At 41.4% G+C, this 69,750-nt stretch overlaps 1 long non-coding RNA gene across 2 annotated transcripts; it reads right to left on the bottom strand.

The window, feature by feature from the left end:
- Positions 1–29,946: 29,946 nt before the first annotated feature.
- LOC103662180 lies at positions 29,947–42,046 on the bottom strand. 2 transcript variants are annotated; one of them, XR_005835182.1, is made up of 4 exons: positions 41,867–42,046; positions 35,641–35,861; positions 34,273–34,317; positions 29,947–31,098 (listed from the first exon to the last, which is right to left on the bottom strand). It is a non-coding gene; the product is annotated as an uncharacterized LOC103662180 (long non-coding RNA). The 2 variants fall into 2 exon arrangements; XR_568372.2 differs by lacking the exon at positions 41,867–42,046 and having other exon boundaries at positions 35,641–36,211.
- Between the last annotated feature and the right edge of the window lie 27,704 nt (positions 42,047–69,750).

Genomic DNA, 69,750 nt, shown 5'->3' on the forward strand with positions numbered 1-69,750 from the left:
ATGTAGGTCACCTCCCAAAGATCCTGGCAAACACCCGGCAAATAGAAGGCCCTCCAAAATCATTGATTTTTTTTTTACCCTTAAAATCATAGCATTAAATGTTTAAAAGTAAGCTAATGCATCACATTAGCTCTTGAATCTCGCCAAATCTAAGGAGGCTCTGCTTTTAAGAAATCTGCTACAGGGCACCTGGGTGGCTTCGTTGGTTAAGCATCTGCCTTCAGTTCAGGTCATGATCCTGGGGTCCTGGGATGGAGTCAGGCATGGGGCTCCCTGCTCAGTGGGGATTCTGCTTCTCCCTCTCCCTCTGCTACTGTCTCTGTCTTTAAAAAAAAGAAAGAAAGAAAGAAAGAAATCTGCTACAATTTTTTTTTAAAGATTTTATTTATTAGAGAGAGAGAGAGAGAGAGAAAGAGAGAGCACCCGAGCAGGGGCAGAAGCAGACTTCCCGCTGAGCGTGGAGCTGGACGCATGACTCAGCCCCAGGACCCTGAGATCATGACCTGAGCCAAAGGCAGACGCTTAACTGACTGAGCCACCCAGGTGCCCAAGCAATCTGCTATGCTTTAAAACAGAAAAAAACTGAATTTTTAAGATTCATTTAATATATGCAGTTCTCACATATAAAGTTTACATGAATTCAAAAAGTCAACATGATTATGAAAGCCCCATAGAAAATGCTACAATCACATTCACTTAATCTGCCCTGTGTGTTTTTTGAGCACCTACTAAGTGCTCAGCCCCGAGACCGTAGAATAGCCACAGCGTATACTGGCCCCGCTGGGTATGTCATGAACTTGGTATTTACACTGCACTCACCAGGTGCCTCACTGACTCCGTCTCATCCATCCTCACGACAGGTTGGAACGACTAGTAATGAGTATGATTATCTGCACTTTACAGCTGGCTCTACCAGCCGTGAGAGGAACAGATTCATTTGCCAGAGGTCACCAAATCTACATTTCCCAGGATTCAGCCCTGTGCTCATAAACATATCCATTATGTTGTAACCTCAGAAAATGAACATAGTAGTGGGAAGTTAAAAAATAATTGCTTTCTGAATAAAGTAATTTTTCAGAGAAGTACTGGGATAAATTTATTTTAGAACAGTGAGAAATGAAAATTGTTATTAAAGCTGTCCATGACACGATATGCTAAGTCTGCCCCATTACATACAAAGCATGCTAGGTATAAGCTGAAAAAATAATTATCATAACAAACACTGATGGATAACTTTCTATTCTCCTGACTCTTTGCTTAAGCCCTTAAAATACGGTAAGATTTAAAATGCTTAAAGCTAGTGAAATACAGAGTATAGCTACATAGATCCCTTACCAGAACTTCTGGTGAAAACAACTTCTCCACTGAAGGTGCGTTACCCTATTTTGCACATCGCGATACGACAGAGAAATGTAATTCCTTTTTGCTGGCCTGGTACATTTTCACTAGTACATTTTCCTATATCCAAGTTCACTCTCTCAGCCCGTCAGAATATATATTATATATATTACAAATGATAGTATAGAAAACGTCACAAAATCACAATCTCAGGGAATTTTAAAATGCTCAAACTAGTGATTGACATCATTCTGCTCTGTTCCAGAAATACGCTGCAGTTTCAATGACGTTGCGAGCATCAGATATCTCTTTGTTGACTAGTCTCTACACTGGAAAATCAACACCAGCTTTCCCACAGATAGAAGAGATAACACTCCTTGAGAACATGACCCTTTGCTTCCAAAAAAGAACTGGGAAAAGAGGATGGGCAGGCACTTGTGTTTCCTTACTCTCTGATTAAATTAATAACCACCTAGTGACTATTTATTAAGATGGGATCCAAAGGATATTTTCCTTACCCAGAGTTTATATGTTGCATTTGTTAGGCAAGCATACAAGTGAAAATAAATCATGGGAAACAAAATAAAAAGCATTTTCCAATAAGAAAGTATCTTGGAAGAATATTAATATACGGAACCACATCAGCCATACAGTTCATTTTTATTTAAATTTACTAGAATGATGCTATAAATGAAAATGCATCACTAAAGGATATAGATATGGAAGATGCATAATGAAAAAAGTGCAATAAATGACAAAATTTGAAATATTGAAAAAGTGGTAACATCATTTACAGATTCTGAAATTATTTTTTTTCACTGAGACATCATCATCGTCATCATCGTTGTTGTTTTTTCATTCAGGAACTCATATATAATAAATTATTAGCTTTTACCAATGTCATCAATTATACAGAAACTGCCTTTGGTAATAGCAATGCTAACATTCACTTACAAGACTAAGAAAGAGTGTTAACTACCTTTGGCAATGAGCGATGAATGAAAAGAGGTATTAACTACCTTTGACAATCAGCGACAAATCTGCAAGTGTAATGGCTATGCATTTACCAACATTATAGAGAAAACAGAAATCATTTAGAAGCCTTCATTAATGTGGTAAGTATCCCCTGCCTATAACACTGGGACAGGGGTTTGATTCCAGAACAGAGATAGCATTGGTCGTCCCTGTACCAAGAACACTGCCTGCCTATGGTAAGTTCTTCACAAAAATTTGTTGAGTGAAGCATAAATTTTATAGTTTCTAATTCTGGAAATATATTTAATGGATAGACATAATATCTTCGGGCAACTAGTTGATGCGGTTATTATCTGTATGGTGTCTATTAGTTTCAATTACATTTCTACATTCAATTATACTCTAAAGGAAATTAAACAAAATTTGAAATTAAATAAGAATTGAATTTTGATTTTCAGATATATCTTCGCATGGCTGGTAGATTACCACAGGAGTCTAAATGTGGTCATTAGGCTACACAGGAGTTTTCTCAAATATATTTTTAGCATACTAATTAGGCTGTTTAGGAACTCTTTTGTTTACAGTAAAGTAAAATAAAATACAGACCATAAGATACTCTAGTGCCAGCATTTGTAAGAAGATAGATTAATTTTCAGATTTTCAGTTAAAAATAGTTCATTGTAAACCTAAGTCCACCTCAACTTCTCAAAGACTTTTAAAGAAACATTTGCCGTGAAAACAATCTCTTCCATTTTGTCGTACCTGAATTGACATTTGTTGTCAAACTATTTAATTCAACTTTGTATTGAGAACAGAATTTTATTTTTAAAACAAACAAGTGATGCATTTGTCACCTTATTAATATTGTCTAAAAACAAACAATGACATATGTAAAAGTACCATATTTTAACACACCAAATTCTCAAAAAATAAATTTCCTTTCAAGAAAAATAAAAAGTACGTTACAATCGAATAGATTGGTTAGTGTTAACCAAGAGTCAGCTTTTTGCCTTTGACACTGTGAGATCTAGTTTAATTTTTATGGTTTCTGCCCGTTTATTTTGATTAATATTCTTAAGACTGAGGATTCAAGTCTCAGAGACTGGCAATTCATTGTTCAGATAAATTTTGTGGATTAATATTTAAATAATTGCCCTTCGCGATTAGGGTAAATTTACAAACGTTCTGGCCTGGTTCTGACGGGATCAAAGGATTAGACTTAGGAAATTTAAGAAAAAATAATAATAATGTCTGGTGAATACCCATTACCCTGAAGTTCCAAATAGCTAAGAAAGAAGTTCTAATAAGTCCTACAGAGAGCTTCAAATAAGTAGTGCACAATAGAATGGAAAGTCCAAAAATTGCTTTTGTTGGTTTGATTTTTCAGTGATTCAAAGGGAAACATATAGGGTCATCAATAACCATTAATGAAATAGTGCTATTTACAAGACGCAGCTTTCATACATTCCAAGCGGTATTTTTAAATATTGTGAAAGGTCATCAAACAGAACTCTAAATATAGCCAACCAACTGTGACTTAAACTGCTCACATGATTTTCTCCTTGAAGGAGTTACATGCAAAATAATCTAAAGAAGTCAAACCTCTAAGATGCACATTTTAAAAACTGCGTGTATGTAGATGATATTTAACATACACACACACACACACACACACACACACAATGAGTTTACTCTTTTTGTGCTTGTTTATTTTTAGCTGTCTCAATAAAATGTTTTTCCTCCCCTCTGTTTTACTAAAACATGCCTATCTAGGAAGGAAAACAGATGTAGAATTGGACAACTACGTCTTGTTTGGGTTTTTTCCCTGTCAAGTAGAATTTATGATCATTGTCACAAAATAAGAGAATCTAAGTGAAACAGACAATAAGTCAGGAAGCAATTGCCGGAGACTTTAACACTGCAGCTTTTGCATTCAGGATTTGGTTACTTAAAACTTCATTTGATTAAGCCAAATAAGGATACAATATCCTTTCTTACACAGAAACCCCAGAATAATTGTAAAAATAAAAAGAACAGTGTCATGGCGAGAGCAGAATCACAAAAAAGGAAAAACAGTTTGTAACAACCTTAAACACCTTTCGAAAATATTCTTGAAATCTAAAACAGCGGAATCGTGGTAAAGTGGCCACAATACACTTTCTTCTCTCTTCCAGTATCTTACTGACGAGATGCAAGGATTATTTTGATTAAACTTTCCAGAAAGCATCTGTCATTCCAAGTTTTCAAGGACACACTAAATATTAGTCTCTTAGATGTTTTTCCCAAATTAACAAAGTGTATAAAAATTGAGTTTTCCTTCATAAGAAACATACACACCACTCATGTAAACCTAATGAAGATTAAACATGAAAATAATTTATGCAAAGTTATTTTTTTACTTAATATTTTACCTCTGAACCTGTGCTTATATATATTCTGCATCTTCTCAGGCACTAAAAGAAGATCATCTTACAAAATGAAAAATCAGCCTACACGGACCTTTAACAATAGTATTTACAACGTGCTTCTCTTGGGAAGCTGTGGTCTTTCTGTACAGAACTAGACTGATGAAATTTAATGGTGAAATATTTACAGGGATTATCTCCCTATACCCATATCGATCCCAGTTTTTAAGTAAAAAAAAGAGATTCAGAGTAAAATTTTTTGCTTTTTCCCAACATGTTTCATTGTAAATATTGATTTGAAAACTTACTTCTGGGAACATCATAAAATGATCATTAAGTCAGAGTAACTATTAAAACACCATTTCCAAGTCTTGGTACAGTCACATCAAGCAAATCTTTGACATAAACACCCTGCCCTATCTTTCTCCAAATATCTGCCAGTATTTTAAAACTTCATTGCACCCGTGTACCTGCACCGGGCTGAAGTCTAATAAGAGACGTAATCATAAACAAAAATCTGCCACTGTAGCGTTTATATCACTTGTAAAATGTACTCCAACTGTAAGAAAGTGGTTGAGAGCCAGAGAGTAAGGAAGGGAGGCAGGCTTTTCTGTCTCTCCTTGAGAAACTGGACTTTTTTTTTTTTTTCAGGGGAAAAAAAAAAGCAGCAACAAGTAGCAGCAGAAAAGTTTCCTGCAGGCTCCACACCTCACATTAATAAGAACGCGCACGAGAACTGCAGGGTACAGTGGAGCCTCTCGGCACACTGGACGCTCAGGAAGAGCCTAGAAGCGACAGCATAACTTCTACCTTTCAGGAAATTCACACATTAATCAGAAACCCTCTTGCCTCGCAGAGCCAGAAGCCAGGACTAATGGGAAGGCGCTGCCTTCTGTCTGGGCACTGGGGATGGGCTGACCACCGGGGCTGGCCATACCCCTCCCCACCTAGAAGAAAGTGCCCATTGTCTCACACTGTACTAATTGTGAGAAAACAGCCCTTGCAGTAAGCATAATAATTATCAAAGCGAGCAAGCAAAAGTAGTCAGGACTTAAATGAAAGGGGCAGAAAAGAAAGAAGAGAAAAGCAAAGCAAAGGAAGGAAGGAAAATAAATAAATGCTCAGCTGAATTAACCCAAGGATAAATTTAATATTCATACTGGAAGGCTTGCCTGCAAAAGGTTTGCCCATTCATGTCACGACTATTGCCTACAAGAGACCATTGTCCCCACAACAGAAATCAGTAGATTGAAAATTTTCACATAGCACTTTTTGATGGGAAAGGTTTTCTCTCCCAAAACTATGGCCTCTAATCCCAGCACTCTGATGAAAGAAAGTCACAACTTCTCTCCTCTCGATATTATTTTTCAAGTTGAATCACAGAACTCATCAATGTCCTGAATTTTTGTGCCTTTTTTTCCTCTTCCCCAAATTTGCAGCTGGACAAATATGGGGATCAAAAACAAAAAACAAAAACAAAAAAACAACCCAGCAACAACAAACCCACACACATTTGCCCGAGCAAAGAAAAATAATGAACTGAATATGCATATCCTCATTAACTAAATTTAATTACGCTGAGTGGCATAGTAATCAGTGGTTGCTCCAGTTACAGTATTCATTGAAAGGGAGGTGGATTCCAAATTAAGGCGAAGCGTGGGGGACAGTCGCATACTGATGAGGGAACGGCACACAACATGATACAATACACTATCTAAATCGTTATTCAGAGAAGCCGAAGAAAGAAGTACATTACTCTGTTTTAAGACTAATGCAAGAACAATTAGCCAAGAAGGCTCCAGTCCCCCACTGACTGCCCCACCTCCAAACATTTCACACCAGCCAGCCTGGGGCCGACTGTACCATTTACATTTTTCTTTAAAAAAAAAAAAAGTGAACAAAAACTCACACTGCCTTGTTAAAAAAAGAAGAGAAAAAGGCCTATGTCCCTGGCCACAATAGCAGGGAAATCCTATCTAGCACACTGGTGTGCGAAGGCACCCCGGGCTCCCACAACTTGAGCTTGAACTTTCCGCAGGCAGGGAACTTTATAACACGTGCATGGAACAATAAAGGAGGAGCTCAAAAGAAAGGGGGGGGGAGGTTTGGGGGGTGGGAGAAAACAAAATGTGAACACGCCAAACTTACCATCCACCAGGTCCTGGCTGACATGTCATAACATAGCTGCCATTTTATGGAGCTGTCCGATGCTTTCCCAGCCATTATGCTGTCAGCAATCTTCATCAGATGCAGCTCAATGGAAGATAAGACACCTAATCAAGGACACATCGGCGGTGGCTTTCTGGACTACATGTAGGCCAATCCTTATCACACTGCATCATGGGAAAAGCTTCTTTATTAGCAGGAGGAACTGCAACCTCACAGATAGAAAGACAAGGATCAGTTCTTTTGCCTTTTTTTTTTTTTTTTTTTTTTTTGGTCTAAAGGGATTGGTGAAAGTAGCTAGCGTTCTTTGTGTATCATGTGTACAAGAGTTAAGTATCTTGCAAGTGGGCGGCTAACTGCTTTGCTGGGCTATGCAGACTAAAGTTTATTTGCATTCTTCTCTGTTGTATATTGTTTGACATGGTCCATGGTCCTTGCTGAGCAGATGAAGGGAGGGGAGGGGGGTGGGAGGGAGTGAGGAAAGAGGGAGCTGTAATTGCTCAGAATTAATATCTCCCCCAACAAAGACATAACAGTTTCATTGACACGGTCGGAACATGGTTCAGATGTCACTGCACACGGGCGTGCGGGGGTGTGTGTGTGTGTGTGTGTGCGTGCTCGCGTGTGTGTGTGTGTGTGCGCACACACACACACAGTGGAACACACAGGTAGCAGCTGCAGCTGGATTCAGCCGAGGTTGCCAAAGGCTACAAACTCCACTCCCATGCTGGACATATGGAAGCAGTTTAACTCTTTGAAATCACTGTTCAAGAAGAGCTCTGCCGTCTGCAAGGATAAATCAGCCTTGAGAACAGCTTCTCCATCAGGAGACGTCAGGCCTGGTGCTCGCTCCCTGCTGAAGATGGCCTAGACGCTTTGTGGCCTTCATCGAGAGAAGACCTGATAACAATGAGGAGGGAAGGGCAGCGTTGGCCCATAATCCCCACTGGAGACTGAATTCCTCAGAGCCCCTCTCCGCCCTGCACTTGGAGGGGGATTCGTGTTCTTAGCACCGATCTCATTTTTGCTTCATCCTGAACTCCCAACTAGTTCTTGCGATCAGCACACGCAGAACGCAGGAACTCCCGTTTACTGATCCAACACATGCTCTGATGGGCCTTTCTTCTCTTCGAGAGAGTGAAGATCTGAGTCCTGCAGGGAGAGTCTCAGAGTCACGCCACTACAATTAGAAATCCTGGCTAGGACGAGCAGACGGATTCCTGCCCTTTCTTTTGCTGAATTACAAAAAGTCAAGAGCAGGCTCTACCCGTGGCAATATTGACTTGCCAGACTCCTAGAGCACCCCCTCAACACCCAGCGACCCCTCTCAGGGCATTTTGTCCTTTTTCACCAGTGTGCACCGCTAGTATTCTCCGAATGGCTTTTAGGCTTAGAATTTACATTTGCCGCAAACATCTTAAAAGGACAAACTCCTATTCGATTCAGCAAAGTGAAGGGAAAAAAACTGCTGTATTACTGGCAATTTCTTTTCTCTGCGTGCAGTGTGTGTGAGCCTGCAAAGGCAACTCGTTTCGGCCTGTGAACTCCAAAGATGAAAAGCAACCGCTGTGACGAGCTCTGTCCTGCGGGTATTTTTATATTCACTGGGGAGGCATGTGAGCCACCGTCTCAGACAGGACGGGCGCTTACGGTGGCCTGACTCTGGGCTGGCAGAATACGCTGCCCTTCGCAGAAGCGGCTGAATCCTCTCAGGGCCTGGGACTCTGGTTTCTCCTCATGTTTGTTTGGTTTATTCTCAGGCGAGTGGGGGGGTAGAGGGGACTGGATGTCCCACCCTGGCCTCTGCCCTTGAAGCACCCCCATCATCCCAATGTTTCCTTTCTCCTCTTTCTCCACCCCATTCTTCAATCCTTACTTGTAATTTTTTTTTCTTTTGAGCAATGATCAGATAAGAAGCCCACTATGCTAATAATCATAGTTTCCTGTTTGCATTTGCTCAGGTAACAGCAGCACAGCTGAGTGCCTACTGTGTGCGGGGCAGCCCACTGGAGACATTGCGGCTGCAGAGATTAATGAGATCGTTTGTCTCGTTCATGTCCCAAATGCCTTCACCCAAAGCTGTGACAGGCAAAAGGAAATCCGGCTTCCCTGGCAGGGGTGAGGGGAAGGGATGGGCCAGCAGCCCTCTGGAGCCCAGGACCTTGTATGCATTTCCAGAACACTCTTTTGGGGTATTGTGTGAACCTGGAGGTTTCCACCCTCTCCCCTGCAATCAGTTCCTGCCACGGCCCACCTCTCTCAGTGGCTCTAGGTGGAAGGAGGACCCCTTGCCCCCAATCTACCTTTCTCCACTGCGCTGCCTTCCAGGGCTGCCTCGGAATCCTTTTAAAACTCTTGGCACATTGCACGACTAATACACAGGTGACTGCTGAGCGTGTCCGTTGTCATTGTCACTGTGGGGACACCTCCTCTGATTAGTGGGAACCGATGTAAGATAACGAGAGAAGCAAGGGGAAAGAGAAGCATGTGGGGGAGAGGCTGCAGCACTGGTACACAAATGTGTGAACCGTGGGGAACAAAGAGACCAGGAGAGAAACGACAAATCTGTGCACTTCACTTGCCTGGCTGAGGAACCCGGAGGCCTGGGGACGGCCAATCCCTGGCAGAGCGGGAAAGGAAACGGATTCCGATTTCCGGACTGCGGCGGTATTCACGGCGCATGCGCAGGGGCGGACCCCTCGCCGCTTGGAGTCCTGGGGGATGGCTTTCTTTGCGAATGAAAACCTCTGGGCAAGCGGACCTAGTTTGTAACGGGGAGAGATCAGGCAAACCGGGCTCACAAGTGGGAGCCAGTGTGACTGGATTTGTTAGCGGAACTAATCTCACCTGATACAGGTCCAAGGGCTAACTCGATATTAAAAAATACGAATTAAACTCCAAAAGCACTGATGACTCATGAGGAAGATTGGGGGGGAGTTTGGTAGGTGTTATCCCACCTGATTTACGGCTCTAACGTACGTCTAATCTCAGGGAGTTCCCCCCCTCCCAATTCCTCTCTCCATGGCACCTGCCCTTGCCCCGTGTTCTCTCCCTGACTCCCAGTCTCCCCTCCTGTGTCTTCAGCCACCTAGCCGTGCCTGCCCCCCTCCCAAGTTCCGAATGTCACCCAGCAGAACAAAAGCTTGTCACAAGCCAGCTCTTGAGCCCAAAATAACCACCAATTGTTGCTCAGTTATGTTCTCCAAGTGCTTTGATTTCCCCCTCATTGACAAACTAGGGATCAGCCTAAAACTGAGCAAGAGGACGCTAATCTTTGCAGACAGGCTACCATGTGCCCCACGCAGCTTTCAAGGATTCACAGTCCTGCCCTGGTGGAGAAGAGGCTTGGATGTGCTCAACGGCTGTGACTCAGAAGGCTGTGGCCAGGATTCAAATCACAGTGTTGTTACCTACTGGTCGTGTGGCCAGAGGCAGGTGGGTTAACCTCTGAGCCTCAGTGTTCTCACCTGGAAAATGGAATTAGTACTAATCAAGTACCTCATAATTGACATGAGGATTCCAGCAGTTGCTGTAAGTAAAGTGCTTAACACAGTACCTGATGGATAAGGGCTACGTATGTAGTTATTGCCATTACGCTTTAGGGTAGGAAGGAAGAAATAACTTAAAAAAGAGAGAGATAAAGAAAAAAAAAGAGAGCTATAAAGATAACCAGAGAAAACAGAGAGTGAGAAATAGGTAAAGAGATAAGGAGAGGGAAAAAGAGAGGAAAGGACAGAATGAGAAAGCAAACATGAAACCCTTCTGGTCTCCAGAGCCCTTTGCAGGGCCCCAAGCCCACACTGACCCTCCCTGGTGCTCTTCTGGGCTTCTCGTCCATCCGCTCCCCCCCCCCCAGGCTGTGGGGTTGGCCTACTTCCTGTTGGGGCCAGTGGATGGAAGTGATCCCTCCTCAAGGAAGCCTACAAGTTCAGATGCGATTTGGAGGATGACTTTATAAAACTATTTTATTGTGATGTATTCAATGTTTAGCTTTTTGGCCCTGATATTCAGTTCTACTGAGTGCTGTGCTGACTGTGTGAGCCCTTTGCTCAAGAATGCATAATAGATTGTAGTGGAGAGAAGAGCTCCTCTGTGGGGAGTCAGTTCTCGGTCCTTGCCTGCCACTTTTTAGCTCTCCAGTCTGGAACTAGTTACTAAACTTTGTGAAGCTCAGTTTTTTTTAACCCAAGAAGGGGATTAAAAGTAGCCTCCCTTGACACAAGGATAAAATAAGACCACATAAAGCTCCATCCCAAGCTGTAATTATTAAAATCAGTGTAGGGACACCTGGGTGGCTCAGTCAGTTAAGCGGTTAAGCATCTGCCTTCAGCTCAGGTCATGATCCCAGGATCCTGGGATCAAGCCCCACGTCGGGCTCCCTGCTCAGCGGGAGCCTGCTTCTCCCTCTTCCTCGGCTGCTCCCCCTGCTTGTGCTCTCTCTCTCTCTCTCTGTCAAATAAGCAAATAAAATAAAATCAGTGTAATTTTCAGTGTCAGTCTGCTCCCCCTCCCCCTTCCACATTAGGGAACTGAGACTCCCCCCCCGCGAGGCACACAGATGCTCAATGGAAGCTCTAGAATTCAACCCTTGGTCTCTCCCCTCTTCATCTAGCACTTCTTCCCCTCCTGTTTCATTTGTTTGGTTTTACTAATGTGCTGGTGACCACCTGGAGGATGAACTGGGCTCCAGTGAGAAGCCTTGGAGAAACTGAGGAAGACTTTAGTTTCCTAAACCATGCACTCTAGAAGGGCAAGGGTGACATGGCCTGAGTTTGCTCATGCCCCACGCCCAGAGGCTGGTGCACAAACACACAGATCTTTGTTAAACGGACGACTGATCTCAGACAGTTGTGACAGGGCAGGGAGTTGATAGGGAAAAGAGAAGAGCAGGTCCTGGGTGTGTGGGCTGATGGACAGAGGGCCCCGAGCGGATGCCTGGTAGAACCAAAATGGAAAGCAAATGGGAGAATGGCAAGTCCAACTGATATTCGGAAGACAATATTAGCCTTAAGAACCTGTTTGGGATAGCCAGACATGTTATCCGATCATTTACCCAGACCTGGCAGAAAAAGGCCAGGTTCAGGTCAGGGACGTTCAGGGAGCCAGTCACTGGGCCCCCGGCAAGCAAGAGGGCAACAGGGAGGAGAATGTGCAGCATGCGAGGTGGAATGGGGCAAAGAAGTATTAAGTCAGCCCGATTCTCATCTGAGTGAAGCAGCCCAAGCTTTCCACAGTGTCTGAGGATTCAGGGAGAGACCTGTGGCTATTTTAGAAGCTGGGTGCACTCAGCCCCAGACACCGTCAGCATACACCGCAATCCTCGCCCGTCAGAGCCCGGCTGATCTGGGCTCAGCAGAGGAGAGACGGATCCAGTGTGTGCACAGGAGGGTTTCCCGCCCCTTAGGCCACATCTCTGAGACCATCCAAACAGCCAGCTACCCTCCACAAGTGCTCCACCTTCACTGTCTCCCTTCAGTGACGCTGTCTGAAGGGGGTTGGGGGCCCCTTGGTACCGAAGGAAGCCCATGCCACGGGGGGTGGAGGGGTGCATGCACACTTGGAAAGACCCAGCTCCCACCCCCTGCAGCAATGGCTTCCGGTCGCCTTCTACTGCAGCCCTTGTGCCCTGACCTCAACTGATCTCACCCATCCCAAATGGCTCCCAAAGGAATGCTCCAGCTCCGTCCAGCATGCTCAACAAAAGGCCATTTTTGAGACAAGTAGCAGACCTCCCAAACAAGGAGATCGAGCACTTTAAAGAATGGAAGCAACTGGTTATTAAAGTTGGAGTCATACCAGTAACGATCCACCTGCAGCTTTTCCCTAAGACAGGTGTTTGTTTCCAGAGAAGAGTCATTTGATTGAAACCAGGAACAGAGGCTGAGCTTCCCTTACAACATGACTTTTTTTTTTAACTTTTCTCTAGCAAATTTCTAAAGAATGCCACATTTTTGAACATAAGTGTTTGAAATATTTTCTCTTTCATGTAGCTGTTTACAAGAATGCGTGGCAGCTTCCCACAAAAATGGGAAGATTTTTGTCTTAGATTCTGGGTAAAGAAAAGCGGCTTGCTGGATAGCATGATCTTATATCTGATAAACAACTCAACTGTGTCTGTATATTCATTTATGCATAGAAAACATGTTCGAAGGATATTGACTTGATTATCAACAGGGAGGAACTTGTACTTTATATACTTTCGGACTCTTAGAAATTTTATAATGCTCAGACATTGCACTTTACAAACAAAAAGTAAGATGAAGGGTGCATGGGATCTCCCTGAACTTTTTATTTATTTTTTTTGCAACTTCCTGTGAGTATACAATTGTTTCAAAATGAGAAATTGAAAAAAAAAAGTAAGTGATTACATTCCCATCTAAATGTTTGAGATTTGAACACTGATGCTGGGGATGGATATTCTATGGAGGGTTGCCTGGTGCTAGAAGCATTCCTAGTCCATGGGATCCTAATAGTACGCTCTCTTTATGCTTTCAGAAAAGGCAGAGAATAAGATTAAAAAAAAAAAGCTGCAGTGAAGGCAAAGTAACAATATATTGCCATGTTGCCCCTTTCTAACAAGGGAAGCCTTGCCAAAAGATACGCGAGTTTCACAACTAAGGCTCCTAGGAACGCTTAGGCTGGTGCAAGTTCAACATATGAATAACACAGATAAACATGAAACCCCCAAACCTTGATGGAAAGCGGTGATAGGCGGCCTGGAGTGCCTTCCGGTGTAAAAGTTCTTGGAAAGAAACAAAGACGCCTGTAGGCTTCTTAAGCGCTGTGTCAAGCCCCTTCAGGATAGGGTTATCTCTCTGCGGCTGCCATTAAGAGATAAATCTCCCTGTATCCTAACACCTTCCCTCTCCACCCCTGTCCTATTTTTTGCCGCACATACATTGTTAAGACGAATAAAAGTGAGGGAGGCCTGGGTGGCTCAGTTAGTTAAGCGTCTGCCTTGGGCTCAGGTCATAATCACAGGGTCCTGGGATCGAGCCCCAAGTCGGGCTCCCTGCTCAGTCTGCTTCTCCCTCTTCCTCTCTCTCTGCCTCTCGCCCCCCATGTTCTCTCTCTCTCTTTCTGTCTCAAATAAGTAAAATAAAATCTTAAAAAAAAAAGACAAATAAAAGTGATACTAACAAACTCAGGGTGATGGCAAGGGAAAAAGGAGGCCCCTAAAGGCAGTCTGGGGGTGACTGTGTGTATTTGGATTAAGGGAGAGAGGGAAGAGTAAGAGGGTGGCCAGAGTTTCATGGTTTCCTCGCTTTTGCCAGGCCTCATTTCTCCAGCAAATATTTACTGCTTACCTGTCATGTGCCAGGCCCGTACTAGGTGCTGGCGAGTAAAAAAGCACTTTTCCTTATGCTGGTTTTGCTCATAGTAGGAATGGGGATGACATTAATTACATGTTCACACAGGTAAATAAAAAAATGACATCTATGATGGGGGCTTTAAAGGAGAATTACTGGGACGCCTGGGTGGCTCAGGTGGTTAAGTGTCTGCCTTCGGCTCAGGTCACGATCCCAGGGTCCTGGGATCAAGTCCCACATCAGGCTCCTCGCTTGGCTGGGAGCCTGCTTCTCCCTCTGCCTGCTGCTCCCCCTGCTTGTGCTCTCTCTCTGACAAATAAATAAATAAAATTTTTTAAAAATAAAGGAGAATTACTATGACCGTGTGTAACTGGGAAGGTGGTTGGTTTATATGAGTCAGGGAAATTGGGAAAGGCCTCACAGCAGTGAGCAAAGAGAGCTGGGCACTATTCCTCACCATAACATTCAAGGCAAGGATAAGTCTCTTCATTTTACAAAATTGCAAGTCAGGGACCAGAACAAATTTGTTCCAGAGTAAGTGTCGGTGCCTGAAGTCAAAATCAGGTCTCTCGTACTCTAAAACCAAGAACTGTTCCTGTGGGTCACCTTGCTTTTGTCTCAGAAGCTGGTATTGTCTCAGGTTCCAGTCTCCCTTAGACCCAGCTGACAGGCGATCCCTTTCTGGAACTGGAAGAAGGAGGGATGCTACTATTTATTTATCTTAATAAAAGTCTCATTGAGATATAATTTACATACAGTGTCCTACTCATCCCCTAAGTGATGAGTTTTTAAAACTGTATCCACCTGTATAATCCCCATTCCTATTAAGATATAGAATATTTTCAATGCCTTGAAAACCTCCCCATTGTTCTCTCCAAGGTACACCTCCTTTTCCCCAGGCCACACACAGCCACTGTTCTGATTTCTATCACCATTTACGTGTGCCCTTTCTAGAAATTCATATGCGTGGAATCACATAGTATCTATTCTTTTGTGCCTGGCTCTTTCACTCAACATAATGTTTTTGAGATTTATCCACGTTACTGTTACTTTTTATTGCTGAATCACATTCTATTGTATAAATATATGACAATTTTGTTTATCCATTCTCCTGTTGATGGATATTTGGATATTACTCCCAAGTATTGACTATTATGAGAAAAGCTATGAGCATTCGTGGACAAATATTTCTGTGGGCATGTTTTTATTTCTCTTGAGTAAATAAGCAATGGAATTCCTTGGTCATAGATGTATAATTAACTTAATAATAAACTTCCGTACAGTTTTCCAGGGTGGTTTTACCATTTTACATACCTCCAAGTAATATACAAAAGTTTCAGTTGTTCCATATTCTCGTCAACTCTTGGAGTTGCCAGACTTTTTAACTTTAGCCTTTTGGGTGAATGTGCAAAGGTATCTCATTTGGTATAATATGCATGACTAATGACTAATGATTTTGAGCCCTTTTTCATGTGGCCATTTGTATGTCCTCCTTTGTGAAGTGTCTGTTTAAGTCTAATGTCTATTTTTAAGTTGATTTCTCTTTTCATTATTGAGAGGCAGAAGTCCCTTGTAAATTCTGGAAACAAGTTCTTTGTTAGATACCTGTACTGTGAATATTTCTCTCAGTCTGTAGCTTCCTTATTCATTTTGATAATAATGTTTTTAATTTTGATAAAGTCCAAAATATCAGTTTTTCTTCTCACAGATATTACTTTCTATTTCCTATCTAAGAAAATTTTGTTGACCCAAGGGCCACACAGGTATTCTTTTGCTTTCTTCTAGAAGCATTATGAGTTTTTATGTTTACATGTATTATCCATCTCAAATTAATTTTTGTGTATGGTGTGAGGTAAGGATCAGTGTTTTTGGGTTTTGTTTTTCATATTGATATCCTATTGTTCCAGAACCATTTGGTGAAATGACCTTCCATTCTCCATTGCATTGCTTTTGTACCTTTGGCAAAAACCATTTGGCCTAATTCATGTGGACGAATGTCTGGACCCTCTTATCTGTCTATTTGTTCCGTTGCTAGTTTTTCTATCCTTTTACAAATGCCACACTGTCTGGATTATTATCACTCTTAAGAAGTACAAGTCTATCAATTTTGTTTTTCTTTTTCAAGAATATTTAGCCATTGTAGGTCCTTTGTATTTCCATGTGAACTTTATAATTGGCTTGTCAATTTCTGCTTAGATTTTCATTGGGATTGCAATGAAATCAAATTGCAATTCATTCTACAGGTTTCTTTGGGCAGAATTGACATTTTAACAATTTGTAGTCTTCCTATCCATGAATATGTAATACATTTCCATTTATTTAGCAAATAAAGCTGGGTGTGGAGCCTACTTAAAAAAAAAAAAAAGTGGTACTCTGAACTTCTTGTCCATCCCTTCACGTTCCACCCCTTCCCTACTCTGACTTGCAAGCAGCCTGATTCTCTAAAGGACAGCTTCTGGGAATATTTTCCAAACCTCTAAGGAAATGGGAATCTAGAGGTAAGTTTATGTTTCTGAAATGTCATGGAAGAATACATGGACTAAAAATAATAATAAACTCTTTAACATTTTCCCCAGTGATTTACATCTCGAATCATCTCCAAAAGAGATCAGCAAGTGGAAGAGAGCCTTGTAATAATAACTTGAGTGTACAGGTTGTGTTCACCTCCCCAAATATCTGTTTAAAATACAGTTTAATGGGTTGTCAGGGGAAAATACTACCATTCTGTTTCTCAAATGGAAACTCAAGTAGGTTCCTGTTCCCACTTGGGGTGGAAGTAGGATGGCAGTGAAATGCTTGAAAGGGTAAAATCAGAATGAAAGGGTCATAGGAATTACTAGCTTTCACTGATACCTGGGTATCCTCTCATTTCTGGACATAAGGAAGATGACACTTCCCAACCTTCCTGAAGTTAGACAAAGCCAGGTGATAGTTCTGGCCAACGAGATTTCAGCAGAAGTCCCTCACTTGGCAACAAATGACATTCCAGGTAGTAGAATGTGGTCTAAGTTTAAAGTTCCTGAACGTCTATGTGGGTGCCCTCACCCAAGTCCACCCACATTAAATATATAGCAAGTTAACTTTATTTTGTTAAGCCATTGTGACTTCAGGGTAAAATCACTACCACAACACAGCCTAGCTCCTTGTCCCTCAAAGCATCACCCCTAGACCAGCCGCAGCAGCTGAAGCTTGTTAGAAATAAGGATTCCGGCTCTACTCCAGACCTACTGAATTAGAATGTGCATTTTAAGAAGATCCCCAGGTAATTCATATAGTCATTTGCTAGGGCTTCTATAATAAAATACCACAGAGTAGGTGGCATAAGCCACAGAAATCTATTTTCTCACAGTCTGAAGGCTGAAAGTCCAAGATCAAGACAGGGGCCTGACTGATGTCTCCTGAGGCTTCTGTTCTGGCTTGTACGAGGCCCGCCTTCTCAGTGTGTCCTCGCAGGCCGCTCCTCCTGTGCAAGCATCCCTGGGGTGTCTCATTTAGCCTAATCTCCTCTTCTTATAAGGACGCTAGTCAGATTGGATTAGGGCCTGCCCGAATGGCCTCATTTTAACTTAATTGCCACTTTAAAGGCCCTGTCTCCAAATACAGTCACACTCTGAGGTACTGGGGATTAGAACTTCAACATACGAATAGGGGAGGGACACAATTTGGTCCATAACAATTCATATGCATGTTAACGTTTGAGGAGCACTGACCTAACCTATCCAAAATGTAGAGCAAGGCATCCTGAGACTATCAAATAACTACTGTGGTCTGATTTGTACTTAACATTAAAATAACAGAATCTTCCTGACTTTGGGTCTTTTATCACAGTCTTATTGTTGTTTCTGGAAGAAGTAAGTAATCCTCAGATTGCCACCTAGTCTTCTTCTGAGGATTGGTAACACACCTTCTGAAATGCAGATTTCATTTAGGTATTAAAAGGCTAAAGAATCCTTGGTGGCCGGAATAAACCAAGAAGGCATGTTATGTTCTTCTGCGGAAATCCACTCAATGATAGGCATCACACCAGGTAGCTTATTGCCTGATGTTGGACATCTAGACTAGCCAGATATCTTCACTTCAGGGCCAAAATCTATACGCCGAAGTGTGAATTTAGATTTAGAAGGTGATCACACAAAGTTTAAAAACACTTTGTCATTTCAAACTCACCAGCTCTTGGGGATGTAAGAATGTAGGCCAATTGTGTCCCAGTGCACGGGATGGCTTTAGAACTGCCCACCAAGTGGCTGTCTGGACTTGGCATGAACAGCTCCACTGCCTTCCAAGCCAGCCTCCTCTCTCTTCCCCTAGAGCTGATGGTGCTTTATCCATTGTTGTCCCTGTGGTCACCTCCACTCTTCCCTGTTCCTCCCTTCGCTTGTATAGAAATGTGGTCTTTCCTCATACAACCGTTATTCAGCTGTTTGTACTTGCTATTGTAACATCTCCCAGGTTTCTCTTTTTCAGGCTAACCACATCGGTACGGACCTGAGAGAAGAAACCAGGGGGAAAGTAGAATGCTAACACCTTTCAAATTCTTTTAAATCCTAACACCATACTTCATAAAAATGTGAACAATACAAGAGGTCCCTTATAAAACAACCATTCTGTGACTCTGAGTATCCCATTCTGCATTTCCAAGAGACAGGTCATTTGGCATTATTTTAAAATTTCACAAATTACAGGTTCATAATGCCATTAACTCAGATAACTGACACAAGAGAGCAGAACACAAAGGTCTGGAGCTGTGCTAATATGGTAGCCACTAGCCACACATCTGACTGGAGTCAGGTAGACCTTGGCTTTCACTCCAATTCCACCACTTGGAGATGTTACTTAGCCTCTCCGAGTGTTGGTTTTCTCTTCCATAAAATGGGACTAATAACAGAACTCAATAATAGAACTCATCTTACATTACCTATGCTTGTCATGAACTCATGTGATAATGTGTATAAAGGGTTTAGGACAGTGAATACATATTCCTTATCAGAAGCTGAGAGATCAAGTAACAGGGCTAATGAGAAACATAAAGTTGGGGCAGAGTATGTCCCTAAGCAGTGATATCAGTAGCTGCGGAGGGCGTTTGCACTGCCCGGTGTGCAGCTCGGCATGGCTGGCGGTTGTCGCCTTGCATATTTAAAAATGCACAAAAGTTAAAAAAAAAAAAAGCCCAAAAGTGAAATGCTGGAGATTGGAGCAAAACTGACAAATGACAAAACAGGGCAATCCGAGGTGGAGCTGTGAGCCAGCGGGGCCGCCATGAAAGTGGGCATGGAAGGAGTGCAGCCTATGTGAGCCGGAGGCCATGCAGGCGAGGGGTGGGGCCCAGAGGTCAGTTTCTATTTTGAATATATAAAAACACATCTGACAGGGGCTCCTGCTGCCAGTGTAGCAGCAGGCTAAGTATTTTTCTCTCTCTCACTGCAGATTCTAATTTCTACACTCATCGTTCCAGGTCTCTTTGCTCAAGATAAAATGTGTATGAACCAATACAGTCTTCTCCTTATCCCAACATCATTTCCCTTTGACCAACTGAGCACGAATGAATGCACATGTACAGAAACATGCATGATAGCAGGGCAGACCATACAGGCAAAGGATCTGGACATAGAATCAGAAGAACCTCAAGTCAAACCCTGGCTCGGCTTTGTCAACTGCATACACCATTCAACCTTTCTGAACGGCAAGGCCCTCACCTGTAGGAGGGTGATGCCATTCCATGCCTGCCAGTTGCATGGAGTATAGGGAGGTCCAGATAAGGAAACTGCAGAGTGTAGCACAAATATAAACTTTCTGGGAAGATGGCGTCTGAATGAGGTCGGTGCGGCTTGTCTCTGCCAGGGAGGCAAGGGTGTTACCAGCTGGGGTTCAGCTCTCAGTATTCCAACGTGATTTAGGAGGGACAAGAGTCCTCCTTTGCTCCCTTCTCCTTACATCACCAAGAACCTCAACCCAACCACACTCCTTTCTGCTTCCTCCCACGGGACTCTGGAGCTCTGGACAGTTGCAAGGGTCTCTTATCAAAAAACTCCACACTCTTACCAGAGAGCTCCACGCAATGGGCCAAGAGAGGTCCATTTTGTCTTTGATGTATGCATTTTACTGTAATTTCTATGTACCGGGAACTGTGCTAAGCTTTTTACGTGTTTTCCTCACTAGTATTATTTATCACATTTCTACTGCCAAGGAAACGAAAGCTGAGCGCAGAGGAGTAGCCTGCCCAAGGTCATGGCGTGAGTTTCTCTGCAGAAGTGCCATTTACATTCAGGTCTGTCTGCTCCGATGCCTGTGTTGGAAACCTCTGTGTCTATAATCGTTATTTCTTCACCAAAGACTTCTTTCATCTTCTTCGACCAAAGTTGACCAAATAATTGTCACACTGCAATACAGATATGTTTGCTGACCCAGGTCTCAGGAAGATGTATCCAGAGAACCTAGGACAGTTCTTTCTTTTTTTTTAAGATTTTATTTATTTATTTGAGAGACAGAGTGCATGAGCACTGAGAGGGAGAGAGAATCCGAAGCAGACTCTGCACCGAACACAGAGCCTGATGTGGGGCTCGATCTCATGACAGTGAGATCATGACCTGAGCCGAAACCAAGAGTTGGATGCTTAACCCGCTAAGTCGTCCAGGCACCCTTGGAACAGTTCTTGGTACATAATAGGTAATAAAGATCTGATGGATAAGCAATTGGTTTCTGCATATCATACATGAAAGCATTAATTTGGTTTAGTAAACTGGCCCTCCATTTTCTCTTTGAGTTAAAGTACTACCAGCCCCCAGCCCCTCTTAGTGGTAATTCAGCCTCCAACCTTCTCTCTTGTGGAGAGGGTGATGGGAGTGAGCAATAAGTGGGGTTCACCAGAGCTTCGAGACAATCTCTATGTGGTTAAAACGAGAAGGTTTAGTTCAGCCCTATTATTTTCGTATCACTGCTATCTGATCCTTCAATATATTGGGACTTAAAAGTGATAAATCATATTAAAAGAGCCAGCCAGGAAAATGCAGAGCCCAGTAAGACAGGAATTTCTAATAAATGAGTTGTGCACACTTTAGAGGGCACATTTAAGAGAAATATGCTTTAGTCTGATTTTATATAGCTTGAGGAATTTATTTCCACACTTACCTACCTACCGTATGGTATTAAAGAACCCAAAGTAGATAAATCTTCGGTTACTCCAAGAAAGTGGTTCAGCTGTAAGTATGGATTAGCACACACCCACCATTCCTATTGCTGCAGTTTAGATTCAGTGCAAACACTCGCCCTGATAATTTACGAAACACCCTTTCTCCCCACCCCCCAGGCACAGTGAATGCCTACCAGGGCAGGATTACCTTCCACTAAGCAGATTTCATAGCTCCAAGCCTCAAATCATTTGTAATCATTAGAGAAAACATGAGACTGAACCAATTAAAAAAATAAAAACTATCCTGGAGCTCACAAAACCACGTAATTACACCGCATCACTTAGCATTTTGATGAGTTTTTGGAAAACCTGATACAAAGGCTCAGAAACTGCCCCAAAAGGCCTTATAGACATGGTGCCTTTACCTATGTAAACACACTTTTAAAAAAATGTGTTTCTGGGCACCTGGCTCAGTCGGTTAAGAATGCAACTCTCTATTTCAGTTCAGGCCATGATTTCAGGGTCCTGGGATCGAGCCCCAAGTGGGGCTCCGCGCTTGGCGGGGAGTCTGCTTGAGATTCTTGCTTCCTCTGCTCCTCCCCCCATTTGCACCCACTCTCTCTCTCTGTCAAATAAATACATATTTTTTGAAACTAAATTTTTTTTTTAAATTTTAAAAATGTGTTTCCATGATGTCTAGACACAGGGAAGGATGGATGAAGAGAGAGGCAGGTAGGTAGAAACATAAACAAATACTATTGTTATTTCCCCTGGTCCAAGTCCATTAATCGTTACTTTTTTATTCATTGGTATTGTAAATGTTTAATAGCAAATTATCATTTTACTTGTGGAAATGCCAGCAGGGTTGCCACACCATTCCTTCCCGAGGGCCTATTTGTGGAAGCTTAAAGTCGATGGACCACTGGTCGTAATCGGATGACAGAGTCTAACACTAGATCTTCCTCTGCCCTAAGAGAGATCACTCAGTCGTTCGGGTACTCCATATTTCCATCAGCGAAAAAAGGTTGTCACCCACCTCAAGATAGTCAGAATTTCAAAAGCACTCTGGAGAGAATATTCAGCTCCACAGTAAAAGCTGTAATATAAATACTAAGCAGGTGTCTGGAGGAGTGGGCAGGCAGTGAGCTCTCATGGTGTTCTTTTTTGACACTGAACCTGGAAAGCCTCCCCCCACTGACGCTGCATCTCCCACCTTCCCTACCAGCGCCCTCCTTGTGCACTTGGTAGCGCTCATTCCTTCCCCGGGGTTCTCACGTTACTTTGCTTACTGAGAAGACAAAAGCGTGTCTGTAGCCAAGAGCTCTCGGGTTTCACCCACAAACACAGATCCTGCATGGGAACCCGAGTAGAGAGAGAAAGGCGCTGTAACACAAGCAAAGAATAAACTTATAATGAATGTTTCATGGAGGCCACCGGCAGGAGAGCAGAAAAGGGGAAAGACAGGAAGGGGAGCCCAAGAGCGGGGACCCAGGGGGCGGTTCACGAAGCTGAGGTGAGGAGAGAAAGGTGAGAGTCCAGAGTTGGGACCAAGGCATATACACAGACAATGGCTTTTTGAAAAGTTAGCTAATTCAAATGTTACCTATAGAAATCAGACTGCATTCAGTATCTCCTCCATAACTGTCCCCCCAAACCCTCATTAGTATTTCTTTTCATCTAAGTAGACAAACGAAACAATATAGATATGCAAAGAATTAATTTTAAAAATCAGAAATAACCATTGTTAACATTAGGGTATAATCTGCCAGATGCATTCATAGCTTGTTTATGGTTTGTTGGTTTTTTTTTTTACACAAAAAATGATCACATTCCACATGCTGTTTTATAATTTTCTTTTTTCACTTAACACCACATCAAGAATAGCTTCCCATGTCAGTTAATATACAACTGCATCATTCTTAATGGCAGTCTCATATTTCATTGTATGAATGAATGAGATTTCATTTAACCAGTCTCCTGTTAGACATACAAGCATTGTTTTTTAGCAATTACAAAGAATGGTTTGGTTTATTAATTGGTTTCCACTTGTTTCCAACAAGCCACCCCAAACCTTGATAGCTTAAAACAACAATCCTTTTTCTTTTTCTTTTTTTTAAGAGGGGGTGGGGCGGGGGCAGAGAAAGAGAGATTGCAGCAGGGAGGAGGCAGAGGGAGAGAGAGAATCTTAAGCAGGCTCCATGGCCAGTGTGGAGCCCGAAGTAGAGCTTGACTTCATGACCTCAAGATCATGACCTGAGCCTAAATCAAAAGTCAGATGCTTAACCAACTGAACACCCAGGTGCCCCAACAACCCTTTTTCTTAAGCTCACAACTCTTTGAGAAAACTGGGAGAGCTGGTACAGCTGAAAGGGCAGGGCCTCTCTCCACAAGGTCTCACTTCCTCCAGTGGGCTAGCCTCGGCTTCTCCACACAGTGGCCTCAGGGTCTCGGACGGCAAGCCCCAAAGTGCAATTGCTTTGAAGCCTCTGCTTCTGGCACCTTCACTAAAATCTTGCTGGCTATTCCAAGTCACACATCTAACCCAGATTCAAGGGATGTCGAAGTAACCTCCCTGGCTTGGTGGGAGAATCCACAATGTCACATTACAGGTGATGCTCGTATGAGCATGCAGAAATTTTTGCCATTTTGCTGTCCTCCACGTGTGCTACACTACATATCCTTTTAACTATTTCTGTGCACATGTATCTGATTCCTGATGTGGGATAAATTTCTAGAACTCATTCAGTAAAGGAACATTTTAAGCGGTAGATTCCTACGGCCACAATTGCAATGTCTCTAATCAACTAGACTTGTAGTAATAAGAGCTCAACGCCTGGTATCATGATACCATGTTGCCCAGTAAATATTAATTAAATAATGGAATAAATGAATAGACAAACAAAACTAAATAAATAAATCAACAAAAAGACGAGTACATCAACAGCCTGACAATACGGAAGTTACCATTCTTATTCTAAAGTCCTTTCACTCCACTCTTACAAAAAATTGTTTCCCCAGTTTTCTTTCAGTACTTTATTCTTACTAACTTGTTTGAAAGAGAGAGAGAGCATGCATAAGCAGTGGGGAGGGGTAGAGGGAGAAGCAGCCTCCCCACTGAACACAGAGCCCAACACGGGGCTGGATCCCAGGACCCTGAGATCATGACCTGAGCCAAAGGCAGATGCTTAACCAACTGAGCCACCCAGGGGTCCCCTTACTAACTTGTTTAAATTGTTGGGCTCTCAGGAACTTATTTTGCATAAGAAGCAGAGTAGTACTTTTTTTCCAAAGGACTAGCCAATGCCCATTCTCATGGCATAATATTAATATTAATATAATAAATATATCCATTCCTTCCAACAGTTTGGACTATATTTTTATGAGAAATATACACATGCATTTGGCTCTACTATTGAATTTTATTTTGTTCCGCTCATCTGTCTGTCTATTGCAATCATACCAACCTTCTAAAATTACTTTAGTTTTTGAATTACATTTTAATATCTAGAGGTCCTGATCCACTTTTACCACTTTTTTTCCCCTTTCCTCTTTTTAAAGACCTTCTAGGGTATTCTTACATAGGTAACTTTGATATACACTTTGGAATCAATTTGTCTTTCACAAAAGGAGTACATTAGATTTATAGCTTTTTAAAAAGATTTTATTATTTATTTGAGAGAGAAAGAAAGAGAATGAGCAGGGAGGAGGAGCAGAGGGAAAGGGACAAGCAGACTCCCCACTGAGTGGGGAGCCCAATGTGGGGCTCAATCCCATGACCCGGGGATCAGATCATGATCTGAGCTGAAGGCAGACGCTTAACCGACTGAGCCACCCAGGCGCCCCAAATTTATAGATTTTTGATATAGTCAGCAGTTTTACACTTGTATTTTCCTACTTAGAACTACACACGTCTCTCCAATTATTAGAACCAATTTTATATTTTGTGTAAAATTTTAAGCTTTCCTTCACTTAGATTCCATAAGTTCTCATTAATTTTCTTTCTAGGAATTTTATTTTTGAGGATTTTATCAATATATAGGAGTGAAACAGACTTCTCTGCATTTGAATAATAAGTACATTGTTTCTTATTTGTGGTAAAATACATATAACACAAAATTAATCATTTTTAAGTGTACGGGTAGATCAGTGACATTAAGTACATTCTCATTTTTATGCAGCCATCACCACCATCCACCCACAATAGCCTTTCATGTTGCAAAACTAAAACTCTGTACCCATTAAATAGTAACTCCCCGTATCCCTTGCCCCTCCCCCTTCTACTTTCTGTCAATGAGGCGAGGACTCTAGGTACCTCGTGTAAGTGGAATCATACAGGATCTGTTCTTATGTGACTGGCTAATATATAGTCCCTTAGTGGAACACAGGAACATTGGAAATAAATTCTGCAGATAAAATTAACACTCACTATTTCTTTTTAAAATATATTTTCAAGTGTTCATTGTTTCAGAAATCAAAGTTCTAGGTGCCTGGGTGGTTCAATTAGTCCTGGGATTGAGTCCCACATCAGGCTCCCTTCTCAGTGGGGTCTGCTTCTCCATCTCCCTCTACCCCTTCCCCCTGCTCTTGCACTCTCTCTCTCGCTCGCTCGCTCTCACTCTCCCTCTTGCTCTCGCTCTCTCAAATAAATAAATAAAATCTAAAAAAACACAAAATAACCACTCTATTATACCACTCCTTGTTTAATTTATATATATATATTTCCAACTTCAATTATTTTATACTTTACTTACATCTGATAGACCTTTTCACATTTGTGTATAATACATAGTTACTCCTAATGTAGTATTTTAGACCTGGAAGGTAAATTAGTGATAATCTTGTCTAACCTTTTTCTTTTCTAGATGCAAATACTGATTCTCAAAGAAGGTAGGACAAATATTATGAAGAAGAAGGCAAGGCCCAAAGAATTATCCCAGCCCTAACAAATATTTCAAGGGCACTGAAAAAGGTAGAGAATATGAAATTCAGAATCACCATCAGCCTTTTTTTTTTTTTTTGTCTGTCTTTTTGAGAAGTCATGGAGAATCATAGAGGCTCTAGAACACTGGGCAAAGCACATGCCCTCCCCACCATTTTTTTTTTAAGGGAGGAGAACAGCAACTTTAGGGGTGACTCTGTTGTAAGTTTGAGGCTGATAACGTTCATCTTCTTGTGAGGACTTAGAAAAAGTTGTGAAAATTGGAGCCATCATAGGTTCACAAAAAAACGTCATGTTGACTAAATCCAGTTACTGTTTTGGTTTTGGTTTTTTATAGGGAGGAGCAGAGGGAGAGAGAATCTTAAGCAGGCTCCATGCCCAGCAGCCAGCATGGGGCTCAATCTCACAACCCTGAGATCATGACCTGAGATGAAATCATGAGTTAGATGCTTAATTGAGCCACCCAGGCACCCCAAAATCCAGTGACCTTTATTTGTTAATTTTAATTATTCTCAAGTTCACAATGGAAAAAATGTAATAAACACTGAACTCAATATAATTTATTAATAATAATATACAATAGCATAATTTTCTTCTCAAATCTTTTTAGAATATATGCATATATTTCACACGGCTGTAATCAGCATTTATATACAATTTTATTTCCTACTCTTTCAACTTGATATCATTTTTACAACACATTTTCACTTACCTACATACATCAGAGATCTTATGCTGGGGTCAGGGCTACTCAGAACTGACAGGGAGGTAATAGAAGTCATATTAATTCCATAGGTAAATTCAAGCAAAATCACCAGGCCCCTGGGCCCAGTGGAGAAAGAAGCTGAGCAGGGAGAAAAAGCCCGGTGAGCAGAGTAATGTTTGGCATTCCATCGGACCTTGGGAGTGAGGTCCAAAGGACACAGTGGGAACTTAGCGTAGTAGAATTCAAGTCTCAAAACAGGCAGAAATTGCATACGCCTTGCTTCTGGTTTCCTAGTTGTGATAATTGATGGATAATGACAAAAACTGCATGCAGTTGAGTAAACAGTATAAACCGTACAGCCCCACCAGGTGGAGGTCTGAGGAGGGGTCTGGATTGGCTGTGCCAATTGCCAGTCCCAGTGGCTGAGAGCCTGAGCTGCCAGAAAAGGGTCTGGTTCCCAGCGGGCTCTTGGTAAATATCCGTTCCATGAGCAACTAACAGGATTACTAGACAGATAGGTGAGGAGGCGGCCCAAGACATTGTGTGTTTTGATTTTGGTAAACAGTAGATGAAGTCTGATTATATCCTGTGGATAAGGTCACTGCCCAGAGTGCGTAATAGTTATTACGTGTATTTTTGCTTGATGGACCAAATATACCCAAACTGTGGATTAATAGTTGAAGGTATATGTTATAGGACTCTGTCCTTGGTTTTGTCTGGTTTAATAGTTTCAATAACAATTCGAACTTCTATTTCTTCAATGTAATTCCTTTAAAAAAAAATTCACAGACCCTCAGTGTTGGACTTAAATTATTTTTCTTATAACATTACTTAAATATAGGCACAAGCAAGACTAAATATTGCTCATGGCTTTTATAACACTATGAAGCTAAAAGTTAAAACTAAAATGCAAACCCCATGAAAATCAAATTAACAACATTAATGTGACATGAAATCACTGGTCTACCAGTGGCCTACCTCCCGTGGTCCTGACAGCGATGGGCAGGTGCTTGGAGCGTGGCCTGGCAATACTAGGAAGGGTCTCGTGATGTCTCTGTAGTTACTACTCCACAGCCTGATACCGTGTTGTTGACCTTAGCTCAGCATACACACAGCATTTACATAGCCCGTTGCCTAGTTTCCTTTTCTCAGTAGCCTAGATCATTTGTCGCAAGTACCATCTTAAACACTAATGCAGGGGCACCTGGGTGACATAGCGGTTAAGCGTCTGCCTTCGGCTCAGGGCGTGATCCCGGCATTGTGGGATCGAGCACCACATCAGGCTCCTCTGCTATGAGCCTGCTTCTTCCTCTCCCACTCCCCCTGCTTGTGTTCCCTCTCTCGCTGGCTGTCTCTATCTCTGTCGAATAAATAAATAAAATCTTAAAAAAAAAAAAAAACACTAATGCAAACACATGCACCAAAGCACCACGTCGGTCTCGAGACAACTAGAATTTTTTAACTGATGATATGGTCATTGAAAGGAAAACAGAAAATTTAGGATTCCTTTACAGAACTCATTCATTCAACCAATAATGACAAAGCTCTCGCTAGGCACTGGGCGGCTGCTAGATGCTATAGACCCAGGGATGAACTGATCAGAGCACGTTCCTGCCAGCGGGCAGAACCAAAGAATTACTCCTCAGGTTTACGATGACACTGGACTGGGCGGAGAAAGCAACATATGAAAACAGGACCTGGATTATAAAACAAACAAACAAAAAATGTGTAAATATTTTCCCATTATAATATTTTGAAATTCCTAAATCACTACATGCATATTAAAAAATTCAAGTGCTACAGAAGTCTATAAACTAATAACTGAAAGCTACTCCTCTCTCAATACTCTGTAGTCTCACTCCCTGCTGGTTATAACTGTATTAATCTGAACCTTCTAGAGATCTCCATGAGTTTGAAAAACTAATCCTGGAAAACTTCATTCTGTGAGCACAATATTTAGCCCCAGGTCTTTTTCTCTACTTGGTGGCATTTTCTAAAAGCTGTCCTTTTGACGTAGAAGAATCCTCCTAGACTGAAGTGAAAAGGGATACTAGAGACTGGACTGGGCAAAACTCTTCAAGTTTGCAGAATCGCAACCTTGTTTTAAGTTTTAGGAAAAGGATTAACGATGCAGTATGCAAAACACCTGGCATATAGTAGGCACTCACAAAATAGCAATTGTGAGTCTTACATTAAAATCATGGTTGTTCCAGAGCTGTTGCTGGCATTTCCAGGTGTGGTATACGATGTCTTGATTATGAAGTGATGGCAGCTCTTTTTTCGACAATCTTGAAAAAAAACCCAAGCAAACCACGTTTTTTAATGTGGCTGCTCTTGGGCGATTATAGCTTTTCATATCTTTGGAACACCACTGCTCAGTCGCCCTTCCATTTAATATAATATCCCCCTTGTCCTCATACGGGACATGTCAGAGGGGAGGTGGAGGTTTGGTCATTTGAATGGAGACAGGGTATTAGCGTCAGGACCATATTTCTTTCCAAGTCCAAAATCTAATTTCCTCAGAACTGTGTTTAACAGTTGTGCATTTACGGTTTGAGTTCCTGGCGTCCCATCCGCTTGCCTCTACAACATCACTTAGGTAATGCTTGGAAAGTACTTTGAAGGAAATGGGCCCAGAAGTGCTAAGTGGAATTACATGATATGAGTCGACAGTGGGGAGTCACACGAATAGATAAAATCTCCTGTCTGCACTACATTTCATTTTCTCCAGTAAATTTTATGGAACCCTCATGTGTTACACTGGAAATAAAGCAGGAAGTCACATTTTTATGAGCAATATGTATGTTGAACATTGAAAAATAACAAAGTTGTGGAGTGGAATATTTGCAGTCAGTTGGGTATAATAAAAATAGTCAGAAATTGAGGGTCAGCCATTTTCCATTATACAATATTTTTAATAAATAACAAAAAGATGAAGATAGGAGAAAGCAAACCATGGAGGGAACAGTTCTGGAAATTTTTCTTATCCAGAAAAAGTGGTTCTGGAGAATTTGAGAGAGACTTTACATCAGAATATTTACCTGTTCGACATTTGTTTAGTAATCCAATAAGTTTTTACTAAATGCCATCAGAAAGTCACGCACTGTGTTAAATGCTGGTATAGAGAGCATGAGGACATGCTGTGCTGGAGGCAAGATGAATCACATCCTTGTAAAACATGGAGAAGGAATTCTCCATGGAAAGTGTCCCTTGAGGAAGTGATATCTAAACTATCCTAAGGGTGAGTAGGTGTTTGCTGGGTGGAGATGGGGAGAAAGGGATTTCATGGCAATGGAACAGTGTTAACCAAGCACATAGGTGCGAAAGACATGGGAGGAAAGGGAATGGCAAAGTTTAAAGGTGAGACCAAGCAAAAAGCTAGCTCTGGTTTTGCAGAGCCCTGTAGGTATTGCTAAAAAACCTCTTCCTTTTTGATAGAGAGAACATATGCTGGCATATTTGTTGACACGATATGTTCTACTCAATGATATCCAGCAAACATACCCAAAGCAATCCTGAGGACAACGAGATGAACATAAAAAGATCCCAGTGGTCCAAGGCTCATGATGTAGCTGGCACACTGTTCTTCCACACACCTTTGGTATTCACTTCAGTCATTTGTTACTCCATTGGTTGGTACCACCCCCCATACATCACTTCTAAGACCTAGAGCAGTAAGGCACAGAGGGTGGAGTGGGGCTCTGACATCAGGCTTCTTGGGCTCAACTCCCAAGTCCCACAAATACTAGTTGCTTGACTTTGGGCAGCAAAGTCTCCATCAAATGGGAGTCCTAACCATCCAAACTCAAAGAGATGCTGTGTGGATTAAGCGAGAAAATGCAGGCACGGCACCTGTCAAGTTGTTAACACTGGAGAAATGTAGGCTGTTCTGACAGGCACTTTTTATACGGGCATCTGTGTCCCAGCGAGGAGCTATGTGGCTCCTCAGAGCATCATCTGCAGCTCCCTAGGGAAGAAACCACCACTGCTGATTGCTCCTGTTCTGTGACTGCTCTCCTTCCTTTGCAAGATGAAACAGAGATCATTAGGAGATGTTTCATCACCACCTTCTGTAGAGCCACTGTCATCATCACCAGCATTGTTATCATCCCAACATATATTGAAGGAGAAGCCTGCATAAGTGAACATGAACCAGTCAGAGCAAAACTCAACACAAACAGCCCAAGGGGACATGCAATACTGTGACATAGGAAATAAACTGATGATCTTTAAAAACTAAAGTAAATGGGGATTACATTTGGGGAAAAGTGTTTTCTCTTCCCTCCAAATGCCAGAGTGATGTACGTATTTTGTTTCTCAGTGCTTTCCCCTAACTTCATTTCTACTCCCCTCAAATTGAAAAATCAGATGAGGAGACAGAGGGGTTCAGGAAGATTAAGTCCAAAAATATAAATAAAACATGGATTACTGGCATGTGTGAATATATTGAGAACATATTTTAACTTCTGACCATGAGCTTAGGACTGAATCATTGATTGGTATATAGAAAAGTAAACAACTTAAAAATCATGGCAATTACTAACTCCAGGGAAAATAGAAAGTTGTTCAAAAAGTAAATGTAGTCACAATATATAACATGGCTCAGCTGTTATAAATATTTCTCAGCTGTGAGAAATATAGACGTAGTTATGTTAATGTAAAGTCTGAATATGTATCTATCAAGTGTATGATATAACTATAGTGAAAGGATGCAGAAGGGAAAGTGTGAGTGTTGTGAGTTGGGGAGGCAGGAGAGAGCAGAAATAAAGGTAAGAATATTAAATCTGAAAAATCAAAACAGACAATCATGTTTTTAGAAATATGGAGGCAACCCAAAAGAAAGAGTTAAAAGAGCTGAAAATGGCTGCTCTGTGCTCTGGGAAGAAGCACAGGCAGAGGTTATTGTTTTTCACAATAAATCTTACAAAGCAGGACTTTTTCACTATAAAAACTATGCACACATATAAATTTAATATAAATAAACATTAAATATATTTAAAGGCATGAAGAAAATGGGGTTCAGTTTGAAGGGTTTGAATCAAGGGCTGCAAGGAAGGATGAATTTTAGTTGAGCCCATTGTGCAGGGCTTCAGAAAGCAAGGAAAAGGTGCAAGTTTTAAGCAAAGGAGTAGCAGGATCAAGTTGTATTCTGGAAATAGTTATAAGTTATAGTTATAAGTATATAATATAAATTATATATTATAATTAAATCTATGTTATATTATATATGTTATATGTATTATAATTAAATATCTATTAGCTATATAATTGAATTATGTATTTTTTATTTACACATACACACACACACAATAAAAGATAACCCCATAGGGAGTAGGAAAAGTTTAAAAACAGGGAGGCCAATTTGCAAACTCTTGCAATAGGCCTAGCAAGCAATGATGACTTTCAGAACCAAACCAGAGAATGTGGGCATTGAGAAAACATGGATCCAAGTGGCAGGTATGAAGTGGACTTCTCTTGCTTATATGGGAAACGAAGAGGGCAAAGTGAAGAACCCAGGATCCTGGCTTAGCAGATTGGGAGACAGTGGTTCCATTAACTAAAATGGATCTTCAGAAGGAGAGGCAAGTCTCTAGAGGGAAGGCCAGGGAGAAAAAAAAGAAAAAAAATGGTGCATCTGTTTCTGTACGCATCTGAAATGCCAAAGGGACATCTAGAGGAAGAACTTGTAAGCAGAGCCTCAGGAGGCCAGCACAATGCCCTAATGAAGTGCATGGTATAAATCAAGGCAAAGAACTGTCCTGGAGAATAAACATTTTGCAGAAGCAATCAGTGGGCAAGGGCCAACAAAAACAGTAAAATGTCGAAAGGAAAGTAGGAGAACTAAGTGAGGGTGGGACCACTGAAGTCACAACAGATGCAGGTTTTGAGAAGGAAGGAGGGTTCTACCAGGTCAAAAGTCCTAGAGAGAAGTCAAGGACAAGAACGAAGAGATCAGTGACCTTAAGGCATATGCAGTGATGGAAGGGTAAGGACAGAAGCCCAAGTAAATGACAGTTGATTAAGTAGATACAGTAAGCATGACAGTGCCTTCAAGAAATCTGGTAGAAAAAAGGAAGTAGGGAAATAAAGTGTATTGTGAAAAGCCATTTTCACTGCCCAGTGCCCTTCCTTTCCTCTGGTTAAGCAAACCTGCCTTCCTTTGGAGATCTGCTCTATCCGCACAGTTCAGAGAATGTCGCAATCACGGTACCTACTCTCGGGTGACACATGGCTCAAGAAAGGCTGACTGGAGCCCCTCGCTGGGAATTATTAAACAGGAAATAAGAAAAGTTGATTGTTTCTCTCTGGTGGCAATGCTGAAAAGAAATGCTCCTGAGAGATGCCCAGAGCCATGTTTCCCACGTGGTGGAGAAATACAGTCTAAGTGATTGAAGCCACATAGACAAAAAGCAGAGATAAGCAATAGAGAGATAAGGAGTCCTACGGAACAACCTTGGGAGTCCCTAAGTTCTAGACCTGTAGGCACCTGAGCCGCCCTAGTCTGTCCTTCCTGAAGTGTGGTTGGTCAGCTCTTTTGTCTTTCCCTTCAGTTCCCGGAGCCACCCCAGGGTCCTTCAGTGAACCCTTCTGTTTGCTCAAACTCAGGTTGCTTTGTCATCTGCTACCAAAAACAAAAGTTCTAATAGAGAGGGGTAACTTGAAGGAAAGACAGGTTGAAGAGATGATTGATAGATGATAGATAGATGACAGATAGGTGGATAAATAGATAAGATAGAAAGATAGATACATAGATGATAGATAGATAGATAGATAGATAGATAGATAGATAGATAGATTGATTCAGGGAAGTAAGCATTGTTTGAAAGCACAGGGGGATGAGCTAGAAAATAGAAAGACTAAACATATAAGGAGAAAGGATGCCTGATGGACCTTTCAGAGAAAGCAGGATGAGGTGGGACTGTGAGCCCAGGTGGAGGTAGTAGTCCCTCTGAGACAGAAACCAAGGACGGAAGCAGTTAAATTTGGGAGGGAATGAGCTAGAAGAATCTCATCCCTCTGCTACATTATTCTTCCTCCTGTGAAGTGGGAGGCAAGGTCATTTCTGAAAAACGAGTGAAGGTTTTAAGGTAAGGGTATCTGACGAGAGTAAAAATAGCTTCAAGCCACTGCCAAGGCCCGTGAGACTAAGAGTTGGCTAGGAACAAAAATCTGAGTTGTATTTTCCTCTTCTTTAACATTTATGTGACACCACATATTGATGTTTGTGGAAGTTATCATTTGTGGAATTATGTGTGAGCTGCTATGTATACCGTCTATTCGTTTTCAACAAGATGAAGGACACTTACATAGTCAATTGTCAATTCTCTGAAGCTGGGGTTGGCAAACTTGCTCTGTAAAGAACCAGATAGTAAATATTTTAGACTTTGTGGGCCATATGGTCTTTGTGGTGGTAGCTCAGAAAACAGCCACAGACAAAATGCAAATGAATGGGCTAGTTCCAGTAAAGCTTCATTTCCAAAACCAGGCTACTGGCACAACTTGGTTAAAAAACGGGCAAGGGACTTGAATAGACACTGCTAAAAAAAAAAAAAAAAAAAAAAAAAAAAAAAAAAAGATATACAAATGGCCAATAAGCACATGAAAGCTCAATATCACTAATCATTAGGGAAATGAAAATCAAAACCACAACAAGATACCACCTCACTCTTACTAGGATGGCTCTCATCAAAAATACAGAAAACATGCTGTATTTTTTGCAAAAACGTAGAGAAATTGTAAGCCTTGAGCACTGTTAGTGAGGTTGTAAACGGGTAAAGCCGGTTGGACAACAGTATGGTGGGTCCTCAAAAAATTACACGTAGAATTAACATATGATCCAGCAATCCCACTTCTGGGTATATATCCAAGAGAACAGAACACAGAGTCTTAAAGGAATATTTGTACGCCCATATTCAGAGCATGCTACAACATGGATGAACCTTTGAGGTCTTGATGCTAAGTGAAATACGCTAGTTACAAAAAGACAAATACTGTATGATTCCACTTATATCAAATACCTAGAGCAGTCAAATTCATAGAAACAGAAAGTAGCGTGGTGGTTGCCAGGAACCAGGGGAAGGGGAAATGGGGAGTTGTTCAGTGGGTAGAGAGTGTCAGTTCTACAAGATAAAAGGAGTTCTAGAGACTGGTTGCACAACACTGAGAATGTAATTAACATTGCTGAACTGTACACTCAGAAATGGGTAAGACGGGGGCACCAGGGTGGCTCAGTCGATTAGGCATCTGGCTCTTGATTTTGATCTCAGGGTCATGAGTTCAAGTCCCACACTGGGCTCCCTGCTGGGTGTGGAGCCTACTTAAAAAAAAAAAAATTCTTCAGGGGTGTGTGGGTGGCTCAGTTGGTTAAGTGTCCAACTCTTGATTTTGACTCAGGTCATGATCTCAGGGTTGTGAGATCGAGCCCTGCCTCGGGCTCCACACTGGGTGTGGAACCTGTTTAAGATTCTCTCCCTCTCTTTCTCTCTCCCTCCCTCGAAAGAAGGAAAGAAGAAAGAAAGAAAAAGAAAGAGAAGAAAGAAAGAAAGAAAGAAAGAAAGAAAGAAAGAAAGAAAGAAAGAAAAGAGAGCAAGCAGTGGATATGATGGTGGATTTTATATTCAGTATATTTTACCACAATCTTATTAAAAAGCAAACAGATAAATGGCCGAACTTACCCTCAGGCCATCGTTTGCCTGCCCCTGATCTAGAGATTCTGAGGGCGGTGACGATTACAGAGTGGAAATAAATATGTCCCCTTCAGTGCTGGTGAGCGCTGTGAGGGTAGAGCCTCTCCTGGGCCTCTCTGCCTCTCTCCTACTTAGTCGTCCGGGTGGCAAGGCGTAGACACTCAATCCATGGTCACTGAACGGAACTGAAGTTTCTCCGAGGCAAAGTCCTCGAGAGGGTTGAGTTTGGAGTCCATCAAATGGGGAGGGGGAGAGGGAAAGGAGGATAAAAACATTATTTCCTTCAGAGGAAAACTGGTTTCAATAACACCAAGGCTCTTTCCCAAAAGCAAAAGTTCCAGTCGCCTACATTAAAAGTATCCTGTGTCCAGAGACCCTGTCATAAGCCTCCGAATGGCCAGCGGGGTCCATGTTCTCCACAGGGCTGCCTTGGGCCCCGTGTTGTTGTTTTGTAAGGTGTACTAGGACAATGTCAGACAATCTTTTGATGTGCTTTCCAGCTGTCCTGCCGTGCAGCAAAAGCAACGTTTCTGGATTTAAAATAAGAAAACAAGTTACTGATGACCAGGGAGCCCACATTCTTCAGATCATCTGGGGAGTGGGTTCCCTGCATTGGCGGGGGGTGGGGGGGGGTGGGATGGCTCCACTTTCCAGGGCACAGACCCCGGCAGCTCCCATCCTCAGGGATTTCATTTATGTCCCTCCACTTACGCCCTGGCTTCCTGATTTTCTTTGAATTACCTAACAGCACAGTGTTATCAAAACCCGTTTATTTAAAAGACACTACTGCCCTGAGGTTAGGAAAAGATTTTAGTAAGAAATAGTGGATAACAGAGGGTCACCAAATGACCACAAGGCATCATAAAGGGATTTCTGGAGCCTTCAGAACCAATGCCCAGCTCCTAGCTAGCTCTCCTCTCAGAAAGCCAAACGCTGGGCAGGGAGCTGGGGAGCTCTCAGACCCCCTTCCAAAGTCGAAACCTGCTCCTATTTTGCAAGGTTGAATGCTGAAAGTGAAGGTTTGATTGTTGGTTCTGTAAAAGTGGGAAAGAAAGAAAAGAGACAAAAATGTGGCTTTTCAGGGTAAGGCTCATATCGAAAGCAGGTACAATGATGAGGTCCAAGGCGAAAGACAAAGGGAGCCTTGTGTAGCTCCCTCCACCGGGCGTTGTGGTGCTGCCACAGGGGTAAGAGGAGGCAGGGAGATGGTTTCTGTGTGCCCTGGAAAAGAAAGAGCAATTCATGAGGGCTGCAAATGGGGGCTTGCTTTGAGGGGCGCCTGCCGGCCAGGCTCGGGCAGTGGTCATGTTTCACCATAAGGAAAGGAGGCCTGCTGGGGGCTGGAACCTGAGGGAGGCCAAGGGCTCCCAGCATCATCAGAGCGGGAGTTCGAGAGACCCCTGCCCAGGACTCCTTGGAGTGGGGCGCCCAACAGAGGGGGACAGGTGATGAGAGCCTCACTGGGCTGCCTTACCAGTCTGCTCTCTGAGGCAGACCCAGTGGAGCATACTGTCCAACATGGCGGCCACTAGCCAAAGGCGCCGGCTGAGGACTGGAAAAGTAACTGGTCCAAAATGAGGCGTGCTGGGAGAAGTGAAAAGATATTCCCTATTTCACAGAAAAGAATGTAAAACGTCTCAATACGTTTTGTATTGACTGCATGCTGAAAGGATAACATTTTGGATATATTGGCTTAAATAAAACATATCATTGATTTTACCTGCCTCTTTTTACTTTTTAAATAGCGACTGCTAGAAAATTTGAAATCATACATATGGCTCGCATTTTATTTCCTTTGGACCGTGCTGCCTTGGGGAACACACTCAGAGATACAGTGCCCTTCAGCTAATTTTCTTTTGGAATTGGATAAAGGAGAGACCAAGATGGAGGGGAAAATCCAGTGAAGAATGCATTTATGGTCCTACACCCCGAAGTCCTAACTTGAGGCAGCTGATTAACTGGGCACAGACCCATCCTACTGCCATCCTTGCCCCCCAAACCCCTCATGCCGGGGTCACACCGTGTTCCCAGCACCCAGCCTGGCACAGAGAGACCCCTGCGTTTGTCTGAGACAGGTGTACGGCCACCATCCCTTCATTTTGCAGGGATTTTCCTTACGGTGTAAAGGGTCCCGGTGAAAGGTGCAAAGCCCGAATTCGAAGACAATTTCACCGTCGCTAGTCACGTGACTCTGGATGAGTGACTAAGAGCGGCAAGGGCTGATTTTCCTTTACTGTCAAACAAAAATGCTAACAACCATTGCTCTGATGTCCTCGTAGGGTGAGAATCAGATGAGAAAAATGAACTCCAAAGCTCATGCTGGCATTTGGAGTATGAACGAGGAACGCTATTCAGTGTTGAGATTCTTTTGAATCCGAAACAAAAGGTCTCAATGTTTCCCTCTGAAGGTAAGAAATGGTACGCGGGACTGATCGGAGGGCGAGGGAACCCGATACCGACCCCAACTGCATCAGTCCGTCAGGAGCTCTGGACGATCAGTCAGAATAATCTCTGCAGCTACCGACGGCCTGAAACAGTAATCACAAATGTGTTCACGATGTCAGCGCTGACAGAGCTCCGGGGACCATTTGTGCTGCGCCCTGATACAGAATAAGGAACCAGAGAGGCAGGGAGGTGAAAAGAATTGTCTTGGGTCACTCAGCCCAGTCACTGCCCAGCCCCAGGGAGAACTCAGTTCTCCCAACACAGGGAAGCGCTCACGCCGTGGGGCCGCATGTGGACCCTGGGACCCCACGGGCCCTACTGCCACCGAGCTTGTGATAGGATGAGTGACACGGAATCTGGAGGCCATCCCAAGACGAACGTAAGAGACCATGAAAGGGACCATCTGATCTGAAACAAGGCGGGCTCATCTTCAAATTGCTCGCAAAGATCTATCCAAAGGTCCGCGGGTGAGACGGAACCTTAACTCGTGGCCAAACAATGAAGAAACGGAGTTGTTTATTTTCAAGTATGAAAAAAAGCCAAGTTTACTGCTAGAACATGGTATTTCAAAGAAATGAAGTTAACAGGTTATGTATTCTAGCCCTGCTGGCTGAGTACACGGTGAGTGGCTCTAAGCCCCCGAGTGCATGATGCCACACGCGTGTGATCGAATAAATCGCCCTAGCTTCACAATAAAAAGAGCTAAATGAACAGTATTGACCTCCACTAGTTTTTAAATCCTAAACGGGATGTAGAACCTGTCTGCAACTTGTTCAGCTTTGCTAATCACTGTCCCTGGAGGAGCTGACTCCCGGTGCAGAGGGGAATCCAGAAAGAAGGGAGCATTTGGGACCAGATGCGGTCAGACTGTAGGGTCACCCAGGATGACAAAGGGTGTCTCTTCTCCCCGAGCTCCCAGGAGGCCTCCTCTTGCAAAGCCCACCCGCTGTCCTAAGTCTCAGACCCACTTTGGTTTTGTCATCTGCCTTACAGCTTTGTCTGAGGTCCTGAGATCATTTATTCATTTATTTATTTAGTCTGGGGTAGGAGGGGGAGTATGCAATATGGATGCGGTTTAAGGAAAGTCTTCCTTCTCCTTTCCCCTTCCCTGACCACATGGCGAATGTGATGTGAGAATAAATGACAGGAAGTCTTAGACCAAGGCTTGTTATTCGATTTGAGAGCTAGAACCACTGGTATCCAGGGTAAAACGGTTACCCGGGAGACACCCTAGTTTGGGAGACGTGGGCCTGCGGGAAGAGCATTCCAGATGGGAAATGAGTGATATCAAGGGGCAGGAGACTGAGGTCTTTTTAAAACACGGATTCGCAGAGCCTAAGACAACAGCTGATAGAACAAGGCGTGACATGGTGTGGGCCACGGTCGCCAGACCCTGGAAACCAGCCAAAGAACACGGACATCTGCCGTTGTCTACCAGAGAATCCAAAGGACCATGGAACCAGTGATGTGAAGGGCCTGAGAATGCTGAATGGGTTCCCCTTTAAGACTGAGGGATAAAGACAGACCACGTGGAATGACCGTTTTCTTGAAGAATGAAGAGTCCTTGGAGAGCTCTGAACTGTGTGGCCGCTGAGGGGGTGAGACAGGGAGCTGTAAACAGCCACCTGAGCCTGTGGGAGTGGAGTGGGCTGGAGGGTGGCCGGGCGAAGAGAGACCTGTGGGAGGAAGGAACCTAGGCACCCTGGTGGATAAGCATCTAAGACTTATGGGAAGGGGGAAGGCGAAGGAAGACATTTCCAAACCCACTGAAGGGAGGGAAGCTCGCTGGATTCTCAGCCTGGAGGACATCCCCACGATCTCACCATACAGTAGTGTGTGAGACGCCTGCTGGCCTGGCTTCATCCGAGTCACCAGGGAGCTAAAGAAAAGTATAGTTTTTTTCCATCTTATAAGACTGGGGACAGAATGGTTATTTTTAACAAGCTCTTGGGTGGCTTACTTTGCAAAGAAGTTTGACAACCACTTAACATGGTCTACCTTCCAGTGTCTTTAATTAGATGGCAGCGCTGAGGTTAAGTGACTGGCCCAAGGACATAGAAGCAGTTAGTAACAAAGAACTAGAATCTGATCTTGTAATTCTAACCAGTAGTTTCTCCTTGGCCTCACGATGCCTCTTCAAATTTCTACTTGGGCATATCAGTTAGGTCTAGTTGAGTCACAAAGCACCCCCAAAACATCATCACTGAAAACAACCATATTTAGCTCAGAATTCTAAACAACTACGTTGCTGGACCCTTAGACATGTCTCAGTTGGGTGCTTTTTCTGGTCTCAGCTGGGCTCCCTGGTCCATGCAGTCAGCTAGAAGTCAGTTGGGTGGCTCCTTTGGGGACTGGCTGGGGTGAAGTGAGTTGGGTCACATGACTCTCATCCTCCCACAGGCTAACTGAATTTGTTCTCACGGCTCCTGGGCAGGTTCCAAGACGGTGAGTGGAAGATGCAAGGCCCCTTGTGGCCCAGGGTGGACTGTACGCCATCACTGCTGCCACATTCTATTGACCAAAGGCGCCATAAGGCCAACTCGGATTCCAGGGTTGGGGCCCAAACTCTCCCCCTTAATGGAAGAAGCTGCAAAGTCACATTGCAAGGACTGTGCATCGAGGGAGAAAAATAATTTGGGCCATTGTTGCCACCAGTCTACCACAGGGGCCTGTCTACCTGCCTCAGGCCCCCCACCCAGTACCCCCTACACTCCAGCCCACGGTGATCCACATTTCCCAAACATGATGCCATACACCTTCAGAATCCGTGTTCGTGGCCTTGCTTTCCTTGACCTAAAAATGCCTTTTTATTCCCCCATGTCTTCACCTTTAAATCGTCCTTGAAAGTATGTTATGGCTCTAAGTTAAAAGGGACCAATTGAAGGCACAATCTTCCTGTTCCCTCATGACAACTTACTAAAAGGATATAAAAAGGACTTTTTAATATGGGGCGCCTGCGTGGCTCAGTCGGTTAAGTGTCTGACTCTTGATTTCAGCTCAGGTCATGATCTCGGGGTTGTGCGATCGAGCCCCATGTCGGGCTCCGTGCTCAGTGGGGAACCTGCTTGAGATTCTCCACTCCCTCTCCTTCTTTCCCTCCTCCTCCCCCCGCTAAAATAAATAAATAAATCTTTTTTAAAAAAGGATTTTTTTATGACAAAGAGTAGAGAAGCTGACAGGTGATAAAGTATTTCAACAAAACTTTGGAACGCGGAAAGTAGATGTACGGTGCCTAACTGAGCAGACTAGAAATGGGTGAGTGCCTGCAGGGAAGGGGAGCCAAGCAACAAAGTGGATTTCATTGCAGAACCCAGAGGACTCAGGAAACAGGAGAGTGGATGCCATGGAAGGCGGGGTGGGAGAGGCTAAAACAGTATTCATTGAATGTACAAGAAGTTGCTGACCCTGGATCTACTTTCCCTCCCCACACAGCCAGGGAAACACCCTCTCCACCCAGAAGCCCTGAGGTTTAATCCTAGAGAGGCTAAGCCCGAGGAACTCTGGGGTTAGAGAGACCAAGCGCAGCTAATGGCAGGGGCGCCATTCTGAAAGCAGGGTTAAGGGGAAGTCTACACCCTGGAAGGTGAGACACCCAAGCTAGAAGGGGAGACTCCCAGATGCTTGCCCAACTTGGCTTTGAGAAAGCTGGCAACCAGATTTGGGCATCCCAAGCAAGAGACTGTAGGACTCCTCTTTAGGGAAATGGGCCAACAAAGAGACATCATAAAAATATTGACATTTGTGTGCTGCCCAGAAAATAACAAGATACCTGCCTGATTCCCCCGTAGGGAAGCGTCCGGCCACAGCCTAGCCCTTCCACACAGATCGCTCCAGGCAGCTGTGTACAGGAACCATCTACCACGGCCCAGAGACCTCTGAACAAAGTCTCTACTCTGACAGCAACAAAACCAGCATCCAGCCAATGAGACGGGAGGTGGGCGGTACAGGTCTCGAGATAGGAAGGCCAAATCTACATTTCCATAGACATAAGCCAGCACACAACATTTACCTTGGAAAAAATTAAGAACGATCATCATAAACATATTATTTAGAAATATATTGGTAGCAGAACTAAAACTGAAGAGTGCTAGAAATCATTGTCTCTTAGGAGTGGGACTCAGGGCTTGTCTGATTTCATGAAAAACTTTGTAAAACTACTAGACATGTATTTGTTTAGAGATTTTATTTATTTATTCATGAGAGACAGAGAGAGAGAGGGAGACAGAGGGAGAAGCAGGTTCTCCGTGGAGCAGGGAGCCTGATGTGGGACTCGATTCCAGGACCCTGAGATCATGACCTGAGCTGAAGGCAGATGCTTAACCGACTGAGCCACCCAGGTGCCCTACTAGACATATTTTTTTAAGACTTATCACTCATTTATTTAGAGAGAGAGAGAGAGCATGTGGTGAGAAGGGGCAAAGGGGAGAGAGACTTAAGCAGAATCCGTGCTGAGCGCAGACCCCGATAGGGGTCTTGATCTTACGACTCTGAGATCACTATCTGAGCCGAAGCCAAGAGTCGGAAGCTCAACCAATTGCGCCACCCAGGCGCCCCAAACTACTAGACATACTAAACTATATAAATGTTAGAATAAAAATTTATTATTTTTTTAAGTAAACAAAACCTACTTAAATATCCTCTCTTCTTTAAAACTTCTCCATCTCGCAAGTTCATGGCTCTACTTTACAGGGATTCACACAGCTGTGTTCCTAGGACTAGTTTATTGACATACATGAATAAACACAGTGATGAGAACACATTCGTGCCTTTAACCACATTTTTTCTGTAACGTATCTGCTTAACTGTCTATCCTTCCTTCTAGTAGGCTTTATGTTTTCTGAGGTCAGTACGAAATCTTTACCTTAGCGCGGTGCACTCAGAGGATGATGTTCCTGTGCGTGAGGGGTGGGGAGTGGACATTCAATTACAGCCAATTCATAAGGCAAACTTTTCTTCCCTTATTCACCATTGCATTTATTTTTTCATTTATCGATTTATAATTAGCCTTGTTCCTAAAGACAATTTAACTTGACCGGTAAAAACATGTTCAGTTATAAAAGAAGTAAGTGTAGAAATCAGGACAAATGGAAGCCTGCTTTCGAGAAGTCATACCAACATATTATTTCACACGTGAAAGAAAGCAGGTGTGGGGGGGGGAGGAAGGGAAGTGAAACAGCATCTCGGCACAGTGCAACAGCTGCTTACTTCAGCCTTCTATTTTCACTTCCAGGTATTATTCTTAGGCACACCCACTTAATATAATTTAATCATAGCACAACAAAAATTTATATTGCCTTATTCTGTGATATTTTAAGCCATAAATTATTTTCTCCAATGAGAGTTGTAAGCTGGAGAATTATGATCTTCATAATTATTTTTAGGGGGTTATACTTATATTTCATCCTGTCAATATGCCATAATTTAACGGCTCATTCTCTTGTTATTGGGCACGTTGCTTTTTTTTTTTGGTAAAGGATTGACAAATTTTTTTTTTAAAGATTTTATTTATTTATTTGACAGAGATAGAGACAGCCAGCGAGAGAGGGAACACAAGCAGGGGGAGTGGGAGAGGAAGAAGCAGGCTCATAGCGGAGGAGCCTGATGTGGGGCTCGATCCCGGAACGCCAGGATCACGCCCTGAGCCGAAGGCAGACGCTTAACCGCTGTGCCACCCAGGCGCCCCCGGGCACGTTGGTTTTTTAATCAATGCTACAATGGTATCATGTACATAGAGTGTATCTTTCCTTTTGGAAAACGGTTTCCTATAGATAAGTGATCTATTTGCCATAGATGGTCACACAGACATGAATTACAGGGTCTGGAACTGGCCAGTGGCTTTCAACTCCCTCAAATGTTTACACTGCTCAGAGCAGTGAGAGAGTGTGCTGGTCGGCATCATCATTAGAGATTAGAATTTTTTTCGAATGTAATTTTCTTAACATTTAAAAACGTTTTTACCTTACAATTTCCATTTTTATCTAATGTCAGTTCTGGGTTCTCATACCCTCTACTCATTTATCTATTGTATTCTTGGTGTTTTCCTCGTTAATGTATATAAGGGATTTTTAGAACATAGATATTATGTTTATTTATATATGTAACATATATATTAGTCCTTTGTCAATGTAGTTATAAATATTTTTCCTGTTGCTTTTCTGTTTCATTTTGGCTTTGATGTTTTTTAATATAATAGAAAGTTTTCATTTTAAAAACTGAGTTGAATCTGTGGATTTCCCCTCATGATTGCTTCAGCCCATCTATTTGTTGCTTTGAGTCCCTGGATAGTTCAACGCAAGCATCATTCGCTCTGTTTATAACTGAGCTTAATGCCAGTCGTATTCAGTTTATCATTCAAATAAACAGCCTTCTGAAACTAGGAAAGCCAGTTCATCCAAACCACACCCAGAAGCTTCACCGAAGCCAATTCTAAAGTTCTGAGTTAGAAATTACTCTAATTGAGGCTATGACAAAATTTCATAATGAGCATGAGTGATGTTGGGGCAATGAAAAAATTACACGTTACAAAGTTACCTTCTTTTTTTTTTTTTATTTCATTTACCTTTTAAAAAACATTCCATTCCCTTTCCAGGTCTTAGGTTCAGAAAATTAAAATGTGAGACTGACCCCTGGCTCCTTTAACTCTTGAATTTGAATTTAACAGATTCAAATTCATCAGTTCCATTTCTACGTAAAATCCTATGTGCTTTGTAAGCTTGGGGATGTTGAGTAAGAATTTGAAGTGTTCTCAGACCAGAACCAAGAAGAAGGAAAACGGAGCAGTTCCCCTGATGTCGCCTTCCCCCTCTTTCTCTTTGTCTCCTGGTCCTAGAGAAGTCGTCGTTCCAGGTTTGGAAGGAGATGAGAAGAATGCACAGCTCGAAGGAGAGAAAGAACGAGGCCAAAGGCACAGCGCTGGAAGGAGTTCGCAAGCAGAGCCCACCCGGGCCAGGGGTAAGAAGAGTCACTTGAGTGGCCCAGAGAATTTGCCCAGTGCTTCCACATAACCCCCGGCCCACCCTGCGCTCGGGAAGCCTTGTGGCCCTGACCTTGCTTAGGCTGTGCTCCCCACCGCCCAGGCTCCTCCCCAGCTGGTGGCCGATGCCTACTTATCCTTCGACACGAGGCCACTCAAAGTGTGGTTTAGGGATCTGTGCCAGGCTCTGAACTGTTCCGTTGGAGTTTCTAACCAGTGAAATGAGGTAAGGCTGGAAGTTAAAAGTAAGCATTTAGAAACTTTTATAGTCATATGCTGGAGTAATTCTATATTGGTGTACTCTACTAACAAAATTGGGCTTGTACTTTTTAATTTTACTGGTCTAGTCATCCATTTTTTATTGTATTTACCTAGCAAATTGGAAATTAAAAAGAGGGCAAAAATGAGCCCTTGACATGGGTAGTTTGACAAGCTGCCTTAAGACTCATCTCGACTATCCGCTCCTCCAGGAAACCTCACCATTTCCTCCCAGACGGGGTGCATGCTTTTCCTCCCGATTTTCACATACACAAGGAAATCTCTAATGCTGCACACTTGTCTTAATTACCTGTTTGTATGTCCATTACCTCCGATCAACTGTGAGCTTCTTGAGGGCAAGTACTATATCTTAGTTGTCTTTGCATGTCCAGCATCCGGTATAATGCACAGCCCACCGGAGACAGTCAATAAATGGTTGCTGACTATAACTAACTGAATGGTCCTGCTTGGAAATGTACAGCCTATATTTGGCTCAGTGACAGCCACTGATTGGCAATCTTTCTTTAAAATATGCTTCATCATTAGATATGGTTATTGGCAAACAACCATATTGCTCTCCTGGGAGCCAATTTGACAAGTTTCTTCAGCGGAAAGTTTAAAGTTCCTTCCCTGCATTTCATGTTGTGTTGCTTTCACAGCCTCACCCTCGGACGTAATTTTATTTCCCTGGATTCCGAGTTCAGGTGAAGCCCTCACTTTTGCCCACCTGTACTGCCCACCAGGGAAAATGGCATGTTTCCTCGCGGTGTATGAGGAATAGATCATATGTGGCGGCAGAGAACATGGCATGTAGTAGGCTTTAAAGAAATCTTTCTCTGGAGGGGTGGCACACATCAGGCCTGGGAGCTCTAACCTCCTCTCCGCCCTCTGAGGCAGACATGGCCAGATAATCATGGCCCTTTCCTACTAAGATCAAACACACCGCACGTTCCCATCCAGCCACGGCCAATTGGAGTGGACTGGAAATGGACACCCGATTCGTCCTCCTCACTAGAAACCCTTGCATCCCTGGCACGATTCTAGGCTAATGCTGAAGCGAGTGATAATTCCAGTTCCAAAGCAGCTTTTAGCAAGTGCAGGAAAGTGAGCGTAGCAAGCAGACAATTGATGATATGGAAAAGTGAGAACGTAATTTTTTTTTTTCAGATTTCCCAAAGGTGACAGGACTATCACATTGTGGAAGAAGAGGCAAGTGGGTCTTCTGGACAGTCATGTCGTCTGTTTTTAAGGAACGAAAAGAAATGCAAACAGCATACAGTGGGGTTAAGATCTAACCAACTGGTATCTTTCCCTGGAGAGAGAAGAATTGGTAAATAGCAGTCTCCTGGTAGCTTTACTGGACAAGGTAGGGAATCTTTGTGTTAGTCCCTGGGACGAAGCAAGGACAATGCACAGTGGCTTCAGATGTAAAATTACACGAAGAGGATGCAATATTGCATTGTAATAAGATTATGTAATAAATACGCATAGCAGAAAAGACCGACGGACATACATCAAAATAAAGATTGCGGTCTTAGGATACAGTTATAGGTGCTGTTTTTCTTTCTCTTGGGAGGCTTTCTATAATGCAGTTTTATTAAAAATAACATTAAAATTAATGAAGTGACTGTTTCAATTCTAAACTTTTCTAAATAGAAGGAACATTTAAGAATAAGGCAAATGGGGTCTCGCGAGTTGTAAGGGCCTGAAATGGAGCGTAAGTAAACAATGAGTATTTCATTGGTTTCCTGCTTCTTAGTTAGGTCCAGGAAGAGAGACAAACCCATCCAAAGGCATCCATGTGCCAAAATTATTTTTAAAACGAGACTTCCATTTCCCCCAAGAAGAGTAGGTCTTGGTACCTCAATTGGAAAACTGGGAATGATTCACTAACTGTACTATTTTAGCTTTTGTGTGTGTGTGTGTCTGTCTGTCTGTCTGTCTTTCGAGGTCAGAGGTAAGTATGGACCATCTAGAATCATAGTCTCTTCTTCGTGTAACCGGGTGTTATTTCAGAGCATATGAGAGCGTTATTACATCCATATGGCTTATGAACTGGAAGTCTGTGTTATCCTCTTCAAATACTCCAATACTGACTGTTTTTTAAAGGGCCCATTTTAATCTGACCATCACTGTAACGTGCAAAAAATAACTTGCAAAAAATAATAAGGGAAAACAAAAGAATGTTGTCCTTTTGTTGTAATCTGCTGGGAGATAGGAGATGAATGCTTTGAAATGAAGCATTTACTAAGAGAACACTGAATACTGTGTCTCTCTGAGGAAGTTGTCTTGTTTATCTACAAGATAAGGACCATGTGTAGCCAGGTGCATTACTAGCTGTTTTCAGAAACTCGGTGTCTGGTTTGGAAATGATTTGAACTTTTTTTTTCTCCCGGAGGCTGTAGTTTTCTCTCTAATTATTAGTGGAATGTTGTATAAAAGCCAAAGTTGTGATCTCTTTTTAAGTTGCAAGTTCCTTTCCATCCTGTGATATATATTTTTATCCATCCTCTTTAGAGAGATCGGCCTTAGAAGTGTCTCTTGTGTTGGTTCCCAACACTTTTTAAAAATTTTCTCCAAATCCCCTAAAAATGCAGATTCATATATAAAACTTATTACCCACCATCCCTCCTTGACTTACGTGCATTATGCCATGTGACGTTCCAAAATAGGAGTGAATTGATCTTGTCTCTTCACTTTTGTTGACAAATTTCTTGGGAGAGTTAGCAGCCCATTCATTCTGCTTGATCCAGGACACTCACATCTTAACCCTGTTGTCTAGGCAACCCTACCACCCACCCGTCCCTACTCACCACCACTCTGGAATCAAACTTGTTCTTAGGTTCTTTTCTCTGATTTCAGCTTTCTTGACTGTCGACTGTCCCATTTCCCTACTGTTAGTCATTTCTTTTTTCTAGACACTCCCTTCTTTGGTTTCCATGTCTTTGTACTTTCTTGGTTCTCCCTCTGCCTTCCTGTTTACTTCCTTACCTCCTCTAAGAGCTCCTCAGCACCCGTCTGCCTTTTAAATGTAGGAATCCAAAGGTTATGCCTTATCCCTCTTTTTGGGCCTGCTCCCCCCATGACCTAGCCCACGATCACCTTCGTTTAAATGCCTCCTTCAACTAAGTGTTTGGTTGCATCACTTTCCACTCAGGTTGATGTATTTCAACTTTAATAACCTGCCTGCGCTTCAAAGTTGCCCTATTTTCAACTGAGATAATTATCCTCCCCCCCTTCTAAATTAGCTCTTCTTTCTTAATTCCTACACAATGTAGGTGTGCATGTGTATGGCAACACAAGTCTTTTAGGGACCTAGATTCCAACACAGAACTGTATCTGCTGCCTCCCTCTCCGTGGCCCCCAACATCTAGACAGTCAGGAGGTTCTTCCGACTCTTCATGGCAATGTTTTCCGGAATTCTCCCTTCCCACATTTCTGATACTGGGTCAGGTCCTAAGAACTATTATAATGGCCTCTTCCTGGTCTCTGCCACAGTGATCTTCCTTAAAGTGTGGCTTTGATCATGACACATTTCATGCTCAAGAATATCCAATGGCTCCCCATTCTCCAACAATGTAAGAGCAAATGCTTCTTGCACTCAAGCACACATAGCTTTCTAACCCAGGCTTCCAGCACCTTTTACGTATACCTCATTCTGTGCTGAATTTACACCAGTGTATCTGTTGTTTTTTTGGACGTACCATGTTTTATACTTTTACCATTTTCTTGCATTCATCTCAAATATTCTTCCCGGTTAATTCTGTTTCTAGAACTCTTATTCATCTTATTAGACTCCATGCACTTCCTTCATAAGCCTCTCCTTATCCCACCAGACCACACACCTGTCATTTTCCTACTTCCTTTCGTATTCTGCCTTGTAGTATACTTGTTTGTATACCTGTTTAGTCCTCTTTGCTAGATTGATCAGAAACATGTCATCAGAAGAGAGGGGCTTGATTCTCAGTCTAGCTGTCACATAGCTCCTTTGAGCCTTGGTATCCTCATTCATAAAATGCAGATACTGAGATAGTATATAGGTGATTAAGACCATGGGCTTCAGAGGCAGGCTGACCTGGATGATAAGCTCTTACTAAATACTGTCCATCATTATGATTGTTACTAATTCCCTCATGGGGTTGTTGCAACCCTCCTGTGAGGTAATGCAAAAGCACCCCCTTGGCATCAAGTCACCCCGAACGCAGGTTATTATCAGCTCTGTGAAAGTAGCATGGAACACACGACGGCTAGCGGCTCTGGGATCGAAGTCCCCCCGCACAATGTAGGTGTGCATGTGATTATAAACAACCACATGCTACGTAAATAAGGTATGATCCTGTTCCGCCTTCGTCTTTGAGCCTTCTGAGGTGGTAAGGCGAACTGGTAATGGTAGAGCCTTGGATTTTCTCAATAGCGGGACAATGAATTCTATGAAGTCTCCGTTTCCTTATCTATAAAATACAGCTAACTGTATCAACCACAGATCTTAAAGAAGGTGATCATAAAGTTCTTAGTACGGTATTTGGCATGAAGCGGCTGCTCGGTAAATGTCAGATTCCTTTCTCTTATTTCCTCCCTTTCCCAAAAGTGCCTCACGTCTAGTATAAACTTACCTAATATTTGTGGAAGCTAACTAAACTTAAAAATACTGAGTATGTGGGGCACCTGGGTGGCTCAGTCGGTGAAGCATCTGACTTCGGCTCAGGTCATGATCTTGGGGGCCTGGGATGGAGCCCCATGTGGGGCTCCCTGCTCTGCGGGGAGTCTGCGTCTCCCTCTCCCTCTGCCCCTCTCCCCACTCATGCTCTCTCTCTCCCTCTCTCTCTGTGTCTCTCAAATAAATAAATAAAAATCTTTAAAAATAAAAAAAAATACTGAGTATGTGCCCAGAATATGTGAATATTTATCCCGGGGGATTAGTGCCTTCTCCGGCTAACAGGCTGACTCCCGAAGAAGCCAGAAGTAAATCCCTTCAGAGATTTAAAATATTATAGTTAACTCTTTATTAAAACTGGATTCTCTGAAAAAGTTTGTAAGAGACAAAAATTTCAGCACGAATGGAAGGGGAAATCTGGCACGACAAAGTAGCACTGCGGCCCCGCAGCCCTCCCTGTGCTCAGATGCGGTCATGGGAGGCGGAGGTAGGACACAGCAATTTCGTTGGCCCACCAGATTCAAACAAAACAAGCCTCGAAGCAAATACACAGCCATTTTTTCCCCTTCTAAATAAGTTTACACTTACAACAACTTATTGAGGGACTGTATTCTGAGGGCTTTACACGTGCTAATTTATCTGATCCTCAAACCACCACATGTGGTAAGTACAGTTATCATTCCCATGTCGGAGATTATGAAAATAAGGCACAGAAAGGTTAGCTGTGCAAGATCACACAGCTAACAAGTGCCAGAGCTAGGATTAAGAATCTTGGCTCTCGAGCATTTCCTTGTGACTGTTACATACAAAGGATGCATTTGATGCCCCAGTTTAGAAAGCACCGAGGTAGGCATTCTCAACCCCAGCTCTATATCTGAGTCACCTACGGACGCAGATTCTCAAGCCCAGAGCAAGACAGACTGAATCAAACTGTCCAAGTGAGGTCTGGCTGTATGTTGTTTGCGCGGCATATCTGGGAATTCTTTAAGGGTGGAACAGAATGGGGCTAAGTCTTGGCATGCTGATTCTAGGGCAGGAAGAGTCTGTGGCTCCAAGACGTCATGGAAGAAGGCTCTGGAGAGACTCATTTCCTATTGTGGGCCTCATCTAAGACTAGCACTACATCTGAAACCTGTACCAGCTGACCACACGCCCATGTCCTCGGAGGTGCAACCGTCAAAGCTTCCACAGCCTGGGAAAAGCCTGAAGTCACTGCGCACAGAATGAACGGCCACACCCGGCACTCACTGCGCCCACGTACACGTCCCATTAGAGCTGAGGGCAGCCACAAGGCGATGCCAGGTCCCCGGGAAATTCCCAGAACCCCGACACTGACAAACTGCAGATGCTGCCGGGGGGGCTGCAGCCATGGGAGCCTTCTTCTCCTCAACTGTCTCTGCAGCTTGTGAGTTGTGAGTGCCTTTCTGGTGGTTGGGTTCATTTCAGGGGGTGGGGAGTGGGATGGGAAAGGGTACTCATTTCGATATCGCCGCTGCTGGCAATAAGAGGCAAAGTTGAGGGTAACTGCCAACAGCTTCCCCTTTCTCTTCTTTTTGTTCACTCAATCTGTCTGGACCAATGCACAAGGAAAAAAGACAGACAGAATGGCCCTCCAAAGTTGCACTCTGTTTTAAAGCTGATAAAGGATGTGTTTCCCACAGCTTAGGAGAAAAATATATTATCAAGTGCCTAAGCAATTAAACAAATGTTATTTGCAAACATCTGCTGTCCAGAACCATTGCCTGTGTTCAAACAAAGCCTCACACTGTCTTTGGCAAACCAGGGTGAGAAAAGCTGGGTGCCATTTGCTAAATGAACTCTTCCAGATTACAATTCTGTGGCCTGAGGGAATTAATTCAAATCCACATGGGGAAATTCATTCCCAAAGAGGTAGTTATTCCCTAAGAGAATCAAAGAAACGAGGACCCAGAGTAAAGTTGGCAGTAAGTCAATGAGTGTTTTATCGTCCTCTACTAAACCGTATTTATTATTTATGGCTAAAGCACAGAATCCTAAAGTTAAAAAAATTCCAAAGGGAGAATGAAACCATTGGTTGAAAAGGGCTTCTGACAGCACCAGTGCCTCCCAGCAATTTCTCCTGTTGACACCTATGAAGATACAACCAAAGATGGACACTTGCAATAGCATCGCTGACACTGACAGCCAAATGCCCAATCTGGGGGAAGAGAGTACAAGTGGTTAGAAAATGCAGGCTCTAGATCTGAATTTTGGCCCCGCCATTTAATAACTGAGTGACCTTCATGTTCTCGTCTGTAAAGATGAGATCATGGGGACACTTTCGCAGGCTTGTTCTAAGGATTAGAGAAGCTGATGCCCGTAAAGCTCTCAGCACCACGTGTGGCACAAAGTAAGCATCCCGTAATTGCTAGCTACTAGTAGCAGTTTCATGGCTATTATTGTTGTTATTGTGAAACAGCATTTTCCCCATTGTCCTGGAATTATAACAATGAAGAAGGTAATGGCTCATGATGTCGTAGGTCTACTGAGAGGTGCTTGTTTCTGTCTTCCCCACCTCAAACCCTACCTAGTCCCCCAATTAGTATAAAGGCAGAACTGGCAGGGAAGTGTGGCCTCTGTGTGAATATTCAGAGAAAGAGGCTATACTCACCCTCCATTCCCCGTGGAGGAGGGTAACTGACATTTGTTCTCCTTGAAACTAAGGGAGGGGAATCCTAAAAGAAATTCATGCTAAGTTTGGGGATTTCCAACACTCCTGTTTCCCCTTAAACCAACAGGTTAGTAATCATTCCTCTGAAAGTTGGCAAGGCACCGGGCCAACTGATTGTCTGCGTTCCTTGGGCTCTAAGAAGTGAGCGGGGAAAAGATGGTGAAGTTGGGCCTTGAAAGGATCAAACTGCCCAGCGAGTAATTTAACTGCCTATCACAACAAAGTCTAACACTGTTGAAGACAGGCAACAACATCTACCACTCAAAAGTGTCAAATTCAGGGGCGCCTGGGTGGCACAGCGGTTAAGCGTCTGCCTTCGGCTCAGGGCGTGATCCCGGCGTTATGGGATCAAGCCCCACATCAGGCTCTTCCACTATGAGCCTGCTTCTTCCTCTCCCACTCCCCCTGCTTGTGTTCCCTCTCTCGCTGGCTGTCTCTGTCTCTGTCAAATAAATAAATAAAATCTTAAAAAAAAAAAGTGTCAAATTCAGAAGGTCCAATATCTAAGCAAACATTACTAGATACACAAAAAGCAAGAACATGTAACTCATAATGAGGAGAAAAGTTAGTCAATAAAAACAGATGCAAAAATGTCAGAAATGATGGAATTAACAGGCAAGTCTAAACACAGACCATTTAAAACACAGCTGTTACGATCATGTTTAAATATTTAAAGGAAAACATGTACCTCATAAAAAGATAAATGAATGACACAAAGAACTAAATAAATAAAAGTTCTAGAAATAAAATATAAATCTAAAATGAAAAATTCACTATATGGAATTAACAGTAGCTTACAGACTACAGAAGAAAAGCCCAGGAACTTGAAACATCAAAATTGAAACTTTTCAAACAGAAGGACAGATAGAATACTAAAACAAACAAACAAACAAACCAACCAGAGCCTCAGTGACCTGAGGAACAAAACCAAGTGCTAGAGCATATATTTTAGAGTGATGGGGTAGACAAAATATTCCAAGATATAATGGCCAAAGTTTTAAAAATTTTATGAAAAGAATCAACTCATAGATTTAAGGTCTTCAATAAACCCACGCAGGATAACCACAAAGAAAACCACACCAAGACACATCATAATTAAAACGCTGAACACCGCAGACAAAGGGACCATTAAATGAGATAGAGCGAGAGAGAAAAATGATACACCGAGGGGGGAAAATAAAGAACTAGAACAAACTTCTCACCAGACAATATGCATTCCAGAAAATGATGGAATAGAGGAGGCTAAAAGTGGGCTAAGAAACCCCTCAACCCTAGAATTCTATATTCAACAAAAATGTCCTTCAAAAATGAAGGTGAAATAAAACTTTTCCAGACAAACAAAAGTTGAATGAATCCATCACCAGCAGGCCTGAATCACAAGAAATGTAAAAGCAAATTCTCAGACAGAAGGAAAAAGATATACATAAAACCAAGATCTAAAAAAAGGATTGAAAAGCACCAGAAATGGTAAGCAGATGGGCAAATTTTAAAAATATTTTTCCTACTTTTAAATTTCTTTAAAAGATAATTAACTGGTGAGAGAAAAGTAATAACAATGTTATTGTGAGCTTTGAAACACATGAACCAGTAAATATATTATATCGACATTCAAAAGGAAAGAAGAGGGAAATGGAAACAAAATGTTGTATGATTTTTACATTGTACATGGAGTGAAATAATAATATCTGAAAATAGACTGGAAAGTTAAAGAGGCATATTGGAGTTCTGAGAGAAACCATTAAAAGATTAAAAGAGGTACAGTTAATAAACCAATCGTGGGAATAAAATGGAATATTAGAGAATTATTAAATTAATCCGAAAGGGGCAGGAAAACAGAAAAAGGATAGGACAAAAGTTTTTTAAAAAATAGCTAGATGTTAGATTTCAACCCGATCGTAATGATAATTACGTTAAGTGTGAATGCTGTAAATCGCAGTTCTAAATCCGTGGTTCATGGCCCTTTAGCAGAAATGAAGACAGAACATCACACTGTATTCATTGTACCGTTCATCCTCATTAAATCTGCAGGGGAAAAAAGTCAGTCCCACTTCAGAAAACCTTCATGAAGCAGTACAAATTACTGATATTATTAAATCGGGACCCTTCAGTATACCTCTTTTATAAAACATCCCTCTTTGTCTTTAATACCATTTCTTGGTATAAAATCTCTTTTGTCCAATATCATTACAGCTATTCTAGCTCTCTTTGATTACTGCTTGCATGGCCTATCTTTTATAATCCTTTTATTTTCAGTCTGCTTATGTCTTTTCTCTCTTGTAGACAGTGTATATAGTTGGATCTTGCTTTTTTTATCCAGTCTGACCATCTGTACATTTCAACTGGAGTTTTTATTCTATTTACATGTAAGTGATTATTGATATAATTGGATTTATATATACCATTTTACTATTTGTTTTCTATATCTTATATCTTCTTCCCCTTCTATTCCTTTTCTACTGCCTTCTTTTGTCTTAAATATACATTTTTAGTGTACCATTTTAATTCCTCCACTGATTTTAAATTATATTTTACTGGATTATTTTCTTAGTGGTAACTTCAGCGATTAGAATCTCCATCGTAACTCACTACTATCTATTGTGAATTAACACTAACTTAATTCCAGCAAGATACAGAAACTGTTCCAATATAAGTCCATTTCCTCTCTTCCTTTGTGCTATTGTGTGTGTGTATATATAATCCATATCCACACACATATAGATAATCTATATATGTTATATATAAAATCTGTGTTATAAACCAAACAGTATGGTATATAACTAGAAATCTCTAGCAATTATAAATCTATGCTCATCTAACAACAGACTCCTAAAATACATGAAGCAAAAACTTAAAGAATCAGAAGAACAAATATACAATTCAATAATATTTGGAGACTGTAATACTCTAATCTCAATAATTAAGAGAAAACGAGACAGAAAGCCACTACAGATAGAGAAGACTGGAAAAAACATATTAACTTACTTGCCATAGCTGACAGTTATAGAACACTATCCCAAACCAGCAGGAGGATACACATTCTTTTCAACACACTGGTAACATTCATCAAGAGACATCACATGTTAGGACAAAAAAATAAATCTCAATAAATTAAAATAATTGAGAAACTGTATGTTCCAAACACAATGGAATTAAAATAGAAACCTACAGTAGAAATAAATTTGAGAAATTTCTAGACTCTTGCATAGAAAACAAAAATGGAGAAAATTGATGAAAACAAAAGCACATCATTTGAAAAGATCACAATATTGCCAAACCTTAAAGTAGACTAACAAAACAAAACAAAAAAAGAAAGACACATTAGCAAAATTAGGAATGAAAAAGGGAACATCACTACTGACACTACAGAAATTAAAAGGCTTCTAAGGGAATACTATGAACAAGTTTGTGCCAACAAATTGGACAACTTGGATGAAATAGACAAATTCCTAGAAAGACATAAATTCCCAAAACTAAGAAGAAATGGAAAAACCTGACTAGACTTATAACAAGTTATCAAATTGAATGAGTTAATTAAAATCTTCCAGCAAAGAAAAGCCCAGGACCATTTATCTTCACTGGTGAAATTCATCAAATATAGTTTTTTAAGATTTTATTCATTTATTTGAGAGAGAGAGCATGAGTGAAGGGGGATGGGGCAGAAGGAGAGAGCGAAACAGACTCCCCACTAAGCAGGGAGCCCGATGTGGGGCTCAATCTCAGGACCCCAAGATCATGAACTGAGCCAATGGTAGATGCTTAACCGGCTGAGCCACCCAGGTGCCCCTTATCAAATATTTAAAGAAATAATACCAATCCTTCATAACTGTTTCAGGAAGTGGAATAGATAACACCTTGAGGATTATTCATACAAAAGAATATACTCAGCAACAACAGCAAAAAACAACCTGATACAACACGAATGAATCTTAAAAACATTATGCTGAGCAGAAGCCTGTTTAAAAAAAAAAAAAAGACATACTGTGTTCGTATAATTCCATTTATGTGAAGTTCTGGAAAACAAAAACATGAGAAGTTTTTGTTTTAAATTGGTGGGGGTATTCCTTACATGAAATTTACAATTAGAAAAAAATTGGTGAATGCTTCTGAAATTTTTAACAGTAATTAATTAGAAGAATTAAATGTATACAACATACCACCAAGGACACAAGTGACCTTACAAATCAGATAGGAAAAATACGCTATGCAAAATAAAAAAAAAAAATTGTGTTGGTGACACTTTATACACCTAAAAAATTTAAACTTAGTCTCCTATACATTTATTACAAAAATAAAAGGTTATAGAAGTATATAAAAAACTCTTAAGTTTATAAAAATTAAAGTTAATTGGAGTTTAGATTCATAAACTCTAAATGGATTTACAGGGCACAAAAGAGCAACATTATCAAAGTTTTTTTTTTTGAAAAATAAAGAGAAACATGTTAACTTCATTTAGGAAAGGCTTTTTTAAAACATAAGATAAAACCCAGAAGTCTTAAGGAAAATGATTAAATTTCAAGATAATTTACTTTTTCCATAAGACAATGATTGTGGCGAATTTTGTTTTCCATAGATGTCCTCAATGGTACCTCCCAACTAACATGCTTTTCCTGTGAAATGTGACTTTGACACTCTTCCCAACAGCTGGAGTCTACATTCTGATTCTGAGCAGGCTTTATGACTCCTGAGGCTAGGTCACAAAAAGTGATATAGCTTCTGCCTGTTTCTGTTAGGCCACTCTCTTGTGGAACCCATCCACCATGCTGTGAGGAAGTTCAGAGAGACATACGGAAAGGCCCACGGACGTGTTCTTGATGACAGCCCCAGCTAGGCTCCACCTGACAGCCAGTATCTACCATCAGACACATGAGAAATGAGGCTTTAGCTAATTGCAGTCTCCAGTGATAGACTGCTTCATAGTGGTCGAGTCTTTCTAACTGAGGCCCAGACACCATGAAACAGAGAAAAACTGCTATGTCCTTTCTGAATTCTTGACCCTCAGAATCTGTGACCATAAAAAAAATGGTTGGTTCTTTTATGTCACTAAGTTTGGGATTATTTGTTACATAGCAATAGTTACAGGAAAAATCACTATAAAGAAAAGAGACTGAGCTAAAATTTAGAAACACACTGAATAAATTAAAAAAATAATATCCAGTAAATATAGAGAATACCTGGGGCGCCTGGGTGGCACAGCGGTTAAGCGTCTGCCTTCGGCTCAGGGCGTGATCCCGGCATTATGGGATCGAGCCCCACATCAGGCTCCTCCGCTATGAGCCTGCTTCTTCCTCTCCCACTCCCCCTGCTTGTGTTCTCTCTCTTGCTGGCTGTCTCTATCTCTGTCGAATAAATAAATAAAATCTTTAAAAAAATATAGAGAGAATACCTAACATTCAGTAAGGAGAAGTAAACAACCCACTCAAACATCATAAGCAAGGTATTTGGAGAAGAGAGAAAAAAATGAACACTCACCTCTACTGGGCTGACAAGCACTTAAAGATTTAATAGTATCAAGTGAGGCTGTGTATAAAGAATTTTGGAAGGTAATTGGTATTTCCTATCAAAATTAAAAATAAGTGCATCCTTCGACTTGTCAATTTCACTTCTAGAAATCTACCTAAAGAAATAATAGTAAAGGGGCACAAAGATACTGTACATTGCTTACTGTAGCATTGTTACTAAAAGCGCAAAAAATAAAAAAGGAATCTATTTGATGTTCATTAGAGAGGCATAGTTAAATAAATTTTAGGAAACTGCTACAGTGCAATCTACAGAAAAGTTTAAAAGAATGCAATAGACTATTATGTCTTGATATCGATGATCACAAGACATATTATTAAGTTAGAAATTCAAATCACACAAGAGTTAGTAGAATCTCCCTTGACAACCAAACCACCCATGCATGTGATAGATGTATGCATATATTTACGTAAAGAAAGGGCTAAGGAAGGATCGACACCAAAGTATTGTCAGCAGCTACCTCTGGGAGGAGAGCGAGACGGGATTTTTCACATTTTGTTTGCGATAGTGTTAAATGCTAAGGAGAAAGAAATAGCAGAGATGAAAGACAGGGATTACTGTGGGGAGGTTTACATAAATTTAAGAAATTGATCAAACAATAAAATAATTTTCATGTTTACACACATAAAAGTATAAAAGCATGAATGGAATAGATTTCAAATTTATAATAGTGTTTACCTCCAGTAAGGAGAAAGGAGATTCTGCAAGGACGTGAATACCAGGACGTGGGGCTGACTGGCTGCCCTCTTAGAGCTTCCCTACCACAGTGATCACCCAAATTATTGAAATTATTTTTCAAAAATTAAAAAATGTACATGGAAAACGAATGGCAAAAATTAGAGCACTTTGGTTGGATTGGTATTTTCCCCATTGTGGGTACTTTTCCATATTGAGAATATTTAAAATGCTTTCAAACATTCAAGAACTCTTTAAATCAGAAATCAAGTTATAAGAAGTATAGACCATCCAAAAACCCTTCAATATCCGTTACTTCTAGTTGTCATTAAAATATGAACCTGCTCAAAGGAAAGAGGCTATCTGGCCTACAGTTACACAGCTTATATACAATTTATAGAACAAATGTCATTAACTTGATGGTCATTACTTACTCATCAAGCATTAATCATCCATAGTTTCAAAGTGGAACTATAAAAGCTCCATATCATATTAGATCCTTAATCAGTTTTTGCCATGAATCGTAAGAAGTAGGGAACTCTTTTAGTTATAAAAATAGCAAATTTCAGGGGCTCCTGGCTGGCTCAGTCAGTTAAGCTCTGACTCTTGGTTTTGGCTCGGGTCATGACCTCAGGGTCATGAGATTGACACTTGTGTTGAGCTCCATGCTCAGTGCAGACTCTGCTTGAGATTCTTTCCCTCTCCTCCCCTCTCTGCTCCTCCTTCTGCTTGTGCTCTGTCTCTATATAAAATAAATAAAGGGGCGCCTGGGTGGCGCAGTCATTAAGCATCTGCCTTTGGCTCAGGGCGTGATCCTGGCGTTCTGGGATCGAGCCCCACATCAGGCTCCTCTGCTATGAGCTTGCTTCCTCCTCTCCCACTCCCCCTGCTTGTGTTCCCTCTCTCGCTGGCAGTCTCTGTCAAATAAATAAATAAAATCTTTAAATAAAAAAATAATAAAATAAAATAAATGCTTTTAAAAAATAGTGAATTTCAGGATGACGAAGGATAACTGTAATCCAGGCCACGCCACGACTGTGTGTGCATATGTATGGTAGCATCTGAATGTTTGGATTTGTCTATTCCAAGTTCTCTATTTCCTGAATTATTCTGGCATTTTTTACATGCAAAACACATTGCTATTTGGGCCTTTGATCTAAGCAGAGGCATTTTTTTTTTTTGTTTGGAAAAGAGAGCTAATTTGAAAAATACTAAGCAACCAGAGAACATGTAAAGAATATGCTGCAACCGATACAAATATTTTTTTAAGTTAGCTTAGATGCATGTTTTTTTTCTTCTTTCAAACACATCCTCTATCCTTCCTCAGTCCTGTTTGCTCAGCTGGATGTCCACAGGGTCCAATTTTCCCTCCAATTGCCCTTGCACGCTAATATAATTGCTGCTCATATGGGTAATTGGTCAGCCTAGAGCAGCGTTTCTCTGGATTTGTTCATCTCCACTATCTGGCATCTTCTCAAATGGTTTTGCAATATTATACGGTCGTGCAGTTTAGAGTTTTTGTCTTTTTATAACAGGACTAGATAGATGTAAATCTTTAAGGATGCTATATTTTACGTGTTTCAAAAGCAGGAATATACAAATGCAAATTCTGTTTAAGCAGCTCCTGTGCTTTTTCACTTATCAAATACAGAGGAAATGAACTTGAGTCTCAAATGCATAATGCTCTGGCCTTTCTCCACTGCTTTCTTCCCTAACCAGAGCCAAATTAAGTAGATTCAAATAAACTTTGCTTAAAAAGGAGAATAAGCCAGCTTCCCTTAATAGTGCCCTTGATGAATCAGTAAAAATGATTAATTGTATTAAATCTTGGAGTACATGTCTAATACTCTGCTTGACAACATGGGAAGTACGCATAAAGGATTTCACCTGCATTCCAAAGCATGATTGTTATTCTTGAGGAAAAGCATCAGTGTAACTGTTTGAGTTGCCAGCTGAACTAGCCATGTTTTGCATGGAATGCTATTTTGTTATTTGAAAGAGTAACTGACAAACTCTGCTTTTTCAGATGTAGGTATTTCACAAACATTTTTTTCAAAACTAAGCGAAGTGATCCTGTTGCTTCAAGGACAACTACAGACAGTATGTGGTTACAAATAATAAAATTCAAGTTTTCGGATAAAAATTAGAATTTTGAAAAATGTAATGTATTATTAGGAGTTTAACAGCTTTCCAGTATTTACTTTTCTGACAAGGTCAGCGGTACTATTAACTTTTTTGAAATTTAATTTAATCTAATTTAATTTGATAGAATGAAATGTGTCAACACTTGGAAGATCTGCATAATTTCAGTATTTTCCAAATGACCAATGAAGGCTGACACAAAATCATGTAGGGGTTAAGAGAATTCTGCAAAGAGAAGAAAGAGACCAATGGATTTTAATGTAACAAAATACGAAAAGTTTCTTGGGGAGAGTCTGGAAGATGGTGGTGTAGTAGGAGGACTCTAGGCTCGCTTCATCCCATGAATACAACTAGATCACTATCAAATCATCCTAAATATCCCAGATAATCAATGGGAAGCCTGGCAGAAGAAACTCCACAATCAAAGGTAGAGAAGAGGCCACAGTGAAGAAGGTAGGAAATGCACAGACTCAGTTTGGGAAACTGATCGTGGCCGCTGTGGTGGGGAGGGAGCTGCAGTTGTAGGGAAGGACAAAGGACAGACTGACACACAGGGGAGTGCACAGAGAAAATGAGTCCAAATAGTAATTTGCTTAGAAAGCAAGAGGGGCTGAATTTTGCTGAGTTCTTGGGACTTAAAGCCTGGAGTGTTAAAGGTCAACCAGCTTGGCTCACATAGAGCCAAGGAGCATTGGGGCTGTTCTTGGAGAGAAGGCAGGGCAAGCAGCCCGCAGACATACAGCGTGGAAACAGCTATCTGAAGACTGCCGTTGGCACACAGTGGGGAGGTTATTTGTTCGTCTCAGAGCAGCACGTCCCAGAGAGGCAGCCTTCACGGAGAGATTCCCTAGGAACAAAGGAGCTGGCAGGTGCCACTTCCTTCCCCTGCTCTTCAGCATAAGCACAGAACCACCTGTGGGAATCAGTTCAGTGTGGACACTCGCTACCTAACTTGCTTACACCAAGCACCCCCACCCCGCCCCAACACACACACACACACAAGCTCTGGAAGAATTGCCCTACTTGGTCACCCTTGCCTCAGTCCCCGTGTGGCAGGCCCCCTCCTTCAGAAGACCAGCCCAAACCCCCATCTACACTGCATGTCCCGGACCCTACACCCGCACTGCCCAACTTTGGGGAGCCTCGGTTCCAGCAGCAGTGAGCGACAACAGTTCTCATTTCAGAAGCAGACCAGAGCACACTTAGTTAAAACACGCCACATTCAGGCCAGGCACCAAATTATCAGAGAATATGATGAAACCCTACATGCCGAAAATGGGACAACCTAGAAGAAATGGATAAATTCCTAAAAACATATAAACTACCAATGCTGAAACAGGAAGAAATGGAAAATTTGAACACACTGGTAGCCAGAAAATACACTGAATCAATAATCAAAAAATTCCCAGAAAACAAGTCCAAGACCAGACGGTTTCACAGGCAAATTCTATCAAACATTTAAAGAAGAATTAATACCCATTCTTCTTAAACTGTTACAAAAAATAGAAAAGGAAGGAAAACTCCAAGTTCATTCTATGAAGCCAGCATTACCCTGTTAGCAAAACCAGATAAAGATCCCACTAAAAAAGAGTACAGGCCAATATCTCTGATGAACATAGATGCAAAAATCCTCAACAAGATACTGGCAAACTGAATTTAACAATACATTTTTAAAAATCATTCATCATGATCAAGTGGGATTTATTCCTGGTTTGCAAAGGGTGGTTCAATATATGCAAATCAATCAATGTGATACGTCACATCAATAAAAGAAAGGATAAGGATAAGAACCATATGTTCATATGCAGAAAAAGCATCTGACAAAGTACAACATCATTCATGATAAAAAAAAAATCCTCAACAAAGTAGGTTTAGAGAGAACATATCCCAACGTAATGAAGGCCATATATGAAAAATCCACTGCCAACATCATTCTTACCGGGGAAAAACTGAGAGCTTTTCACCTAAGGTCAGGAACAAGACAAGGATGTCCACTCTCACCACTGTTATTCAACATAGCACTGGAAGTCCTAGCCACAGCAATCAGACCACAAAAAGAAATAAAAGGCATCCAAATCAGTAAGGAAGAAGTAAAACTTCCACTATTTGCAGATGATATGATACTATATACAGAAAACCCAAAAGACTCCACCCAAAAACCTGCTAGAACTGACAACTGAAGCAGTGAGGTCACAGGATACAAAATAGAGGTACAAAAGTCTGTTGCATTTCTATGCACCAATAATGAAGCAGCAGAAAGAGAAATTAAGAAAACAATCCCAATTACAACTGCACCAGAAATAATAAGATGCCTAGGAACAAATCTAAGCAAAGAGGTGAAAGACTTGTGCTCTGAAAACTACAAAACACATGGAAGAAACTGAAGATGACACAAAGAAATGGAAAGACATTCCATGCTCATGGATTGGCAGAACAAATATTGTTACAATGTCTATACTACCCAATCTACACATTCAATGCAATGCCTATTAAAATACCATTTTTCACAGAACTAGACCAAACAATCCTAAAATTTGTACGGAACCACAAAAGACCCTGAATAGCCAAAGCAATCTTGAAAACGAAAGACAAAGCTGGAGGCATCACAATTCCAGACTTCAAGTTATATAACAAACTGAGGGCTTCAGAGGGGAGGGGGGTGGGGGATTGGGATAGGCTGGTGATGGGTATTAAGGAGGGCACGTATTGCATGGTGCACTGGGTGTTATACGCAAGTAATGAATCATGGAACTTTACATCAAAAACTAGGGATATACTGTATGGTGACTAACATAATAAAAAATTATTATTAAAAAAACAAAGCTTGAGTAATCAAAACAGCATGGTACTGGCACAGAAAGAGACACATAGATCAATAGAACAGAAAATTCAGAAATAGGCCCATAATTATATGGTCAATCAATATTTGACAAATCTGGAAAGAATAGCCTATGGGAAGAAGACAGTCTCCTTAACAAATGGGGTTGGGAAAAGTGGACAGCAACATGCAAAAGAATGAAACTGGGCTACTTTCCTACATCATACACAAAAATAAATTCAAAATGGATTAAAGACCTAAACTGAGCCCTGAGACCATTAAAATCCTGGAAGAGAACACAGGCAGTAACTTCTCTCACATCAGCCACAGCAACATTTTTCTAGCAAGGGAAACACAGGCAAAAATGAACTATTGGGACTGCATCAAGATAAAAAAACTTTCTGCACAGTGAAGGAAACAATCAACAAAACTAAAAGGCAACCTACGGAATGGGAGAAGATGTTTGCAAATGACATATCTGATAAAGGGTTAGTATCCAACATATATAAAGGACTTACAAAACTCAACACCAAAGAAACAAATAATCCACTTAAGAAATGGGCATTGGACATGAACAGACATTTCTCCAAAGAAGACATACAGCTGGCCAACAGACACATGAAAAGATACTCATCATCACTTATCATCAAGGAAATGCAAAGCAAACCTACAATAAGATATCACCTCATACCTGTCAGAACGGCTAAACTCAACAACACAAGAAACAACAGACATGGTGAGAATGTGGAGAAAAAGGGGAATCCTCTTGCACTGTTGGTGGGAAAGCAAACTGGTGCCGGCACTGTGAAAAACAGTATGGAGGTTTCTCAAAAAGTTAAAAATAGTACTACCCTATGATCCAGTAATGGAACCACTGGGTATTTACTCAAAGAATACAAAAATACTAATTCAAAGGGATACATGCACTCCTATATTTATAGCAGCATTATTTGCAATCGCCAAGATATGGAAGCAGCCCAAGGGTCCACCAACTGATGAATGGATAAAGAAGAGGCGGTATTATACACAATGGAATATTATTCAGCTGTGAATAGAATGAAATCTTGCCATTTGTGATGACATGGATAGAGCTGGAGAGTACAATGCTAAGTGAAATAAGTCAGTCAGAGAAAGACAAACACCGTATGATTTCACTCTTATGTGGAATTTTAGGAACCAATGAGCAAAGGAAAAAAGAGAGAAACCAAGAAACAGGCTCTTAACTCTAGAAAACTGATAGTTACCCAGAGGGAAGGGAGGGGATGGGTGAAATAGGTGTTGGGGATCAAGGAGGGCACTTGTGATGAGCACTGGGTGATGTGCGGAAGTGTTGAATCACTATATTGCACACCTGAAACTAATATAACACTGTATGTTAACTAATTGGAATTAAAATAAAAACTTCAAAAGAAGTTTCTTCATTTTGTTTCTAGTTCCACGTTGCAAGTAAACTTTTAAGAAACCATCACTTGTTGAGTTTTTGTGTAGTAGCAAATATGCACTTGAAAAAATTAGTAAAACATTCGTCTTTGTCACAACTACACTACTTGCATGAGATCAGACTTCTCTAGATACTTCAACCAAAATAACAATGCAACAGGTTAAATGCAGAAACACTATGCAATTTCAAATTTCATATTTTTTAAAAAAGATTTGTCAGAGAGAGAGCACAAGCCGGGGGCGTGGCAGAGGGAAAGGGAGAAGCAGGCTCCCCACTGAGCAGAGAGCCCCACGCAGGCCTCAATCCCAGGACCTTGGGATCATGACCTGAGCCGAAGGTAGATGCTTAACCAACTGAGCCCCCAGGCACCTCTCCAATGTCTTTTATGAAGGCAGATATTAGAGTTTTCCAAGAAAATACATAAACTCGAGTCTCTAAAAATACATTACTTATATTAACACACAATGAATATACTATTGTTATTCTAATGAATAAATAGGCATTTAAAATACTTCTCTTTTAATTTTTAATAACAGTAAATAGTGACTAAGACAACCTACATAAACAAAAACTCTTTGGGGCCTGCAAGAATTTTTATGAGTGTGAAGGAGTCCTCTGACCAAAAAGATAAGGAATCGTTGTCATTTATCATCACTAAGGCAGCACAATTATAGTAAATGTGGCTTAGAATTAGAGCAAAGGAAACTGAAAAAGAAACAAGATTAAAGTTTCAGAATCCTTGAGTCTGCCAGACTGTAACAGAATTTGCTCCCATTTACCCACGTAGCAAAGTTTATAGTTTTATCTGCAATTCTACCAAGTCATTTAAGTGTAAATCCGGAATATTTATCAGCATAACTTTTCTGATAATAAAAACTTAAGAATTTTAAAAATAGTTAAGCCTGTATCTTTCCATCTCAGGGCAGTTCATATTCCTTCAGTTTCTAAGACAAACTGCTTTGCCTTTTGAGACGGTATTTTTGATCAAGTTATATTCATGAATATACACGTCTCCGTTTGACTTCTTGCATGTGCAAGCAGAGCAGTTAGTCGAGACTTAGGAAATTTGTCTAGAAAAAGCTACCTAGAAACTCTTAGAATATAACTCCATGGGAACAAAGGCTTTAAGTAATCCAATATCCCTGGCTGTAAAATGCCTACTTGTATACTTAAACTGTCTGCATTTTATGTCAATTATTCCTCAAAGAAAAAAAATATTTCTAGAAGATGGTGTCTAGTACAACAAATGGTAAGCAAATTGGGTGACTGAGTCTAGCCACGTGGGTCATCTCCACGACAAAAACGTCTCACTGCGAATACTGTGTTTGTCAGTTTCAACCCTGGTATGCATACCTAGTTCCTGATGTGTAACGAATTTTGAGATTATGGTAGAATAATATCCTAAAAAGGCTACTAATTACGTATAACTGTCCAAATTGCATAGAACTAAGAGAAGTGGCCTATCATACACTTTTGGTGCTGGAATCTAGAATTTGGGTTGATTTTAATAAATAAAAAGGTGGGGGAGAAAAACAGTCCTGTGTTTTTTAAAAATATTTATTTAAAAATAAGATTTCTAAAAATACAGTACATAATACATTTCAAGAGAAGTAAAAATTTCACAATTTAAATTAAAAACAATCTGCAAAGAAAAACAGAAATATTACATGAATAAAAACGAAATCACTAAAATATATTAAAAAAAAAAGGACATTGTTCTTAAGGTAGATACATGGTTTTTCATTTTAAGAACCAGTGTAGACTTTTCATTTAAACAAGTATATCTCAGATACATGGCTCCTGCTTGTCATCCTCCCTCTTTTCAATTTAGTCTCGTTATCTCTCAACTATTATTTTCCTTTTTACCATTAGCACTAGAAATGTTAGTGAAGATTTTCTTTAAATGCTCTTGAGGGACCAGACAAGGTAAAACAGACAATATAGCAGAACAGCCCTCAGATTTAAACATACGCACTGAATGAGAAAAAAAAAAACAAACCACCTGACATTTCAAAACACGATCTTTATATGGCACTTGGAACACAACACTATTAAAAGCCTTTCATCTTAGGGATAGAACATTAGACACAATTAGAGGTTGACACAAGTCCCCAGATATCACGGAATTTGCCCATTCATTAAACTTGCCTGTCAGATTTTTTAAAAGCCTACTCTGGGGACACACAGCCCACACAAGCATGGTCACCCATGCTCAGGCCGCCCACAGCCTATCCTGCTGTCCTGTCTGAGTATCTGATTGTGGAGCAAATTCTTCCTACCGTATCACCTTAGCTGCTTCATTCTAAGGCAAAGTAGAACTTAATATTCATCCCTGGAGGACGACAAATAGTGGTGAACTACCCACCATCAATAACTTGAACAAGTAACTGCATTCAGCCACATTGACTTAAATAATACATAAACAAGCCAAAAAACTCAGATCCGATATTGTAGCAACAGAATCTAGGAAATACATTGTTGACAAGTAGAGAGAGACGTACTGTTGCTTCTTCCCATTTTGCTTACAAATTTTCCTTTTACCTCTAATGGCATGTACATATGCATTTCTATATATAATTCGATTGATCCTAAGTCACGTTTCATTTAAGTTACACACTTGATTCTTTTTTTTTTTCCATTCAGAAATCACTGCAAAACCATATACTGTATCTACATTCAAGGAGAGATTGATTTTCAGTTGATTGAAAATAATGCAAAACATTCTCAAATGTGATTGTCTACTTTTCCAATACATGAACGGTTAGCTTCGTGCCAGAAATTTTAACCATTTCTGTTGCAGTTTTAAAGACACTAAATAGGTGTCTTGAAAATCTGTAGAAAAAATAAGGAAGCGTGCTAGTGTACGTAGCAGTATGGCACTGGGACAAGTACAAGTATTTCTCGTGGGTATTTTCTCCCATTTTTTGGTAAAATGAACCACTAAACAGAATTAGCTTTTAAAATAATCTTACTCTAACTTTTTATGTAAAGTGAGTAACAACAACCAGCTTCTTTTCTGTGTGTGTTTTGGTGAAGTTCAATTTTCTATTAGTTTTGCTTAATTTGTAATCTGTGCATCTGCATTTCCTCTTGGGAAAATGTGTGTGTGCATGTGTGCGTGTGTGCGTGTATACACACATATATATTTTAAGGTGTTCTTTAATTTTATCTTTATTTGCAAAACAGACAAATGGCAACACGACTCTTCAGTGCCACTAAGGGTTACATACACCCCCGCCCTCACACATACACAGATGCAGGATGCCTCACTGCTAATCGGAATGGGCCCTTCACTTTTCATTGTAGCATTTTGTTTCAGCATTCATTAAAAGGGCTCAATAAGCTATGCAGCTCATTTTTAGAAATAAAAGGAGAGTTCTTATTATTTTTCACTTACTCCTGCAGAAAGAAAAACAAAATTAAAAAATCTTGTGAAAAGTGTTCAATTATATTTGTAACCTCAACCTATTAAACTACCATTGAACGTAGCCAATCTATGTTAAAATACAGAATGAAAAGCCATATACTAATATGCCTAACCATAAAAATATTCCAAATGGGAGACATTTAAAACCAATTAAACGGAGGCAGCAGTGTGCAAAAACGAAGATGTGTTAATCAAAATTGTTCTTAGGAACACTGTTTGCAAGGATGAGAGAAGAAAAGTCTCAGTCAACCAAAGGAAAAAAAAATTAACTCTTTGGTACAGGAATTGAAAATGTCACTCAATGCTAAAAGTGAGTAGCACCAGGATGTTTTAGTTGTTGAGGCTGTAAAATGCTAACTTCAGGCACCAGTAGGTTAAAATATCGCCCGATGCGCACTGGCGAGAGCAGAGAGCTTGCAATACGCAGACCATCTCCCCTTCGGTTAACAGCCCGTGCAGTCAGACCCTGTTCTTAGTCAAACGGGCAAGCCAAACCACAAAAAGAAACCCTCCTTTTGTTGTTGCTGTTTTGCCCACATCTTTGTTTATATATAAAGCTATCAATACCAGAAAGATCCAAGTGGTGAACGACTGTGCTGGGCACCACATTACGTGGGACAGGTATTCACGATACCAGCAGGTTAGGTGACTTTCGGGGCATCAAGAGTTCCGAAAGAGCGCACGTTTTAAAGTGAAAATCATCCTTTATATACAAATCCCTGATTTTTCCTCCGGTGACAAAATGTACTAGAATACTTAGTATCCTTTCTCTGCAATAGGAGGCTTGTACAAAAGGACCTGGTCTTTTCAAGCTTTTGGCAACCTCTTCACTGCTCCTCTGCATTCAATAGCTGCACCCTTCACGTTACTCGTAACACTCCAGGTGAGCATATGCTACATAATTACGATATTTAAAATTTAAAATCATTTCTCAAAGGCATCTGGCCAACTGATGAGAATCAGCAATATAAATAAAATGATTCTAACTAAATGTTTACGTGCAGTAGCAACTCTTACAGTAAAATGATATCAACAAGAGATAAGGCTCAAATGATTGTA

This window comes from Ursus maritimus, unplaced genomic scaffold (assembly GCF_017311325.1).
Source record: "Ursus maritimus isolate PB19 unplaced genomic scaffold, ASM1731132v1 scaffold_17, whole genome shotgun sequence".
Classification (NCBI taxonomy): domain Eukaryota; kingdom Metazoa; phylum Chordata; class Mammalia; order Carnivora; family Ursidae; genus Ursus; species Ursus maritimus.